This window comes from Xiphophorus maculatus, chromosome 5, assembly GCF_002775205.1.
Source record: "Xiphophorus maculatus strain JP 163 A chromosome 5, X_maculatus-5.0-male, whole genome shotgun sequence".
Classification (NCBI taxonomy): domain Eukaryota; kingdom Metazoa; phylum Chordata; class Actinopteri; order Cyprinodontiformes; family Poeciliidae; genus Xiphophorus; species Xiphophorus maculatus.
The window spans coordinates 21,057,845-21,112,153 of NC_036447.1; the positions used below are offsets into that span (position 1 = coordinate 21,057,845).

General features: G+C 40.3%; 1 protein-coding gene across 2 annotated transcripts; it reads right to left on the bottom strand.

Moving 5' to 3' along the window:
• Positions 1-6,922: 6,922 nt before the first annotated feature.
• On the bottom strand, positions 6,923-20,508 carry LOC102229110 (solute carrier family 2, facilitated glucose transporter member 5-like). 2 transcript variants are annotated; one of them, XM_023333216.1, is made up of 12 exons: positions 20,380-20,508; positions 19,316-19,414; positions 16,502-16,662; positions 16,249-16,373; positions 15,650-15,795; positions 14,756-14,888; positions 14,491-14,654; positions 11,947-12,057; positions 10,398-10,499; positions 10,039-10,114; positions 8,817-8,944; positions 6,923-7,306 (listed from the first exon to the last, which is right to left on the bottom strand). In XM_023333216.1, exons 1-12 carry the CDS (start codon positions 20,422-20,424, stop codon positions 7,079-7,081), a joined length of 1,518 nt encoding a protein of 505 aa, XP_023188984.1. In that variant the 5' UTR covers positions 20,425-20,508; the 3' UTR covers positions 6,923-7,078. The 2 variants fall into 2 exon arrangements, with proteins under 2 accessions (XP_023188984.1, XP_023188983.1); XM_023333215.1 differs by having other exon boundaries at positions 14,491-14,678.
• Between the last annotated feature and the right edge of the window lie 33,801 nt (positions 20,509-54,309).

Below are 54,309 nucleotides of genomic sequence, written 5' to 3' on the forward strand. Positions count from 1 at the left end.
CACAATTTATTTATTTATTTTTGTTCATAGAAATAAAAATAAAAAATGGGGCCCTGTTAATGTATAATTAATTACAAAATTAATTATATTGTGTTTTCTAAAATTGTTTTTAGCAGTAAGAATTAAATGTTACCCCTCCCAGACCAAAAAGCTCACATTTGCCCTGAACCCCTCTGGATCTGCATGAAATGGTTCGTTCCTGCTTGGAGCTTGACGGTGACGATGTTCAGCAGCAGTCAGTGGAAAACAAGAACCACTGTGACATTTACTATGCTGCCTAGAAAAATAATAAAGTAGGTTTTCAAAAAATAGAGAGACAGAGAGAGAAAAAGGTAAAAGTGTCAATTTGTAACCCAGTTTTTCTCCGAGAGGTGAGTAGACTGTGAGATTATCAACCATTCAGCATAGTTAGCTTAGCTACAGTCTACTGCTTGCCTCTATTTCACTAGCATTTAATGAATGAAGAAAAGAAATATATGAACATATTCATATATTGAACTTGTCCCTGTATCTTTTACCACTTAACAACAGATGAGTCAGTCAGCAGCAGCTCTAGCCCCTCCTGACCCGTCCTCTCCTAAGTGAAATTAAAGCTGCAGTATGTAACTTTTATACTTTTTAAAAATGTTAAAATATTTACATATTTGTTAAAACTGTCATTATGTTGTGACAGTATGACATAGAGATAATCTGTGAAAAATCAATTTCCTCTGCCTTCTCCCAGTACTATCTAGAAACAACCAATCAGAGGCAGGAGAGTTTTAGTGCTGTCAATCACAATCTCATGTGGCTGCTCATCCCTATGCTGCAGCTAACGCAGCTTGTTGTGAATGCTCAGTCTAGTTAGCAGAGCTACCAATGACAGCAGATAAACATTATTCCTGTAATGATAAGTTGTTTTTCCACTATTAGCACATTTAGCAGTGAGTGAATGAGGATGATTGACAGCGTTAAGACCCTCCTTTCATTGTCATCATTGTCAAGATTCCTGGCGGTGGCCCTGAATAGGAGGATAATGGTGCAGCACGTTCCCACCTCAATCCTCAGGAAAATGGATAAAGGCTTGTTGATTCCTGCAAAAAGTGTGTGGTTTAGGTACAAACCACACACCAGTATAAGTTTATGCCTACTGAACTGTGAGGGTACAGATTTGATTCTTTATGGATTCGAGGAAATCCATTTCTGATTATAGCTACTTCCATTAACTTTGTTTTTAAACTCATTGAAGTTGTGTAAACTTTCCATCCTAGAAAAGAAACAGTTTCAGGGTCTTTAAAAAACCTTAAATTCATATATCTAAAATAGTGTCTTAAATTTAAAAAATAAAGTAAGTTGGCCTTAAATAGGTTAATCACAGATCTTACCTTTTGTTGTACATTTTGTCTCAAAGGACTTTTCTGTTGGTCAAAAGTTTGAGTTGCACACAGACATCGTCATTCTGTCCTGTAACTTGAGGCGGTTGAGGCTATCGTTAACTAGCTGCTAACATACCATTGCTAGCTAGCTAGACTTTTTTGGGTCTGTCATAAGAAAGAGTAAATTTATTGCCAGCTGGATGGATGACGTTCGCCACTGGCTCACTTCTGTTGCCAACTCTTAAGATGCTATATGCATTCTGTGCACTGCTACACTTTCCTTTGTGATACAAGAATTCTGTATAGTTTCACCAAATTGTAGATGGTGAAACTTACAGAAACCATGAGTTCAGAAAATTAGTAAGAGCCACAAGTTAATATAATTAAAGCTAAATGGTAACAGTGGTAAATGAAACTATATATCCCATCACATCTGAGTTTCTGTTAGGAGCACATCCGTCCTCCTCCAGCTTCCCTCCCCTTTTCTCCTTTCTGATCTATAAATACTCCGTCATCAGTGGAGGTTGGCTGTGAGAGGCACCGACCCCGACCTCTCTCCGTCCAGCAGAGCGGTGATTTATGGGGCCTCAGGCTGCTGCTAACCTTGCACTTGAGCCCTGGCAGTATAAATGATAGCGGGTCAGTGGCACCGTGGATGCTCCGTCTCTCTCTCTCTCTCCCCATCTCTCTGTCCTGTTATCATCACCGTGAAGAAGACATCATCCTCCTCCTCGCCGTCTCCTGCGAGTATAAATAGTGCCAGATCAGGTGACAACGCCGGCCTTGGCCTTTGATGGGAGCTTTAATTTCATGCCTAATTTCTCTCGGCAGAGCGAGGATCGATGCTGCCCCGCTCGTGCTCCCTCTCGCTCTGCTCTCTCTTTGGAGGTGCAAAGGCTGAAAGCAAAGAAAAGCAAATGTCCACCGCTGAATTATATGCACACATTAAGCCGTGCAGTACATCAGTGAATGTGCATTCCTATTGATATCCTTCACAGCAAGCAAATTACAGACAAATGGAGGTAAAGAGGCACAGAAGGAGACTCAGATTTGTCCAGCAGCACAGATGACTTAAGCAATCGATACAGCTGAAACAAATAGCTTTGGAAATAAGAGCAACAAGGAAAATATAACTACACAGCAGCTACCCACCTGAGTGCTGTGTGTGTTACACATCGCCACGGTGATAAATATGAGTCCCTGTCTGCAGCCCAGGGGAGGCATTGAACTCTAGTCCCTTTATAATGACTTTGTCTACCTATCGATCCGGCTATGATCCATGTACTGTAATTCTTATATCATCAGGCCTGGCCTCAACAATAACTCCCAGTCATATTTCGGGGCCTCCTGTCCACTTGACAACTTAATGATGCAAGGGTCCTTGCCGAGTTTGGATTTTTACCCAACTCCGCTCCCTCTTCCTTTCTCCTGCAGGACTTTAATTTCTCCTTGTTCTTTAAGACTAATATCAGTAAAAGCACCCAGAGAACATTCTGTCCAAGGATTTCTTTCTTTTATGCCACACACCCTCTCCTTTACACCCCTCTCTCTCGCTCTCTGCAGTACAGGACAGGGATTTTGTTTTTTTCTTTTTTTGGGTGATTTGAAGTGCAGCTCCCTGCAGGCTGAAAGGGAGACTCAGCTGTCCCTCTTTAGTCCCTGTTCTTCGTCTCCCCTAGTGCCAGAGCCGTATTTCATTGTCACTTCAACCCTTTCTTTTTAGCCTGGGTGTAATAGCGAGAGATATATGGGGCTCGGTTCTGCAGCCTTCTGAGCTTCCTCAGTCTTCGATAAAACACTGTCAGAGTGACAAAACAGCAGCCCCTGGGTATTCAGGCACAGATGCCCCCCTCATCCAGAGGCAATTACTCAACATCCTGCGCTGATCCTTTTAGTAACAACGCAACATCTTTGGTAAGGAAGAGTTTGAACAGTCATCAGCCTTCCTGTTCATCCCCATGACTTTAGAGACGCTCACTGGCCACTTTATTAGGTACAAGGCTGGCACAGAGATCAGTTTTTTTTTATTTTTACGTTTGCTAAAACTGACATTATGCCGTGACAGTATGATATGAGACAGAAGCTCCTCTGCCTTCTCCTGTAAATATATTTGCTGATTGTGACAGCATTTGCTACAAAATAATCGACTTTTTCGATTTACTCATAAGTACTCTTATGTAGTATGTCTGCTCTGTGCACAGTTATAGTGACAAAATATTTCCTGTCCATGGCCTTCCATGCATCGCATGCTGGAGCTATTATACCTGATTTTGGTCATCCTGTCATTTGAGCCAAAAACGTGTGACTCTTTAAACTGCATGTTGTACAAAAATGTCCGTTGCTTTGTTGAAGCACTGCACTGGTTTGAAAACAACTGTTCTTCTGTCTTTGAGTTAATAAACAATGAAAAACTATTCACACGTTTTGACAAGTAAAATCTGATTTCACCGTTTTGTCGTGTTTCACAGCTGCCCATCATGCACTAATGCATATACAGTATCTTATATAAACTAAGAGATGAGCATGAATTTATTATCTGTCTTTGACCAGCAGGGGGGGTTTGTGTGCACATGAAGCCAAAGAAGTTTGCCTTTAGCCACCCGACTCTCCTCTCACTCAAGCAGCATCCAGTATGATACAGACAGGCAGAGCTGCACTACAGTTTTATTTACAAAACCTGCAGTAAAATAATCCATGTCACCACGAGACAGGAAACCATCTTAAGTTTTTATTCTTAAGAGAGCTTTGTTTTCCACAAATGATCCTTATTTAAAACTTAACAATATTTTTCTTTCCTGCTTCCTGCTCCATTCTTAAACACAAACGAAGAAGAAAACACATCTAGGGAACAAAAGGATGAAAATAAAATGCCTTTGGGCAACGACGCCCAAACATTTTGTCATGTGAGAAAGAATGATAACGTAGAAAGCCACTGTGGGTCACAAAAAACTTGAATTTTAAATAAAACCACGAGAACTTATGTAAACGGGTTGGACACCTTATTTCCCTTAGTAACTTAAATGAACAATAAAATAAAATCGGCATCTACTCAGCCTATTTTTGTAAAACTTGTTTAAAAAACTGGAACATTTGAGTGACAAAAGGTCAACCATAGACAGTCGGCTGAGTTGCTGAGGATGTCATGATGCAAACATTCAATCCAGAGATTGAAATCACTCAAAGGATTTAATCAGACAATGGTCTATTTCCTTCCTTCACTCTTCAACCAAAATGAATCCGGGAAAGTTGTTTCGCTCCACCTTCACATCTCTCACTTCCTTCCTTACACGTTCTTTTCAGTTTCCACCTTTTATTTTTCTTATCTCACTTTCCGTCATCGCCCCCGTCGCCTCCCTCCCTCCCCCTCTCTCTCTCTCTCTCCGTCCTCACACCGGCACACAGTCCCCTCCTCCCTCCTCCCCCCCAGCCTTAATTGGGAGTCAGGCAGAGCAGTGGAAATCGCATTAACGCGGGCCCTGCCTGGGTGTGCCATCCATCTTCTTTTTTATTACGCCGCGCCGGGGCTGCCTGGGCCGCTGCCGTTCGATTTGTCACCGGCCTCGTTCGCTGATAACAGGCATTTGTCATCGCCTTGCCTCCCTGTTAATGTTATCATCTCCTCCCTGACAGCCGCCCTCCGCCGGGGAGCGCCTGCGACAAAGCACATCCGTCAAGCGAATATTTCCACGGCTAAGGGGACCGCGCTCTGCAATAAGCCACATTAAAGCACTTATGAAGGGTGCAGGCCGTGCAGTGTGTGCGGCGCATCCCTGTTTTGCGTGTGCTCGCGCGCGCGCGCGCGTGCGGCAAACCTTTAGCGTGCCTCTTGATCGCGCACGAGCTCGGTGCGCATCCGCACTCTGGTGTTTCAGGAGCGCGCGGTGCTCCTGTCAGTGTGGTAAAAGAGGCGAGGTGGGGGCCGACAGGGAGAGGAAGAGGTAATTTGTTGCAATTAATTACGCAGTGAGTGTGGCTTTGTTGTGTGGGAGAGCATTTTATCTGTTGGAATGCTTCCTTCGTCAGGGTGTGATGCTATTTGTTTGATTTATAGCTTCTGCCAGCCTGAGGCACAGCCAACTGTGTGTGTGTGTGTGTGTGCGTGTGTGTGTGTGTGTGTATGCTGTGGCATTATCCGCAGAAATATACTGTAGTCTCTGTGACAAGGAGACCTTTGTTTGAGAGTGATGTTACATATGAACAGGCCACTCAGCCCTTGCTGTTGGTCCTCTGCTGGGACTGGGGACTCCTCGGCCGTCCATTTGTCTTTCAGCAGCAGCTCCAAAGGTTGACCCTCCATCACGAGCGCGCCTCGCCTCTTTATAAGACAGGCGGTCGTGTCTGAAGTGTCGAGACCACTGCAGCATGCAAAACCCTCGCTGCAAACCCGCACACGCCGAAGTTCAACTCTTTTGTTTTTATGAGGACGCCGAGAGATGTGACAGCATTTATCCATTCTGCCCCAGCTGGGGGTTGCGGGGCCCTTCTGCAGGCGCTGACAGATGGATCGGCCAGCCTAGAGGCAGAGGGAAGAGATGAGAGGGAGAGGAGAGGCCTTCCGCATCGCTCATGCGGTATGAGTCGTGAACGCTGTGGCGTGTGTCGCATGTTGTGGCGGGGCCTCAACCTTCACAGAGCACCGGAGCCGTGAGGATGGCGGTGACAGCCGTAACTGAAATTCGCTCCACACTCTCGATCGCACACGCTAGCAGTTCAGACCAGATTGGAGGTGATCAGGAAGACTCTTGGTATGTCACAGAAATCACAGAAGATAGGCAGACCGGTAAGAGGAGCGTCGGCTGGAGGAGAAACCAAGAGGCCCATGGTAACTCTACAGGAGATGCAGAGTTCCTCAGCTCAGGTGGGAATCTGTTGTCATGGTGATGGGTCCACAAAATTGGCCTCAGCTGGTAGAGACATAATCTACACCAAAAGATTATATATATACATACGTCACAAAAGTTTGCTTCGTGGTACTGACTCAGGGGAGCTAAAATTTAAATGTGCAGAACACTTTTCAGTTTTTTTTTTTTTAATTTGTACAAAAATTGAAGAATGATGAATTGTTTCCCTTCAAACTAGCAACCTGTTGAGCGATACCAGAAAATGCCAGTTGAAATTCAATAAGACGTGACAAAGTTCAAAGGGCCAACCCAGGGCCCTCTAGTTTTACTTACTTGTTGTTCAAAACAAATCTGAGGATGCTCACTGGCTTTAGTTCATTTTCAGCTCAATATCCAGTGATTTGTCAGTCTTCAGCACTGCATATTAACCCGAAGTCCTGTTTATAGGTAGCTAAGCATCTGTCTTTGGCCAACAATAGGTCAAACGAGCCTAACTCTCAAAAATAGTGATATCATGTGGTGTTGAAAGAATCAAATTAACACAGTGGCTGAAAACTTCTGAGAGAAAACTGTGAAGTCTCCACAGTGCCAACGAAAGAGCCAAGCGGCCGTGGGAATTTGATCCGAATGTGACGTACAGTTGAGCTGAAGCACATGACTGTGTAGCCTCTGCTCCACGTCATGGACAAGAACTGAGGAATTTAACAACAATCAAACAAAAACATCTCAATGAAGCCAATGTTTTATTATACTTTCTCTTAGACTTGTTCAAGTAAAGCAGTCAATCTCACGGCCGCAGTTCATCGTCGTACTCTTTTTTTTTAAATTTTTTTTATTTATTTATTTATTTTTTACAGGAAGTTATTTTTCTCTTTCCACCTTTCACTTTTCGTCATGGAGCCTGAGTGATCCGTAGCCGTTCATCAGCGCCAGTTTCAGGTGACTGTTTGGAGTCGGATCCTCCTTCTGGACGCTGTTTTTGGTCGCGAACATCTGGCTGATCTCCAGGAAGGTTTTGTTCTTGGTCTCAGGAATGACCCATATGGTGTACGCAGCGACTCCCCAGCAGACCGCGCAGAAGATCAGGTAGCAGTACGGGCCCGTCATGTCCTAAAAAGGGACAACGCAAAATAATCCAAAAGGATACGGAAGCTGACTTTATTAACTTTAGTAACATTTAAAGTTTCTTGCGAATCAAAGCAATCATAAACTGCTGCTCCATGCAAATTGACAAAAAAAGCCTGTTGGGATGATTTTATTTCAAAAGTGTTTTCCGTTATGCTCATCAAATGCCATGGCATCTAGCTAAATAATAATTTTTGTTGTGTTGCTGTAAAATTAATTGCCCATTTGGACATGAAATCTGAAATGCTTCAAGTTCTATAGTAGATAATATTTTCCCCAAAAACATAATGTAGCACTTTCAGCTTAAGCTAATTTTTCAAACATGTTTGATAGTTGGGATTTTTTTGATGTTCAAACCAGATTTGTGTTGCATGACATTGCGTCAATTTTGTCAACCTAAAGGACATTTGGAAATTATAAGTTTATAGTAAAAATGTGAAATATTTTGCATAAACAAAAAGTGCAACCAGTTAGCAGGAAGATTAGGATCTGTGAAGAAAAAAACATCAACATAAAAAGTTAAAGTTAAAAACCTGCTCTTTGGAGACCCACAAAAACATATTCATTTATCCATCCACCCACCCAATTCTTCTGGATCTGAAGGAGTTCCTTGGCCAGAGGAGATTTATAGTCCCCTCTTCAGCTGACTCCTTTCGATGCACGGGAGCAGCTCATTTACTCGTAGCTGTCTTACAGAACAACCTCATTTCTGTCACTTTTAAAGTGACTGATTAACTTTGTGTTCGTCAGGCAAGTATTTATATCTCTCAGCAATAGGTCATGGTCGTAGCAGAGACGGATCGGTGAATGAAAAGGTCTTCATTACTACAAATGAGGCCCTAATCTGCACCTTTCACTCCATCCTGCCAAGACACAGAGATTGTTGAACTCTTCTTCTGGTTGAGAAAACGCATAAGCACCAGTGGACTATGATATTCTCAGTTTAGGTGGCCTGGCATATCGTTTGCAGATGAGCTCTGCTTTCTCCACTTTTTGATGAACAGAGACATTAAAAGCTTTATGTTTTAAACTTTAAAATTTCTGCTTTAAATTTCTCCACATCTTTCTCCCTAACCTGTCTTTGCTCCTACTTGGTCTTCATGATGCTGTTTGTTCACTGATGTTCTCTAACAAACCTCTGAGGCTTTTACGGAAACAGTCAGTTGCCACGACTGTTTCAGATATGATCACATATAAAAAAATTTGATAGATCTGTGTCCAGTTCACAAATAAGTGCTAATTTGTGTTCATCTTTCACGTAAAATCCCAGTACAATGCGCAGAAGTTTCTGGTTCCTGAAAAGCAAGATATTTATGTACATATATAAAATAGACATGACAGGCCATTCTGGCTAATAATAAGTGATCTGAAGCTTGTCCTCCAGAATAGAAAAGTTTCAAACTAGTTTGAAATCAAAAAGTTTCAAACCGTGATTGCATCTGAGGAGAAGTGAAAGAGCTTTGCATTGTTAAAAGTTTCAGATTCAGTTTCTGACCTCGAGGAAGGGAAAGACGAAGCCAATGGTGAAGTTGGACAGCCAGTTGAGGCAGCCGGCCACGGTGTAGGCCGACGGTCGGTGCGACTGCTTAAAGAGCTCAGCTGTGATCAGAAAAGGAACGCCGGCTGGAAGGACAGGACAAAAAAGTGGCCGTGTTAAAGTAGAAACCAAAACTGCTGCGTTCTGTGTCTGTTTGGTGAAATTTATAGGCTCGATCCGACCAAGCATCCAGTCATCACATAAATCCAATTTAATTACCCGGTGCTGTTATGAAATTAACACCAGCAACTTCATTCATCAAGTAGTTTATCAATATTCCCTCTCTGGCCTATTTACTAGCCTTTGCTCAAAATTAATAAATGGTGATCTAACAAAAGCCAAAGTGCTATTAAGTTACACTCGTTTCCTTTCATGTATTTCATTTAGTGTCCGTTATTGCAGGCAGGAAGATGGCCGACAACGTCTAGCAGAGGCAGGCAGTAAGTGTGAAAAGACGGCAGCTTTGCCGGGACCTCTACAAGTGTCGAGGTTACATCAGAGGGTGGCTTTGCTTTAAACATTTCTCATTGTTAGATTGTGCCTTAGCCAAAGCTCTAATGATCATCTTCCAGAATGATGTCCTCATTATCTGTGGCTGCTAACAGCAGACAGAGAGGTTTAGTACTGTCAGATGAATAACTATAGGCCATCATCCGTCAACATGCTGTACGTGAGAGCAAGGTTTCCTCCGAAAGAAACCGTATTCATCACAGGGAAGCTTGTGAACAATGAGCCATTAAAGGTCTAATTGCAGGAACAGAGATCCTCCTTCTTGTTCTGTGGTATAGATTTTTGCCGCGTTGATGAATGATGCTACGTACACCAGATTTGGCCCGATTCATCATCCTCACGGGTCCGCTTGATGTGGTGGTAAACTAACGCCTCGTAATTCTCTTCCCTCGTCTCATCTAAATGGCTACAGGAATGGATGTAGTGTGGCAGCACAGATTTCCTAATTTACAAGAGTAATGAAATACAATATCTCTTCATGCTCTCGTAGGGAGGATGGGGGGAGTGGAGGCTGAGTTCCTGCTGTTCCTCGAGCTTCCAGTAGGGAGCAGTGTCACCTTAAACTCAAGGGCTGCCTCTGCTTGACGGAAAGGGTTCAGATTGAGGTCTGGGAGTATTTTCTCCTCCTGTGAAGTAAAAATTGGTAGGATATGATGGAGTTTGATTTTACCTGGACCTATGCAGAAGCCAGCGATGATCCCCACAACACAGCCCACACTGATGTAGCTCATGAAGGGAAACTGCGCCTGCAAAGCCACGGAAATTTGCGCACTTTCTAATGACTATCCATTTAATTGCACTCAATCATTTTGATTATAAGATACCAGAAACATAATTTGTACCATGTGGTGCTCCTTGACATTTACTTAATATGACACATAATTACTTTCTTGCTTGTATTGCTATTGTTTACAGGCACAAACAAGACAGGGGAAGAGGCAAATTATAGATATCTGAACTTACTGACTCTAGTATTCCTGTTTAGTAAAATGCACACAAGTTTTTCAGATGCAGTCATTGTAGATGTACCTGGAGGAGGACGGACACGGTGATTCCCACACAGCACAGACCCATGAAGAGGAACCCACCGATAATCAGAGGTCGTCTGCCCACACGCTCAATGGTGAAACACTAAATAATGGAAGAGGAAGTGGTGAATGGCTGGCAACTGTAGACAAATAAAAAGGGCAGAAACATTTGACATTTTCAGCATCCATCTTCTGTGTTTTAATGTCCGCTTCATAGCACACTTACCATATTGTGCGAAAGTCTTGAGTTAATTTTTTTAATTTTTCTGTTTACTTTTAAGAAGTCAATTTTTATGGTAGCACTGAATCTTTTCTCAACGTTTTGGAAAAATAAGGTATTTAAAGCCTTTTCTTTGGACTTTGGCTGCTCCCTTGTATTAATTTTGTTCAGTAAAATAATGTCTAAGATTATGTACAAATAAAAAGTATGACACGCATTTGTTTTACTGTTTTATCTCCAAATATAATCCAGGGCAACAAACTACCTAACGACCTTTCAGAGGAATGTCGTTTATTTTCTAAACTGTGGCTGAACCTAGACTTATTCAGCCACAAAAAAAATAAATGTTTAGACATTTTATCAGCAATTACAGCTCAATTTGTTTTAACTTCTTCCACCTCATCTGTTTTAAGTAAAGAATAAAACAAAGATTGATTGTCTGAAAAATAACATTTTAACAACAAAACAGGAGCTATTAGATGAAAACTTTGAAATCAATAGATGATAACTAGACTCTCATTATCCCTCAATTGAGTAACAGTTCTTCAACCTGGTTGTTGAACCGGTATAGTACAACAGTAACAAGCTAAAATCCATCTGCAGTTAATTAACTGGGTTTCATGTTGGCTAACAGTCTAACTGAGACGCTGCTCGTAGCTTCCTCTCATCTTGCGGTATTGAAGGGTGGTGCTTCTTTAATTTCCTCATCATGACTGTCATTGGTTTTTTATTCACCACTTGTCTTTAGCGCAACCAGAACAAAGTGGATTGACCTTCTTTCAGCCAGCTGACTTGCAGTGTGTAGCAACATGTGGACAACACCACATTATTCGACATTCCAAATGGCCGGAGAAAACTCTGTCACTCCTTCACTTTCTATGGCATCTGGTTAGACGTTTTTGAAGCAATGAAATGATATAATTGAAGATGTTAGCAGTTTTAAAACACTAGAATACACTGATTCCAGTAACTTCTTCTTTTTGCTACAGAAAAAAATGAAACAATGAAGAAGACATTACTAACAAAAATACAATGAAAAGGTATTAAAAGCACAATTTTAAAGCAATTTCTGGTAGAGTTTAAATCAAGCTAATGTCTGTACACTAAAATAATTTGATTAATCATGCTGTACAATGTTGTGTAGTAATTCAATTCCTTTCAGACTTTTTAAAATAGTCTTTTTTACAATTTACTAATTAACTCGCCAGTCAACATAATCATGTCACCAGAGGAGTTGACTTCATGTTTCAGTCTTGTCCTGTCAAAATGATCTGCTGTTAAATAAAGCCAATCACAGACTGATAAACGTCTCATCAAAATGTTTGCTCACCCCCAGCATCCCAGCGATGACCTCTACGGCTCCAGTTCCCACCGTCGTGTACTGAATGTGAGGTTCTGGGATTCCCGCATTCCTGAATATTTCATTTGTGTAGAACCAGATCTGAAATTCAGCAAAAAACATGAAGTTTTTCAGGATGATTCTGACAGAGTAGAAACTCAGAATTAGATTATCTCACTTTCTAAGGAGCCAAAAAAACCCGCCTTGTTATTTTGCGCTTTCACTTGATTCATTATGCCGATCATTTTCATTAGTCCGACAATCACTTATGCGTTTGAGGTTCTGCGTTTCATGAGCGTGGATTGCTGACAAGTGCTCCCCTTGAAATTAATTTGTGCGTTCTCATCAATCACATTTTACCGGAGCGGCATCCATCATTGATGAGGTGAGGACAGAAATGTGATCGGCGCAGTTCAACCCTGTCTTGTTGATTTAGTAACTGAACATGTTGCATTTTATCAACATAACTTTGAAACATGCATAGGATTCGTGTGTCTGGTTACAGTGAAACAACATTTCCTTGTGTTCTTTTTAAAGAAAATGTCTTGTGGTTCATTTGCAAAATCTTAATTTTTTCCCCCAGCTATTCTTTTGTATGCTTATTCCTGACGAGTTTGGAACCATTTTGCTGTTGATGATCCAGTTTGGGTCAAGCTCAGAAAAAGTCCAAACCTCATAACCTCACATATTATGAGGTTTGTTGTTGCGTTACGGCACAAAGTGGTGTAGGAATATGAAGTGGAACTAAAATAATGTTTAAGGTTATGTACAAATAAAAGCAACAAACTACCCAATTAGTAAATAAAATTGTGGAGAAATTCCTGGTAAATTCACAAAGAGATCATTAATCAGAAAAGCTGCCAATTTGTCCATGATTTTGGTCTGAGATCAAAAACAAACTCTTCTGCAACTTTCAGGTCACCCACTTCCTACAAAAATGGCCTTTTTACCATAAAGAAAAAACAATTGCCACATCTTTTATGCCAAAAGATGATTTAAGGTAAAAAAAAAAAAAAACAACAACAACAAAAAAAACTTTTGGCACAAAATGACTTCGGCCATTATTTTAGGAAAGTAGCAAAATCATTTTTAGGCAGAAAATGAACACCCTGAGCAAATCCCCACTACCCTAAAAACTCCTGGTGGCAGCATCATGCTGTGACGACGCTTTACAGGGGCAGTGTAAGGGGTCAGAGGTCATTACAGGGTTATCATTGAAGAAGACCTTCTTCAGACAGTAAAAAGCTTCAGACAAGAGCAGATGTTCAATTTGCAGCTGGGGAACCACACCTAAAACCAGCTAGAGCTACAACTTAGTGGCTCAAATTATATTTATGTGTTAAGACCAAAACTGAATGGAGAATGTGTGGTGATACCTGAAAACTGTGCCTCACTCTCCAGCCAGTCTGACTGAGGACTTATTTCAGTGTTAAAATGTGTAAAGCTGGTAGAGACAAACCCAAATAGTCCAGATTATGCATCTGTTGGCTGAAGTGTTGGGTTCATTCAGATTTAACTTTGAGAAATGTTCTGCCGTTTGCTTTTTACTTTCTGTTCATTCAGCGTTTGTAACTGAGGCCTGTAGAGTCTGAAATGAAGCTCTTGAGAAGCAGCAGCATCTCCCACTATTTCCATCCTAGCATTGTGTTAGCATGAACCTGTATGCTCCAGACGAGCTAAATGCTAACATTTGTCTGAGTAATGCTGCATTTTACTGGTCTAATTCAGTATTTCAAATATTTTCATGTTACATTCCCACAATTTAATGCTTGTTATTGTAATTTCAATGTGATAAACTACTGAAGTGGCATAAAAACATGGGGACATGGGTCTTACAATTTTTTGGCACTCAAAGATTTCAAAAGTGTGGCATGCATTTACACTCGCCCTTCTCTACTCTGACACTACTCGGTAAAATCTTTGCATAAATTACCGCCGTACAAACTCAGGGACAATGAGTTCCCAATCCGGTTCCACAAAATGAGTAATACATGCTGATAGTTTCCGTCAAAACTTTAGATGAGAGCAGATAATAAATCATTAACTGAAATAAGATGTTTTAGATTTCAGTTTCAGCCTCATGCTCTTGTCTGCGTACGTGAAGCCTTGCAGAGTTCCTGCGTGGAGCAGCTGGGACCGAGCGACCCAGCAGGAAGCCCCCGCCCTGCTGGGAAACGATGCCACCGTGAGCCAGCATGCCTGGAGCTCCCATCCACACGAAGCAACGAGCACAAAGATGTGCTCCACTTTGCGTTCAGATGGGTGGACCTTGTTAGGTGAGGTTGCAGTGAGAAAGATAATGAGGCATGATCGTGTCGCCCTCAGCTTAGCTATTCAGCGGGTGTAGTACTGTGCGACTCTGTGATGTATGGACAGAAGGAAGGAGCCCAGCTGGGACCTGCAACAGTCTGAGCTCTCGTTTTTGTTGTTTTGTTTTTTTGCATGAAGCGCACAGAGCGATGCACTTTATCCAAAATGAAAAAAAACAACAAAAAAACAAAACGCGACAAAGCCGCTGCTCTGTTCCCCACTCACTGCATCAATCCCAGACAGCTGCATCCCGATGTTGACCACCACGATGGTGAGGACCTGCCAGCGGACAGAGCAGTCCGTGAGCAGACGGCGGACAGAGAGGGTCTTGATGGAGGAGAGCGACCGTTGTTCCTCCTGCATCTCCTCCACCTCAGCCTGGATGTTGCCTTTTTTGCGGAAACATTTGAGGGCTGGAGAACAGAAGCAGCTTCTGAATTTTACAGCACATAAAAGTGAAATGACAAAGGAAGGAAGTGCCGTCTCTGACCTGAAACGGTCGCGTGGACATTTCCCTTCTCAATCAGCAGGTACCGTGGACTCTCTGGAAACCATGGCAACAGCATCAGCTGGACCAAAGTAGGAAACAATACAAGGGAGAGAAGCAGCGGCCAATGTTCTTCCTGTGTGAGGAAATGCCAAAAAATATATATATATTGCTTTTTTTAAACTATGCTGTTTCTGTAAGAAATATGTAAAAATTAAGCACATTGACAAACAAACAAATACTTTTTTTAAAGACATTCATGGTTTTCCATGCAGCTACTCAATAACTGCTCACATTGGTGTTCAGATTGAAAGACCTGAAGGTATAAACCAATATTTTTGCTTGGCCACGTGTCGTGAAATTTCCGGGGTCGAGCTCAAATTGCACGTGAACGTTATCTAATTATAGATTCTTTTGTTTACACGCTTCACCAAGCAACTTAAGCACATTTTTAAGTGATATGTAAACATGCAAGCCCATGGACTTCTTTGTTTCACTGTTGTGAATTCATTATCTTGACAGGGTTGTTTAGCTTTTCCTGTCATTTGCAAAGTTTGGAATTTCTTTAAGCAAGTTTTAAGAAAACTAACGACAAATTAGTCTTTTATTTGCCAGATCTGCAGTGTCCTGCAACTTTTAGATGTGTTTCTACTTCAACACTCTTGAGTCCAATAATGAGCTAACTAGCAGGACTCTGGAGAGCCTGATTGCGAACTGAGGAGGCAATTTAGACATTTGACTCAGGTGTGTTGGACCAGGGGCACATCTAGAAGCTGCAGGACACCAGGTTTGATTGTTTTTAATCCCAGGTTTTAAAATGTTCTGATAAGAATAAGAATATTAGGAAAAAGAATAACAAGACGAGCTGACTCAGACACAGTGCACAACATTTGGTACCTTTCCTAGCAGCTCAGAGAGCCCAAGAACCTGAGCGCCAAAGACTCCCAGACAGATGTGGATACTGGGAACAAGGCCCAGAAACCCGCGTAGGTTCTTGGGGGCGATCTCTCCGAGGTACATTGGCACCACGCTGAGAGAGATCCCTGAAGAAAAAACATAAAACTTCGGATCGATATGTCACACCATGTGCTCATAAAGAGGGCGATCATTTCTCAGGATTTCGAAAGGAAACTTGTTATATTTACACCTCAGACTTTTATTAGTTTGGTGCACTGCTGACCACTGAAGTGAGAATGAGGTGAGAGCCGAGGCCTTAAAAAAAGGTTTGAAATGATTTGTGACATTGTTCAGAAAATATTCTGCAAGCAGAAGAACAGCTGTCTCAACATACACACAGGTCTCAGTGGTCCAAGCAAGTTAACCCTGGAAGCAGAACCCAAGATGCTAAAAGAAGTCTCCAAAACCTGCAGCAGGTTCGTTCTACAGCTGATCTCAAAGTGCTTCTTACGTTGAGCCTTTTACAAACTAACTCCGATGCATGAACCTACATTGAGAAATAAGCAAATGTTTTCTGTTTTTGTTTGGGGTAGGCCTACCTGAATGGACCCCTGTGATGAAGCGTCCTGCGACGACCATGAAGGGATTCCTGAACCATCTGCTGAAGCCCATCAAAGACCCTCCGATAAACACCAGCATGGTGGACCGCACCAGAGTCCCTTTTCTGTTCAAACACATAACCTGTCACAGCTCATCGCTCCTAATTATGCTGAGGTTTTCAAAGACCATCAGCGAAAGAAAGTCATTTTTACAAGCAAAACAGGAAAGTAATCCATCTGCATCCACTCTGACCTTCCATATTTAGTGACAAGTTTGCCCACCAGCAGTGCACCGGTCATCCCACCGATGGCAAAGATGGACACAGTGAGGGAGTATAAGATTGTCAAGAAATGCTCATCAGGGATCCAGTGATGTTGCTCGGTTAGCGTCTCGTTGTAGAAGGCTTTGATGTACTGGGAGAGGAGAAATCATTTTTATAACACTCCAAACAGCACTGAAGCAAAAGAATACACGGTTTCATACCAAATTGAGCTGAAGTCTAATTCATTTCTTAAACAAAGCTGCCAAATTTGGGTGAAATATAATGTGATAGGTAAAAAAAAAAGAAGAAAAAGTCCAAAATAGTCCTTAGTCTTTCACTCTAAATTTTATTATGATGCCCTCCAGCATTCCTCAGATTTTATTCAGTTTTAGCTGAAACTGCACTGAGCAGAAATGAAACTCAGTCTAGTTTTACTCTAAGATTCAATTCATTTATGTGACATCAATATGAACACTAGGAGGAAGACAAATCAGTAGACCATTAGATAGAGGATATGTTATATAACATGTTTTCTGTTCAGTCCATAAAATAAGAAATGTGTCATAAGATATACAGTGACCTCTAATTGATAGTAACATCAGCTTTTTAAAAAAAAGAAAGTCAGGATTTTAAATTAAAAGACGACATCATAATTCTCCAAGTTCAGCATTTCTTCATTGGCCTGCTGTTAAACCCACAGCAATTAAGATTCTAGCAAAAGATTTCCACAAAAACCTCCGATCAATAAATTCATATTTTTCAAACAGACAACTTCACTCAGACTGCAGCTTACAACTTTCCACTTTGAGAGACTTAAAATGTGTCTTTTTGTTATGTGTCTAAGTTTAACCAATAACTTATTCACTGTTTTTACTCAATTTGTGCCTCATTTCCTAATATTACTGTTCTGTCTTCTTGCTTTTTCTCCACAAAAACTACCCCTGGATCTGTGCCTCTGCTTCTCTTTACTGCCTGCATAAAATTTAAATATACTTAAAAATATATATTCAAACTTGACTTTTAAATCAAATATACTGAAATTCTGGGACCTTGTATCATTTAAAACTGAACAATTCATGTTTAAAGTAGGAAACCATCGACTTCCACACAATATGCAAAAACTCTTTTGTGACACAGTGGGGGGTTATAATTTAAGAGAAGGAAATAATAAAAAAAAGAGTTTTTGTTTATCAATGTGTAGATTTATGGAGTAGATTTGTGGAATGATGAGTTAAAAAAAGTACAAATATAAACCAGCTTGAAAAACTGTTCGAAAGGGAGCTTGTTGGAAAATATGTTGCAAAAATGCTAATGACCATAATAAAAAAAGCTTAAATAATTGTATACTTAAGGATGTGAATGTGGCATTTAAGTGACATGGAAATAATTTAAATTTATCTGGTGTTTGGAGATTTAATTGTTTATAAGTTGATGAGCATGAGAGGGAAACATACTGTAAGATCTTGTATCTTTTACCTGCTCCTTTTCGAACGGATAATGTAAAATAGCATGTCAGTTGTTCATAATAATTTGTTTTAATTTTTATTTTTTTCTTGTTTTTACTCTTTGTCTGTAAAAAAAACAGTAAGAAGTTCACATATGTTCAATTTAGTGAGGAACATTTGTTTCCTACGGTGGATTTTATTCTCTTGTGCTTCTTTAATTGGCTCCTTAGCTTGTGGAAGACATTGAGCCCCAACATTGTCTTATGACATTATTATCAAACTTTACAAAAATTGTTGCAATAAAAGCCTCAGCATGGTGACTCCCGATGATCCAAATAAAAACAAAATCCCTTACAAAGTGCTCATTGTATCTCCTTTGTTTTTAAGTGAAGAAAAGCGCCAATCTGAAACAGAGTGTTGTAAACTAGTCCTGCTTCAGAACGGGGTCGTCCACGTCAAAACAGGAATGTTCACAGCTCAGCCGCTGCACCGCAGCAAATCAGACGGAGAAGGAGCAGAACAGAACAAATGATGGATTAGGAGCCGAGGAGCATGAATGACACGCTGACGCAGCAACATGAGGAGCACGTTCCGATCTGCCTTACAGAAAATTATCAAAACATTATACTTTTATTTGATTACAGGGACGAGTTGTAATAGTGATGCCAAAACCTTTGGTCAAAATCTTAAGACTTTATGTATGGTTGAAAAAAAAAAATTTCAAGTCAAAAATGAAAAAAAGAGAGAAAAATTAAAGGAGGAATAAATATTTAACTAAAATTAAAGTGAGTCTGATTTGTGTGAAATTGCAAAAAGGATCTGCACACCTTTGTTTGTCTTGTCAAAAGGAAGGCTTGCAGTTTTACACTGCAGAAGCTCAAAATCTTACCAGGTCTTTTTGTCTAGCTTCTAGTTCATGTTATAAATGAAATCAATATTAAGGAATTATTGATTTAAAACAAACTCAAATCTTGCTGAAAAGTTACTTGTGATTTGTCTTATTTTTAAGTAAGATATTTGCACTTGAAATTATGTTTATTTTTTGCAATGTAACATTTATTGAGGTAACTGTTTTCTCTTTTCTAGGTCTCAAAAAATATTTTAGCCTGTTCCCTGCAAAAAAAAAAATCAAAAATTACAGCATTTAGCCAGTTTAATGACTGGATGCCCCCAAATCTGCCTCTGCTGCCAGTCCAAATCTGTAACACTGTAGAATTGCAGTCGGGGGTCGCATGAAGTCATCCTGAGTGGCTGCACTATTCAGGGCCTTGATAACCACTAAAATAAAATCTACTGACTCAAAGAACCTGTGAACGTTTTGAGTGTTTTGAGGACGATGCAGAAGCTGCAGAGACCAACCTCTGCAGGCGAGTTGACGACGGCCAAATTGAAGCCGTAGAGCATGGAGCTGCCGAACGAGGCCAGGAAAGCCACCGCCAGCAGTGACCATGTGAGATGCTACAGAGAGGAGAGCAAAGAAGCAAATGAGAAACAAACAAACTGTGACCCTTACCGCACATTTTCCACCATAGAAAGAAATTTTACGGCATCATGTGGCTGCCAAACAAACATCTGACCTGTACAATTATTACAGCGTGAAGCAACTAAACTTTGTGTCATTTCCATGAAACAAATCACTGCACTAGATCACACAAACACTTGTGAGCTTAAAAATTTGCTGTTGCTTACATCTCAATCACACGCAGCCTAAAAATATGACATGAAATCTTTTCTGAAGTTAAAACTTTTGCCCTCACAGAGGCAAAGGCCGCATGTGACGCTCTCTTTAGATTTTGAAAAAAGACAAAATAGGTCAAGATCTGTAAGATTTTCACTTTTTTCCAACTTTATATGTCCATTCCTTTAGATCAGGGGTCTGAAACTCCAGTCCTCGAGGGCCGCTGTCCTGCAACTTTTAGATGTGCCTCTGCTGCACCACCTGAATAGAATAATTAGGTCATTAAGGCTCTGGGGAACTGATCTACACAAGGAGGAGGTAATAAAGCCACTTCATTCCAGTGTTTTGTACCTGTGGCACATCTAAAAACTCTAGGACAGGGGCCCTCGAGGACTGGAGTTTGAGACCCCTGCTTAGATGTTGCGGAATGACACTAGTGTGAGTGTGAATGAGGGAAAAGAAGGCTGACCGAACAAAAGCTGCTCAGTTCTTCTAATAAATCTAATTTAGGTCTAAATTGAGGAAGTTTTGAGCTCTGAATAGTTCAGAGGAGACGACGCTGAGCAGTCGGCATCCACCCAAGTATATTTTACTTTATCTAATGTTGAACCTCGCCTCACGACTTCAACCTTCCTCTCTGGTTGTGTTGCATACAAGATGGTAGAACCTCTGTCACACAACAAGCAACTTACTTTTTTTTTTGAGAAAATACGAGCTTTTGAGTGACGAGGAAGAGTGAACTCACCCCACTGATTTTTGCAGCATTTTCCTTTAACAGCTCCTCTGCCATTTATGTCATGAATAATTCCTCCTCTGGTATAATCAGCTTGATGGAGACGAGGGGCAGCTCATCAAAGGGACCCGTGAAAACGCCTCACTCCGTGTCCCATTTGTAGATTCCTCCCATCGCTCACGTGGCGCAGAGGAGGCGCTTCCCGACGAAGGGCGGATTCGGCCAACTTATTATCAAACTCCTGATCCATTCCCAAACCAGCCGTGAATTGGTTCCACTGGATCCGGCCCATTAGAGATCACATGAGCCCTGTGGGTCATCCTAAAGAGCAACACCGCTGGTAACAAACAGCTAATGATGGAAAAGCTTGGCTTTTAATAAACATTTAGGGAGGAGAATCAGCAAGAAAAGATGCTGAAGAAACTGTCAAAAGTTGGCAAACGATGAACTGTGAGAGTCAAATTAAATGAATACTGTGTGAATTACCAGATAAGTCACATTAACTGTGATTCCATATTTACTAAAGTGTCATTATTATGCATTACGATATATATATGTGTGTGTGTGTATTCCTAAATTAATCTATGCTAAAGTGCTACAGTGATATTTTGTTTTTTGTTTGAAAAAGCACATTTTGTGTCTGAAATTATAGTTTATTTCACCTAAATGTTGGGTTTCCTCCGCCCAAGACTAAAACCTATAAATTACTATTTGTCGCTCTTCACTCTGAGGAGACTTTGGCAATAGTCTCTAGTACTGCCTCCTACATGATTCTTGCACTGCACTGAAGTTTATCCTTCTGATTCAAATATGTGACTTCAAATCAAATACAGTGTGGTGAGAACAAACACTGCACACAAAACTGTACTCGACCTGATCTTTGGGTTTTCTTCGCATTTATTTTAATTCACAGCTTCGAGTTATAAGTTTGTTGTAATAATTTTGGTTCTCATGGTTTTATCCTGATCAATCTCTTCAGTCTTTTTTAATTTTTTTCTGGTTGTTCCTTAGTTTTTTTTTTTGTTGCTTTCTGCTCTCCTCTCACACCTGGTCCTCATTGTTTATTGCCACACCTGTTGCTCATTTAGGTAATTACTCCCCCTGGGCACAAAAAGGCCCTTTTTTGTATTGCTGAATAAACATTTGCTTAGCTCCAATCGATCTGCTTGTCAGAATTCAGATTCTTTCTATCTGACTTTTGCATTTGCATGTCGCTTCTTTGTAACAGGTGCTGTTATTTGACAGAGTTGCTTAACTCATCAGACGGTGTGAAAACTTCAGTCGGTACGGAAATCTGGGGCGTCGTTTTGGTTTTAACTTTTAACGATTACGTTAATGGAGCTCAACATGAGAAATCAACTTTGCAGTAATGTTTCTGGTAAAAGTTTTTTTTTCCCCAAAACGTGTGAATCGTTCAGGTTTTCCACAGCTCTTGTTGCCGAGAAGTTTTATACAATGTACCAGCAGTGGCCCCCCCTCCCAGAGGAGCGAATATTTTACTGTCTGTAACTCAACAAGATAAACCGAGGTCTGAACTGTGAAATTCAAAAATGTTGGAGTCGAATGACTTTTCTTTAAGGTGTACGAACGCTCACGTTGGTTTAGTGTAAAACATCAATTGTGCTGTGAATTATCAGCTTTGCTTAGACGCTCTTGCAAAGGGCCGAAGATCCCATCCGATCCAAATCATTTACCAAACCTCTGGCTCGGACCAAGCATTCTGCCTGCTCATTTTGGATCGTTTTCATTTTACAGTGATTGTTGTCAACACCTGCTGCTGTCGTCTGATAAAATTCCTGAAAGAAAATACCAGAACGTGAAATCTAGGGGAACGCTTTGATTACTTTTCAATTCGAAGGAGGATCGAACTGATATTTTCATCTATCAGCAAGACCCATTTAACCTTTGAGCAGTCATTGTGGGCTTGTGGTCATCTTGTCAGGTCTATAAGAAAGACCTAAAGGTCACACAGTTCACCACTCCATGGTATATTAATCCCAAAACTTAAAAAGGAGCAGTGCAAAGCCCTTCATTATTTCTTTGCCTTCCACAACAGCTGCTGTAATGCAATGTGTGTACATCATAAGTTATGAATATCAGTGCACTTTTTCAATATGCTAATTGATTACACTTCACCTTCTTGGTATGTAATTATTCTTATGCATTATTTCCCAACAGTGAGGGTTTTTGATTAGTTTTATACATTTATTTTGTCCTTTTCTGTGAGCAGTCCCTCCTCTTCACTAAGAAATGAACGTATTGTTCTGCATTCATGGTTTTCATGTGACATCAGATCCTCGAGCCTAATTAGGCATTTCCTTGGCATTATACAAAGGGCCCTGCTTTAATAAGTTCTGCATGTTGTAAAGTCCAAGTGACCAGGACATTTGCTTTTTTTTTTCTTCCCATTTTTTTCTCCGAAGAGTTTTTGCGGCGCTAGTGGCTCGTATTTTTTCTACAGTAGGCAGACAGGACAGAGGGCGAGGAGAGGGGGGAAGACATGCGGCAAAGGTTGCCGGGACCAGGAATGGAACCCGCGACGTCCGCGTCGAGGACGAAGGCCTCCAAACGTGGGGCGTGCTATCCACAGCACGCCCCGACATTTGCATTTCTTGCACATTTCCTCAACATAACTTCTCAAATAAACATTAGTCTGTCAGACAGAGGAGCTGATCAGAGATTTTTCAGTAAAGATACCTCTCAGCTGTACCTATAAACCATGTTGATGGGCATAAACACAATAAAAGCCCTTACATTGCCCTCTAAAGATATGGTGAAATAGAGTGATAATTAGAAGATCATCACAATGCAATAGATTGGTTGCATCTTCATCTACAATCTACCTCCAGAGCTCAAGCATGCTACTCTGTGTTTTTAAATTAGAAGCCAAATTGACATGAGCCCACAGTCAGCAACTGACCAATCAGGGGTCGCAATTTGTCCCTTAGTAGACGAAACATTTCCGGGTTTCGTCATCGCTAACACGCTGCCGTCGTAGAGATACTGAGGAAAATAGTAGAAAAATTATGGTCCAACGTTGTCAGTGGCGAAAATACAATCCTGACAACTGATACCCAGCGAGCTTAGAGAGCGGAATACAATTTATTTCATTTCCAAAACCCGAACGGAGTCTGGAATAATGCTAGAAATGAATCAAGGCCTGCAGCCGACCTCATGTCCAGAATGAACCTGCGATAGACAACCACATGTTTGTCTGTGTAAAGGTCACTGGTCGTAAACATCCCATTTTTTTGTCATAATAACACTTATTGATAGTCAAATCAAAGATTAATAAGTGAAGGTAGTCAAGTGTAACCGGGTGGTGCATTAGGTTGAGAACAGAGTTTACATAAAATGGCTGTAAATTCCCACCCGTTTCTTGCTCTTGAATGCATCATGCCCCGTTTCCCCACCTTCACTTCCCTTCGCAGTAGTGTCGGGCTCATTCAAGTACACCTCGCTGCAGCAAACAGAAAGGGGCGGGGACGGACCACTGTCAGACTCATACCTTATTTGGAAACGGGACCATTGCACACCGGAAGTGAAGGAGGCGCTATTTCCTATATAATCTGCAGCCTCCCGTTTTTATTTTCTTTTTAAATCTGCGATATATTTTCACCTTTAGGAAGGATTTTCACTCTCAGCATGTATTTGAACTTCTCTCTTTTATTTACTTCAGCGCAACTCACAGTTTTTAACAAATTTTGTAGCTTTCGGTGTACTTCTAAATCTGCTCCTTAGTCGCATCTTTTCGGGCCTGTTACTGCCTCTAGTGGCGAGGGGGTGGCAACACATCTAATCTAATTACATGACCAAATCCTCCTTCATCGGGGCATGCGTTGGAGCCCAGGTGTGAAATAATTAGAAATAAATGCTGTAGATGTATAACATTGTGTGCAAGGAATCCATATGGAGGCCAACTTTTAATATTATTGAAATAAATTAGCTTTTTGATTTACTCATTCGAAATGTGGACATTTACAGTTATTTAAATCAAGTTCTGAATAACTTTTTATTTTTTTAAAGAGCAAATGTGAATGTGTTTTATTTTGCCAGTAATTTTGATATCCTTCTGGTTTGATGCACCAGTTAGTACTGCACTTTGCTTTTACTTTTTATGTGTATTCTGTCTGTTACAGTAATTTTTACACACAACAGAGGAGATTGTTTTAAGTTAATAATTCCTTAGCATTGATTTTAAAGAAGTATTAGTTCGACTGGCAGATTATTTCACTTATGGGAAAAAGATCTTGTTAAAAGTATAATCTGTCAGTGGAAGTAGTACTTTTTTTAAAATTAATATTAAGGAATCATTTACTTTAAAAAGCTCCTATCTTGCTGAAAAGTTACTTGTAAGTTAGTTTTGTCTTACTTCATGTACTAAAACACTAGACCAAAACTACTTGGTCAGAGTTTGTGTTTTCGCAGTGCATTTATTACATGTTAACAGATCAAGAAAAGAAAAAAAAAGCAATTGGCTGAGTTTTATTTTGGAATATCAGAATGCCACACTTTTCAAACAATTATAATGAAAAACTGTTCAAAAAATTCTTTCTGCTTAAACTATGCAATTATGTTAATTAAAATTCAAACAAAATACGCTGAAGTTTGTGTTTATAAGGCAACAAAAAGTAAAAAAAAAAACATTTAAAATCAGTGTAAAAGCTGTGGCGTCTCTCAGCTGCTCCTCTGTGAGGGGCAGCCAGTAAATGCAGGGAACAGTTTTAGTGTTGCGAAACAAATCGTCCAGCAGCCTTGCAGAAGAATCCTCGGCTATTTTAAGAGGGAAAAAAAAACAAAACAGAAAAAAGGCAGAAGTTCAACAAGAATTTATCATCAATCACACCGTATCCAGGAAAAAGGATCTAACATGAGCCGTGGTTCTGACCACCTGTGCTGCCTCGTCATTTCCTACCGCAGCAGGGATAAATAGCTCAGTCGGTGTAAGATGTTTACAAAACGAAAACTATAGCAGGCAGTAATAATGTTAAATATGATCATTTCTGATCACTCATTTCTTTATGTGACGAAACTGAAGTGGAAGCTTAGAAGTTATGCTTAGCATAGCATTGGAACAATTTACATGACAAAAACACAAAAATATCACTTCATCAGAATATCCTACCCGTTTAAAATGAAAAACTATCGCAGATGTTTGCACTAATCCTTTTATGAGAATTATATATTCAAGAAAGAATTTGATGTAAATTGTACATTTTGTGATTCATATCCTTAAACTGTTGTCCACTTGTTTTGGCGCTGTAACTTTGTTGATGCTTTTTGGCAGAATCTGTGTGACTTTATCCACAACAACATAGAAGCACAATTTATTCTGTTATGGGAAGATTTCTTACTTGGCCTCACTGAAATCATGCTTAACAATTCTGAGTTTCTCATAAATCCTTTATTGTCACTAGCTAAATATCATATTCATTGTTCCAGGTAGAGAAAGCCATGCCTTGCTGCATTTTACAATGAAGTTAAGTTTTATATCCCGACTATGAAAGACTCTGACAAAAAATAGCTACTAAAATAATATAAATCTGTACTGCTTTGAGTTGGGAACCGAAGCCCCTTAGCTTTTTCTTGAATATGTTTATCTGTATTTGTTTTTCTGGAGGCATAACAAATGTTTCACTCTGTCGTTATACAGTGTATCTGAGAATAAAGTTTAAAAAAAAACATCCCCCCCCCCCCCCCTCCGCCCCCCCCTCCGCCCACACAACAGACTTCTTGTGGCTTTGATGTGAAGCAGTGATGTCACTCATCCTGTCTGTGACATCACTGGTCACTGTCTCTGTATTCCCAGATTCCACAGAAAAATTCATTTGCGGTTTTAGGTTCGACACGAAGAGACAAGTATCATGGCAGAGAAGGATTATTTTTTGGCAAAAGTAAAAACCACTTCAATGGGAGGAAACGTTTTCCTGGTGGAAGGAACAGACATTTTGGAGAGGAGCTGCATGAAGTACGAGCGAGAAAACGAGCAGCTTAAAGACATGGTTTTAACGTTGATGAAAAAAATCCAGCGTCTCCAACGTAGCCAGAACACCAGCGACACGAGCAACTATGAAACAGTGAAGGAGATGCTTCTAAGTCGAAATGAACAATGCAAACAAAAAATCAGACGTCTCAGTTCAGATTTGGACGAAGCCAGGAATACAACACAACGACTACAAACCGACTACGAGGCCGTGATGAGAACCAATGTGCTCCTGGAATGGACAGACAAAATTATAAGAGAAAACGCACAGGATTCTCTGAGAAAGATGACAGAAAAAATTGAATTCCTGGAAGCGGAAAATGAGGAATTAAACAAAGAGATTGTTGCTTTAAAAGTGAAGCTGGACAGAGCCAAATCCAGGATGGCAAAAAAATCAGAAGATGAGATGCTGTTGCTGGAGGAAACGCCAAAGAGAACAATGTTCCAGAGAATCGGGCACGCTTTTCTGGACATGTACGAGTCGGGAACAATACAAAACTGGTTGTCATCATGGTTCTTTTAATTTCTAAAGTCTTCTGTGTCCATTCCAGGAGCACATTGGTTCTCACCATGGCCTGATTCAATTAGTACGATTGGTTCATTATTGTCATTCAACCATGTTTCTGTCAGAAACATAACATTGATGTTAAGCACAGTGATGAAATCATTAATTAATACAGCTTTAGCACAGAGAAATCTGGTATTTAAAAGAGCTAGTTTAAGTGCCTTTTGAGGCCAAAAGTTCTTCAGTCTGAGGTTACTTTAGGCAGGGAAACAGTTTGATGTTTGAATTAGGACAGCTGTATTTTATGTTTCTGATTTTTGTAAATTTTCTTGTAGTGATCCGGACAGGTAATGTCCTGTTTTGCTGTGCCGGGGGGCCAGACACATTCTGGAGTAAGAAGGGTGTAAAGATAAAATCTGGACCCTAGCCTCAGACCTCAGAAACGCAGAGTGATGGATCCTCTGGGAAGTTAGAGTCAGGTGGCTTAAATGAAGTGAGGTCTGCTACGTGAGTGCTAAGGAGAGATGTCCCAAGTAAAACCTGTTGATTCATTCCATCTGTAAATTTAAGAAACTCCGGTCCAGAAGACATTTCTTCATAGGTATCTTGTGAATCCTGTGAATGAGTGGGTGAGCAGAGAGGGGAGGGTAGGGGGGAAGAAAAAAGGGAACCAGTCTCTCTGTCTCCAGTCGATGTATCAGCTTGTTTTTTAACGGGTTGCTCCTGATATGCAGAGGGTTCCATATAGTCAGAACTCCTTGATCCTGTTCTTCTGAAGCGATGATCACATTGCTGTCCTTGTTGATAAATTGAAAAAGATTTGCAGTGAGGGCTGCCCTTTGTCACCGTTTCTGTTCATCACTTTCATGGACAGAATTTCTAGGCACAGCCAAGGTGTTGAGGGGATCCGATTTGGTGGCCTTGAGATCTCATCTCTGCTTTTTGAGGACGATGTGGTCCTTTTGGCTTCATCAGGTCGTGATCTGCAGCTCTTGCTGGAGCGATTCGCCGAGTGTGAAGCGGCTGCTTCACACTCGGCACTGATCCTGATGAGGATCAGTGCCTCCAAATCCGAGGCCATGGTCTTGAGCCGGAAAAGGGTAGAGTGCCTTCTCCGGGTCAGGGGGGATGTCCTGCCCCAAGTGGAGGAGTTCAAGTATCTCGGGATCTTGTTCACGAATGAGGGAAGAAGCGAGCGGGAGATCGACAGGCGGATTGGCACAGTGTCTGCCGTTAAGCGGGCGCTGTACCAGTCCGTCGTGGTGAAGAGAGAGCTGAGCCAAAAAGCGAAGCTCTCGATTTACCGGTTGATCTACGTTCCCACCCTCATCTATGGTCATGAGCTTTGGGTCATGACCGAAAGAACGAGATCGTGGATACAAGCGGCCGAAATGGGTTTTCTCCGTAGGGTGGCTGGGCTTTCCCTTAGAGATAGGGTGAGAAGCTCAGTCATCCGCGAGGGACTCAGAGTAGAGCCGCTGCTGCTTCACATCGAGAGGAGCCAGTTGAGGGACATCTGGTCAGGATGCCTCCTGGACGTCTCCCTGGTGAGGTGTTCATGTCCCACCGGGAGGAGACCCCGGGGAAGAACCAGGACACGCTGGAGGGACTATGTCTATATGAGGGGCTATAAACAATGACTATGGCCTGGGAACGCCTCGGGATTCCCCCGGGAGAGCTGGAACAAGTGGCTGGGGAGAGGAAAGTCTGGGCCTCCCTTCTGAAGCTGCTACCCCCGCGACCCGATCCCGGATAAGCAGAAGAAGATGGATGGATGGATTTGCAGTGAGTAGCTTTGTCCCATGTTTATTAAGATTGCGTCCGCCTCTTCCAAAAAAGGTGAAAGCGCTGCCAATAGATCTAGAGGTTATTGATGAAGATCACTGAGCTGGCAGAGCAGGTTTTAATCAGCCATTTGTTTATCATGCCCAGCCTGGAGTGTTTTTTTGTCTGATGGAATTGGACCACTGAGAAATAACTTCATTTTTAACTTTCCCATAGTGTTCAGAAGAATATTAAAGTCCTTTTTCAGAAGTTTCTGCTTTGCCAGATTGTTGGCTCCAACATGCACAACTAAAGTAACATAAATATTTGGCCGATCAGCGGTTAGAGAGAGAACTTTGCGAGTTAAATCAGATACAGTGTCACCAGGAGAAGAAATCACTCTCATTTTCTTGGCATTGCAAACGTGACTGATTCCATTTACTGCCTCATCTCCAACAATAAGCACTTTTGGGATACTTTTCGTTTAGCTGGTGGTTTACCTGCTTTGTCCTGTGGGATTTGGGGGTTGGATGTGTTGGTATTGACTCATTGTTGATGTTTGAAGGCGAGGTTTCACTCAGAGGCTCAGGCTGGAGTGCAGAAAATCTGTTTTTCAGTGGGATTCCCACAGAGTCGGAATGTTTTGAGGCCCGGGCTGGTCGCTCTGTCCTTGGGAGCGGGGTCGGTAGAACCGTTTTGGTTGCAGCTGCTTGTTTGTTTTCTTTTGGTTTAGCAGGTGTTGAAGTTGAAGGTAGGTTTCGGCTCAGAGCCGGCCACGCTGATTGGTCCAGGTGAGGGATTTCTCCCTGTTAGTTGTCTCCACGGATCTGCAGTGTGAGACTTTTGCTTCGGCTTGGCACCCAGAGCGTTCCAGGGTGAGCTGCTTGATGCGAGGCGTACGGCCTCTCCGTTGATTTGAGGAAGAGTTGTCTGATTTCCACAGGTAGCGTTGATCTCAAAGTTCACTTCCAGCAGTTTGATTTTCATTTCTATAGACTGAAGTCGTTGTATAATACTGCTAATGTCCCTTGGGGTTAGCTGGAGGCATTTTACCCTGGTTCAACTTGGAGATGAAGAAAAGTAAGGTAAAAATAAAAGTAAATGTAAGAAAATCTCCCAGTCCTTAGGTTTGAAGTAATCCAGTTATCATGTCGATAATGTAAATATAACTATAAAAACTGTCACTTTAAAAAGTAACTCAGGCAAAGTTATCAGTAAGGACGAGAGAGAGCAGGATAAGCTGTTCCTCCTTCAGCTACCACAGCACAATATGTCAAAATTTAATTGACAGAGTGATTTATGACCTTAATAATTAATTGCTTTTAATTTCTGGTGACTGGATGCCTCCCTCTCTCCCCCTCCTTAAAAAAATAAGAGATTTACTTACATCAATTGAATGACCATTCAGGTTTTGTATAGTTTTTTGTTTCTTTAGGTGTTTGTTGCACAAATTCAAATATATGCTGCATAACAAACACAAATTCAATCAGTGAATCTGTGTTTATTTCTTAAATACCCTTTCTCGCTGAGACTTAGTTACATCTTCTATCACTGGAAATTAAAGGCAATTAATTATTAAGGTCATAAATCACTCCAATGATAAAATTTTGACATAAGGGTGACTCTATAGTCTCTATTGTTCACTTATTTATGTTGTTGAAGCCTGATCCTAATGCTGTGAAGCATTATATTTAGTATCTGGGTTAAGGTGTAGATTAAGTTTAGACTGAGGTTAGGAGTAGTTTTGTGTTCTGGTAACGTCAAGGTTTGGGGTTGTCTAATGGTGCGTTCACACCAAATGCGTTACGTCAAAAACGTGCCCAAAGCTTCAAGTTCGACGCGTGTCCATTTTGCTGCGTTCACACCAAACTCGTTTTGAGCGTCAGGCGCGTCTGGTTTACAGTCAAAGTCTATGTGGAGGCTCGACGAAGGCCGTTGCACGTTTTGAATCATTTGGAGCGTTTGACGCGTCAAGAGCGTCCAACGGAAAACGGCTAGAGCTGACGTGCCCTCGACGCGCCTCCACTGTCTTTTAATGTACACCAGACGCAACAAATGCTAGTTGTCAAGCATTTGGCATCAAGCGTCTGCATTCAAAGTGCACAGGCGTCGACCTTGAAGCATCGGAGGCGTTTTTGATGCAAGTAACGTGTTTGGTGTGAACGCACCATTGGAATTTGGGCACTTGACGTTTTGCTCTACACCTATCGTTTTGTGCATCTGGTTTACATTCACAGTCTATATGAAGGTGCGTAAGACGTGTCAGCTCTAGCCGCTGTTTTCCGATGGACGCTCCGATAATAGCGTGTTTGGTGTGAACGCACCATTATGGTGCGTTTACCACGAGGCAATAAACCACTTTAAATATACAAGATTACATTCCTGTTACCACTAAGTTATTGGTATGATTTTCATATCTGTATTGACACATTTCAAGCTGAAAAACAGGGCTTGCAAATATCGGCAGGCTAATAATTTGCTGTGCCAAAATAAGCATCCCTGCTAACTCAGACACATAGTAAGGCTTTCTGCATAATCACACCTATTATATGAACTACTGGTATGAGTTTCATATAAATAAGATTATATTTGTGGGAAGTAGACAGGCCATGTATATATCGGCAAGCTAATAATTAGCTTTGCCAAAAAATGCATCCCCCTTTTATCTTGAAGAAATAAAGAGTTAAGATTGAAATAACCTTTTCTACATAATCACACTTGTTCTCTAAACTACTGGTATAAGTTTTATATCAATAGGACAATAGACAGGAGATGCAGATATTGTCAGGCTCAGACATTAAAATGAATCTTCTCCAATATTAATAGACTGGACAGTTAAGGGTGATATCAAATGTCCTACATAATGGATCTCTGTTTTCTCATGCTTTAAGTCAGGGGTGTCAAACTCACTTTTTTTAGGGGCCACATACAGCTTAGTCTGATCTCAAGGGGCCACACAGGTGAACTCATTGCAAGATTAAATAGAACTAAAACTAAAGTGGACTTGTTGATTTTTATATTAAACGAATTTCACTTTTACCAAATATATTGTGAATAACCTCAGAGTTTTTAAGAAAAGTCTTTGCAATTTCGACAATACTTTTACTCAGTTAAACATTTATTTAAGTGCATTATGCATAAGAACTGATCACAGTGATCGCACAATGTTGCAAAAACATTTATTCATTATTAACTTAAAACATTGCCCTGCATGACAGAATACATTAAACAGATACAAATTAAGAAATGATTTAAAATCAATTTTCCACATCTGGGAAGCAATTTGAACAAATTATTTGACTTCACACATTTGAAGTCTTTAGTGGCAGCTGTTTCAAACAGACGTTTGATTAAGTAGATTCCTCACCTTTCTTGTTGATGCATAAAATGTATACATTTTCAGCTAGAAATGTCAATGTCTGGAATTTGATAAAGGGCTGATATAAAATCAAAAACTGATAAAAACCTATGCAGGGATACAGATTTGTGGGAGAGAAAAATAAACAGAGTAAGGTTCAAATATTGAATGTTGATGTTTTGTTAATGTCATTATTTGAAATATTTTGTAAAATAATGACTACGTTTAACTACTAGCTGACAAAAATCATTTTAATGTTCTTTGTTTGTTCCGTATTTACAATAAGGGGTTACTGTTACACTAATGATTCAACTTATATCATTTCAGACACATAGTCATTTTTGGCAAAGGTCAGAAAGAAAGGACATTAATTTACGCTATTTGCTCATAATAATAATAATAATGTTTTTTAAAAACAAATAGCTTTCAACATTTCCAGAAATAAGACAGTGCAGCACCCAAAAACTCCGTAAGGGTCCGGTGAGGACCGCGATGCTTGTTTTGAAAACTTGTTTTGAAAATAGAGCACAGCACAGTTGCTGTGCTCTATTGTGTTTTAAACTAGAATAATGAAGTCTATTTTTAATATTGTAAAAGAATGTATGAATAAAATATATGTTGTATGCTATTTCTGTTTTCTCATTTTAAGCCAGACCTACCTGTACTGTTAATTGGGAACCCTAGGCTACTCGATGAGATTTAAGAAGTCGACCATTTGGCCTTAGGGTCACGTCCTCTGTCACAATCCGGGTTCTTCCCCGTGTTACACAAGCTCGGTTTTATGTGTGTAAATTACAGTGCTAGTTCTCTGCTGCAATAACTGTGATATGTACATTTAAGCACCTTTTTTATACTAATGTTTATTTTTAAGCATTTTCCTGAATGTCATTACTAACCCTTTTTTGTATGTGCAAAATGCGTCCAATACAGCGTTGACACTCGCATCCAATGAGACTCTGTGCCCCTCATTTTCCTCTGGCTGCTAAAGACTTGGGCGTTAATATTGATTTCTCTTTTGTGTCCCGCAAATAACCTTACGGACCTGATGTAGGACTCATCGGAGAATTTTCTCGCCTGTCGTCTTTGCCTTAGTGTTGACTGCTAAAGCAAAAATGTCTCGGGTAATGTATTGAGTTTTACTTCCATTGCCATTACTGTTTGTCGGAGGGTTTGTTCTATTTCCGCATGGGGGCGGAGCCGGCGTCAGCCATCTTGAACCTCATTTACATTTATGAGATACAAGTCATGACCGAAATGTGTTTTTTTTACTTCGTTTTTTTTAAATGTTTTCTTGTCTTAACTGTCATTTGACCTTTTATTTCATGTTATTTTATCTATGCAGCACTTTAGTCAACGTGCTTTAGAAGTAAAATTGACATTAACTAAAAGTCTTTTTACCATTTTCTTTGTGAATTGAATCATGACTGAAGGAACAAGACCTTGTATACAAGCAGCTGCAGTGAGATTGTGACATCAGGATGGTTCATTCAGTGTTTGAGGAAGTCAAGCCAAGGCAGATCCAGTCTCTGATCTGTAAATGCTTTTCTCCTCCCTTTGGGTGTTTTCTGTGCATCCCACTCGGAGTAGAATCTGGTCAGACCCAGAACTTGCTGAATGACCTCATATCCCATCTGGAAAACCAATACCTTCGTATTTCAGAAAAGAAAACTGTACTGAACTTTTTGAAATCCATAATGCATTGTTAGCAGAACTAACATTTTGTGTGTTTTGGACTCCTAGCACTGATTTTTATTTTATTTTTTTTTTGTCTAGTTGATCCGTTTTCTCACACAATTTGCAATCTTGGTGACCATCTTCATCGCCTGACTAGGCTGAAAATCCAGAGAAGGAATCAAGGATGTCAGCTGCACGAACATAATTTTTTCCATAACTTACAAGAGGGACATCTTAAGATTATAATCAGGATCTGGAACTACATGATTTAATTTCCTCTCAGCAGTGGATAAGGTGTCATTTGATAAATTACCCATCAATAGTAGACAGGGGGAGGGAGGGAATGAGGGAAGAGCTGTGTGGGTTTTTCATGTGCGTCTCCTTTTCATGGGAATGTGTGCATTTCCATGAACTTGTCTCCCTAGCGTGCTCGAGCTGCTGGGTCAGAATAACCTCACATTAGCAGCCTATAATTTCAATAAACCTCCTCTTGCATCCACTTGACAGATCATCTGCCGAGAAAAGCAGATATTGCGGCCTTTAATCAGTCAGCCCCCTCCGAGCCTGAGGAGTCTCTTGTGCAGTATTTAAATTCCTCATTTACTCTGTTGCAGGCGGGAAGCGCCTGTCCCCTATTGTTCGCTCTGAATAAACTGGGGGGCTGATCGTGTTAAGTGCGGCCGTGATTGATGGCTGCTGATGAAATCTAATATGCTCGCCCCATGTCATCGTTTAGCAGAAATAAGATTAGAGACGGAAAGAGAGAAACGGGCTCTGAGAGAGACGCTGACAAAAGGTGGAAATCTGTTTAATGCAATGAGTGATAAAAGTGAAGATTGTTGAGCGAGACCAGGATGAATCTGGGACGTTTGCTCTTGTCTTAGTCGTACGTGGACACAGGCGCAACGACAATAGCTACATGCATCCACAAAGAAGCAGCAGCCCCAAAAATCTATATTGCAATTTGCACCTTTATATGAGTATATATTGATTTGCTTGTGGGATTTTTGAATATGTTCTTCTTTTTCTTACCATTATTATTAGTGTTGTCTGTCATCATTGTTGAGTTTAGGGCAAAAACACTAAATAAATATCACCAAGTATTTTTGTCTGATTTGTAGAGCAAAAATCTTAGTACATTTGAAATTAGATAAAACTTACAATTCACTTCTGAGTGACACTGATGAAACAGAACCACTGTGGGGTCAGTGACTTAGACTTAGACTTAGACTTAGACTTAGACTGACTTTATTGTCATTTTGCATGCACAGGGTGTATACAGAACGAAATTTCGTTGCATACGGCTCAGGACAATGTTTTGAGCTTTCAATGTTGTGAGGTTACTCCAGAATAAAATAAAATACAGTATAAAATATGAATATAAATATAAATATAGAATATAAAGTGCAGTAATGACAGTAAAATATAAGTTATTTAGCTCTGTACATGTGCAAGGTATAAAGGTATAAAAATGGCAGATTATTTCACTTTTGACATGGGGAAAAATGTCTTGTTATAAGTGAAATAATCTGCTGGTGGAACTAGTACTTTTTTAAAAACCAATGTTAAGAAATTATTGACTTATGACAAGCTCTAATCTTTAAGAAAAGTTACTTGTAACTTATGTGCACTACATACAAAAATACTAGGTACGATTTAGTGTTTTTTACAGTGTTGGTTCCCCTGTTGTCGCTGAAAAAAAATGAGCTGTGTGTTGGGTCACAGGGCTCAGTTTGAACATTTGAAACCCATGAAGTGAACTGACCGTCATCAGCCGCGCTCATTATTTACACAATTGTCATGGCAGCCATTATCAGCTGCTTGTGCTCTCGGTAAGGTCAGCAGCTGATGGCAGAAAATTCAGTGACTAAAGGCTCATGATTGTGTGATCTGGACGCTTCACTGGGCCGGTGAGCGTTTTGCCAGACAGAGCGCTCTCCTCCGTGGGAGGCTGAGGAAGTGGGGTTTTAGTGACCCCTTGTGGACTGAGAGCGCCACCTCAATATGGAGTGATTAAAGCCTGACAAAAGGGGGGGGGGGACTACTTCAAAGGTTAGAGTCTGGATGTATTTAAATGGAGAAATGTGACACACACTCCAGAGTCCACTTAAATAAGTCATACGTCTCATAGATGTCATCCCCTCTTCCCTCGGTCCTCCTCTGCTCTCTGCTTTACCCTTCTCACAGCTACATTAGTGCTTGATTTGGGTGTTATGGATCCCCCTCCTCCCTTCCCGCTCCCTCTCATTGGCTGCGGCTGGACTCCAGCCCGGCCCACCTGCTCCGCCGCCTTCTCCTTAATGCGACTGGCCGAGGATGATGGATCACCTCCTGTCACTTTCGCCTCCTCCTCCAATCAACAACCGGCCATGGAAATTGATTGTTCTAATTTGCTCTCATTATTATTATGATATTAAGCACAATATACAGACACAGCTCACTGTCAGATCTGGGCAGTGCCGTCATTAGTTACAGGAGCTGGAGAATACGCCTCAGTGGGGTTTTTTCTCCCACAGATGCCAGAATGTAAAGGAATCAGCGAGCGTTGGAATAACGCAGTGCTTTTTCTTAATAAGATTTGCCATGCAGCCCCTCGCTGAGGTGATGTAGCATCTAATTAAGTTCAATTCGGTGCATCTGGGGGAGAGAAAGAGAGAGAGAGAGGGGTGTATCGGGTGGTGGGGGTGTAGAAAAAGGAGATATGATTAAGTCTCCCCCACGTCAGTTGCGGCGTGTTCACGTGCGAGGAAATGGGGAAGTGAGAAAACACTCATCTCAACATCTGCAATGACTGCAGACGATAGGAGTCTACAGTTATTAAATGCTGCTAGAACATGCCATTTAGATGCGTCGTACATTTACACACACAGAGAGAGACAGGTGCTGAATATCAATCGGTGCAGACAGTGAAGGAACCTGCACACAGAGATGTGTAGATGATATATTAGGAGCGGGCTGAAAGACAACTTTATACCATGACTTATTAGTTAGTTATTTATATTTGTACAGTATCATCACAAGACTTATCAGAATTTACCACTGTGGAAAAAAGAGATGCTATTAAAGTTAAAATGTGAGAGAGGATTTAGGTCAAAGACCTTGGAAAGGCCAAGCTAGCACGTGCGGTTTCTCCAAATTGTGTCAATTAACGTAATTACTATTTCAAAACTGGTTCGCCAAATTCGTTGTGTCGTGATGTTGGTGTACATGACGGTCACCAACAGTGTTGGTTTTGATATGGATGGTCTGGCTTTGTGCCCTGGGCTGCACAATACAAGGGGGTGCCACAAAGAAATAAAAACAAAACTAACAGGACAAAACGGCTGTATGGGACCTTCAGGTGTTGTAAGAAAACATCAATGCAGGCTGCAGTTGCCTGAGAACAGAGAAGTTTGTATGTGATTCACAGCTTAAATTGAAAGCACATTTACAGGATATTTTTGTTGACTGGACTACTTTTGACCATTTCTAATTCATAATGTGAAATATTTATATTTCTTATATTTCTATATTTCTTGTAGAATGGACATTCTACAAGACACTGTTTGAGAAATGTGAAACATTTATCTGTAAAATTACACACAAAAAAACTGTATTTTCAGTGCTTTTATTGGATTAAGGCCATCTAAGATTGAGATGAGTGGAAAAAGCACAATATAGAGACAAGTCAAAGTGGGACTGAATTATCGTACAATGATTACCGTTGCTACCAAACAGTTTGTGAAACGATGCAAATTAAAATAGGCGGCTCTTTTTCTTTTAAGTATTTGTATTATTTGTATTATTAGTTGGACAACTAAGTTACTCAGTAAAGTATCCTTTTTTTACCAAATACTTTTTTACGCTTACTGGAGTAATTTTCTGGATGATTCCTTTCTACTTCTACTTGGGTAAAAATATCCTAAAGTACTGCCAGTACTTCATTACTTACTAGTACTTCCTTGACAATTTTTGGGTACTCTACCCATCTCTGCATCCACCTAAAGATGGATTTACAGAATATTAGCTGCTAAGCAATGTGCGTTATTTCCCATTTACCTGTAGTGAAAACAGACGTTGTTTAAAGTCGTACTTAATCTAATATGCAGTTCACCGTTTAGGACTTGGTGCTCTTTGTAGAAATATCCTCATTTTCATTATCTTTTGCTTACATCTGCTTTGATAGTTTGGTAACTGGATATAATTTTCAAGGTAATTTAATTTTAAAATGTAACACTAACGAAATAGTATTTATAAATTGAAAGATGTTATAAAAATGCCACACATTTTTAGAAGAATTTGAGCCCAGAAAATAATGGAAATGCTGATGCTCTTGATAAGACCAACAATAAATAAATGTTGATGTTATGTTAATGTGGCAGCCTGCACAGTCATGGGAACGACTGCTGACTTGGCATTTATTCAGCAGGCCGTCACTGACGAGGAGGGTGAGCTAAATAAGGTCATTGCTAAAGAAAAACAGCTGTTCGTGAAGTGCTGTGTGCAAACCGGAAATGGAAGAGAAAAGTGTAGAGCTGCAACTAATGATTATTTTACTAATCGATTAATCCAGTGGTTCCCCAAGATCTTCCGGGCCCCCCTATGGATTAAAATAAAATCCCCCCACACACATTGTTCAACCAGACATGAACCTTTACACATATTTTGTTTTCAAACTCCACTGAAGTTTATTTCACACGTCAGGTTGCAACAAAACAAACTACAAACCATCTTTACAGTGAAACAAACAGTGAAACTGGTTTTTTTGTATAATTGTTGTTTTGTGTAACTATTTTTTTTTCTTTTTTCATTCATCCATACTGTTTCCTGAGCCGCTTCCCTGCAATGGCACTAGGGGAACCACTGGATTAATCTATCAATTATTCTGACAATTAATCAGATTAAAAAAATTGCACATTCTTCAGATTTTATATGTAATCGCTTAAGCCTTTTTTTTTTTTTTAATTTTACAATATTAGAGTACATCGAAAGATGCTCTTTAAAGACCAAAATATTTTTTTAGTCTAAAATACAACAACAGCATCGCTTTAGTGAACGCCTAATCATTAGCAGCTAAAACACTCATAATATAAATCAAACATAAACATGCGAAAAGATCAGCGCTTACTGCTTGACTTGTCATTAATACAGTGTAGAACTGAGCTGTTTACTTTTTTTTTTTTTTTGATTAACCAAAAAATACTTGGACAGCAAAAAGCAATTTTGCAATATCAGTAATCAATTCATCATGATAAATCTAATTGATCGTTTCAGCCCCAGAAAAGTGTGCAACAAAAATGAAGACGTGTAAGTTTTATTGTTGAAAATCCAACTAATTTCAAGACAGATTTATGTAGCTTTATTGACTTTTATCACCACTTTATTTTCACTGACTTCTGCTTGCACCTGCAGCAATAAAAACTTTTTTCTGCAGAAAAAAACTGAAATCTTAGTAAGATGAAATATCTTAAATTAAGGCGATTCATGCTTGTTTTCTTTCTAACAATATATTTTTTCATTTGTGTTAATAGAATACAGTTTTATCATTAGTTTTCTTTTAAAACAACAATTATATAAATGTCCTACAGCCACTGAATCCATACAACGACGAGGTGGTTGGTGCCTTTCTCAAGCAATCGCTGGGTGAATGAGTATGGTGATATTAACCAGATATTGGTACTTAACCTTCCCATGGTTTTCAGTTTTGAAAATGAATGTTTCCTCCCAAACAGAATCAGAACCAGTGTACAAAGCTGAAGGAAGAAAAGAGAGATCACAGAACTGCAGAGTTTTGCCTTTAGACAATCTGTCAGCCTGTTCTAATCCTTCACAGTCCTTTTACTGACCATTCCTAGTATGAAAGTAAACTTCTACTGTCAAAACATCCAAGGTGCAATCCTGCTTGCGTGCCTGTTTAATGGGTTTGTTGGCACGATTCCCTGCCTTTTATCTCTCCATCCATCTCTGCATGCATCACCATGCCTGATGAGGAGAAAAAGCCGAGGTAAGCAGATTATCGCTCTGCGTGGTTATCACCCTGCCTTCACAAGCCCAATTTGAGATGGTACAAATGAGACTCCAAAAGGCCAAAGCAAATACCATAAAAATGTGCTGATCCTGATATTAGCACAGCAGCCCCTCCAGCTGTATACCACTCCTATGTTCCCTGGACCAGAGTGTCTCCCCAGCCACGCCGTTATCAGCCCAGAGTATATTGGATAGTGCTTACATTAACACACAGTGTCTAACAAACCGCTTACGCTCCTTTAATTGGATTACAAGGAGAGCTGCATTCCCATTGGTGAGATTAGGGGGGGGGGGTCCGGGCACGGCGCCCGCTTTCCCCTTCCGTGGTGTGAGTGAAGAATCTGATTCGCCGTCGTCCCTAACGACCTGCAGATGGCAGATGTTTGATTGGTGGAGTGGAGCTGGCGAGGTTGTTTATTGGTCTGTGACGGTGTAATAAGAGGGGGATGCCAAGTCAACTGTCAGGATGTTCAAGTGTCTTCTCTGATCTGGAGGTGATTAATGAGGCTATTTATTTATTTACTGGCCTTAAATACAGCTTGTGGAAACACAGTTCTCTAAGCAGACTTAAAGGTCAGTTCGGAAAAGCATTTCAGGGGTTTTCTTTGACGTAAAAAAAGGTTATTTTTTTATGTTATTTTAATCTTTCACCAGTAATTCAGCATATTACTGAAATGTCTAATTATCTAGTTCCATCTTTGTTACTGTGTCAGATTTTCTAGAGTCATATTAGATCTGTGGGAGACTAGGAAGGGTTACACTTTCTGTTTTAGGAAGTTTCTACATTGCTTCACATTTAAACCATCAGGAGAAACAAAACGAGGTCAAGTAAAACACAAGTATGCAAAACATAAGTAGAAAATTAGGAGACATTAAGTTGAAAATGTGACTTTTTACATTATATTTACAAGTTGTATTTTCTACATGGATTCCATGACTTTTTTCACATGCTACCAGTTAAGCAAAAATATTGAAAGCATTTTTTTCTGAAAATAATCTTTGAATTATGTTCCCAACGTCATAATTCTGTGTCTCTGTAAGCTGGAGAATAAAGAGGCTCTGAGTTTTTTATGCAAACATTACCAAGCCCAGCATGCTAATTGAGAAATGTTGAAAACTATGATAAAATAGAGAATGCCTGTTGTATTATAGGATAGTATCGGGTATAAAGATTCACATACACAAAAGTTATTAGGGTTCTTAAAAACAATATACAATATAAAACATAAGATTGATAATAATAATAATATACTGTACAAGACTATATCAGCACAGAACATGCAGCCTTTATATTATCTGCTGAAAGTCTTGCGTTCTCTTATTTTGTTGCAGCCAGAACAAAGCAGACATACAATCACAAACTTGTAGCACATTTCTTTCAAAAAACAAACAGCTTTCATGCTTCTTATCAACTTATTTTTAAATACTTCACACCTCATGCGTGTACACAGGTGAAAATATCAAATGTTAAAATACACACATACTGCAGCTGTACTTTTGGTTTATACCTACAAAAGAGGAAGATTTGAACAAGTAATCTCTTAAACCCAGAGCTGCTTTAAAGACAAACATGTCAGTGGCTCAGAATTACGCTTGCAAGATAAAAAAAAAGATTTAAGCTAAAACAGAAAATATACGTTGTGAAATTAAAGCAAGTGATCTTGCTTTAATTGCTAAGTGATCTTTGTTGAAAGTTTTTGGTTCTTTCATCAAAGTTTTTAAACATGTGGAACTTTAACAGTAGACAATGTCACCGCATAAATAATAAAATCAAGCTTAAAGTTATTCGTACAGGCAGATTCAAACTACTTTATTACACCAAGAATTGCCTCTCGGTTATCTCTGCACAGATAAAACATTGCAAAAGAGTGAACGATCTTGCATCATGTACTTATTTGTTTTTGATTTTTTTAAATTATTATTAAAAATACCATTTAGAAGATTTTGAAAATTGTCTCTTTGGACAATTTATTTTTGGTGAGTGTTCGATACTGGGAGCTGGGAGTCAGGACTCTGGTCTGACCACGTTATCTCATATAACTTTAAACCTAAATATGCTGCAAGTAGGAACTGTATGTCTTTGTTTCCACTTGCTCAGTTAGTTTATTGTTATAAAACTAGAAAAAAAATATGAGTAAAGAAGCTCTAAATAATTAAATCAAACCAACAAGCTGATCTAAACACAGAATGCATTTTCTGCACAAGCAAATCTTGTGTAGAGTTTTAAATTTTATCCACAAGTAGAACTATATTGCAGTATAATTTTAGATGATAAAATCTAAGTTACTTAAGCAACAACCCGAATGTGTTTTAAAAATGCGGGTAAATTAACCTGGCAAGGTTACAAATAAAATTCATTTGGAGTGGATACTTTCACTTAAGTGCCCAATAATGAGAGCGTGACCCTCCATCCTGTCCCCTTTTGACGTCTGACCCCTAAATTTGGACACTTTCAGCCTTTTCCCCACACATTAACCCAAACCTCTGACCACTAACTTATGGGGGAGTCGTCGGCACAAGCTGCTGAAAACCTGGCAGCTGCTGGCCTCCTGTGAAGGCGGACCCTCTCCATCATGACGGTGACACCTTAACTGTCCGACTCCGGCTCAGCGAGGAAGGCCCCCTGCCGTCGGACTCACACAGACGCTGGGCGGCACACACTTTCACTTGTCTCCTTGGTGGCCCCAAAAGATTAAAAAAAAAAAAAAAAAAAAGAAAAAAAAGGACAAACACAATGAAACAAACTGCGCAACTTTCCGCTCGAAAAACAGGTGCAAATGTAAATCCGCTGCTATACAAACGCGCGCTGTCTCTAGAACCGTCATTAAATCACCTCCTCGGTAGAAACAATCCTCCCTTTCTCTGTCTGCTTCGTTTTACCCACACAAACACTCTGTCGAAGTTTGAACATTAGAGCCTGAATGTACTCTGGCCCTTTCCCCGCAGGTGACCTGACCCTTTACAGTCCTGACTGTCACGACAGAGGAGGGACCCATTCAGGCAGATGGCAGAAGAGCCGAGTGTCCGTGAAAAACGGGCCGAGTTAATGTGTAGCTTTAACCATTGTGTCCTCCGCCTGACAATGGAGAGAGGTGGGGAGGGAGGAGCGCTCGCCGGAGCCGCTGGTGAAGATGGACTCGGTGTGTATTCTTGGTGGAGTTAATAAAAAGTGAGCTAAAGCCCACTTGATTCATCACTGTCTCATTTGGGCAGGAAAGCAAAAGGGCAGAAGGAGGAACGCACTGTGCTGGTGAAAAAGTGCAAAGCGCATCGGTATATAGTTTGTGCTCGCCTGCAAGCAGCGAAACCCATTTGCCAAAAAGCCCGTAACATATATTGAAATCAATGTTCTAATTATGCTTCGAATTAAACACAGAAACCAAGATCAATGGATTCTGTTTGGTTTGGAAAATGCCGCAGCGGTGCTTGCAAACATCCCCGTTGTCCGCCTCTGCTTCTTGGCGCTATCACTTTCCTAAAGATGAGGGCAATTCTCTATGCAAATGCGTCGCCATCATTGTCCCCGCCTCGTTAATCTGGGCCCGGGCTCCTTTGACAAACCCCTCTCTGATTGATGAGGCCCTGACAGCTCCAATGTGTGCGTGCATTTTCACAGATTGACATCATCATTAAGGAGCCTGAATCGCTGCGGATTTGCTCACCAGCGCGCACCCGCAAAACGCACGGCCGTCCACGCAAGCGTGCGCGTGAGAAAACACGCAGGAGGAAGAGGAGGAGGAGGAGGAGGCGCCGCCATCCGTCTAACAGCTGAGGTTCCCCCTTCTGCAGCCGACGGAGTTGGGGATGCAAAGCGCTCGCTCATTGGCCGCCTGAATCTGTCATTTTGAAGTTAATTGGTGTAGGCTTTAAGCAAATTTCCAGCAGCACCCCTACCCAGTCACCGAGTCACTTGATGGGTGAGCTGCTGTCATATGGCACCTATCGATTCACCCAGGGGATGAGATGATTCCCATAAAACCCGCTATGTCAGTGTCAGCCTCTCGGAGAGCGGCCGATAGCCTCCGTCCTGCTTGTCTGTTGATGTAGATCTGCGACGGGAGAGTTTTAAATCATGCTTTATTCATATTCACTTCGTCTGACGAGTATCCGCAGGCTGGGTTTTTAGTATTTCAATCGGCTGAAGTCCATTTTAGAGTTCATTTGAAAATGGGAAAATCGTTACCTAATCCTATTGCTTTGGCCCCGAGCTACAGCATAAGAAACATGGCGTGCGCTACAGCAGAGCGGGGCTGGGTTGGGGTGGCGGCGGGGGTGGATAAGAAAATAAAAAAAGACAAGAGACACAAACCCTGACATAGCGGAGGCAGCTGCAGATGAGCAAATAAAGCATTCAATATTTATGACTGAAATTAAAACCAGATAAAGATGTCCCGTATTACCGCATCGCCACCCTCCTCCCTCCCAGGCCCCTGGCCCTGACTCCGGTGCTCACAACTCTCCGCTCTCTCTCAGCGCAGAGTGAAAGAGAAGCATTATTCCTTCTCAGCTAAATGTCTTCAAAGACAGTAATGAATGCAATGCAGTGACCCAGAAAATGGACTTTAGAGAAGGAGAGGGAGGGGGAAAAAAAGCAATCTTGCGTTTGTGGCGGAGTATTATCACTTTACTCCCCTCTCCTTGTCTGCCCCCCACCCAGGCTCCTTCACTTTGTGTGCACCTGCCATGATGTGTGTCTCTGAGGGCATGTGCACCTTGCGAGTTTGTCCACACTTGCTCCCGTGTGGGTGTGTGTGTGTGTGTGTGTATGCATATGTGCACTGAGAGTGAAGTCTCAATCAAGAGGGAATGGGTGCGGGCTGACAGGCGGACCCATTGTGGGGTTAATTAAACACTTCAGGTTTAACACCCCGTCTCTGTCGTTAACCCAAACACTGCCTCATCATTCATCCCCGCCACACTTCAGTTGGAGAATAGAGAGAGGGGAGAGGGACGGGGCAGGATGGGGGGGCAGAGGGCCTGCCACAATGGGTGGGGATCTGGTGGTTGCAAGATCTGAGGGTGCAAGAGACGACGGAGGTGGTTAAAATTTATTTATTTAGCTTGGGATAATGTGATGATTCATTATGAATAAGAGAAGGTCCAGAGAGGTAGCTTCTATCTCAACCTTAATACTGTTGTTTCTTTAAGTATCTCCTTAGGTGCTTTTAAAACATATTTAATCTGGGATCATTGCTCTATACTGCAGTGTTTTGTTGATTGCACACAGCAAAGTCAAATATGGTGGAAAGATCAAAACATGTCCATTGATGTCTGAATGACTAACCAGCCCTTTGTTCTACCCTTCACTTGGTGCAGGGGTTCTGCAATAGTACTCTATTCAGAAATGACTGTTCGCAGGAGGCGTGGACTCTGCTGAAGTTTTAAATTTTACCCAATTGCTAATGTGTCTCCGTGATGTATGTAATGCACCAGCTAGACGCCAAGAAGCTTATCAGAAACAACCATCTTTCAATTCAGTTCAGTTCATTTATATAGCTCCAACTCACAACAAATGTCTTTTCAAGACACTTTATAAAAGAGAGAAAAAAGGGAGAAGTGCCAAACATGGCTATTAACTTTAATTCAATAGTTGGAAGTGTGGCCAACACGGACAGAACGGCTTCATTCACTTCCTCTGCTGCTGTTGCTAAAACTACAGGCAGAAATAATTAAAACTGACTCATGTTCTTCTGGCCCTGTTGAAATTCTACCGCAGAAATCTACTTCAATGGAAGAAATCACCAGACGGAGTATTAAAGGGAGATCAGAATCGAGTGATATGTGCAAGGGCCAGGATAACAGATCACATTTTCAACAGATCTGTTCTGAAGAAAACAGAAGAAAACTTTCTAAGCTATGCGTAAGATTAGCTGTGTAGCCTATTTTCTTGTCTTATTATGCAGATCAACACGTCTACCTTACTTTAATTGTATGTTCTCTTATCTTTCCCATTTTGAAGAATAAGATCAGAAATGGTGTCGCATCATATTTATACCTCAGTAAAACTTCTCCAACTTTCTGATTAACGTAAAATGTAAAATATATCTTCAAAAGCATTTGATACATTTATTTTGTAGGGCATTTCCATTTTCCTGTCTAATAAATTTGTTTCAATTACAGGTTTAATTTTTGCTGTCATTTTTGTGTAATGTCGCTCTGCAGCAATAAAAGATGATTTTTTACTTTTTAGCTTTTCCCCCCATATTTAGTGGCAATGATGCAGTTTGAAAAACACTTTTGTTCCTTGCACCAGCTGCGTCAGTCAGGACCCGGGGGGCGGGCTCAGGGAGACTAACAACCAATCACAACACCATCATGTTTCCTTTTCTGAATAGTTTTAAAGAATGAAATGAGTCTATTATCTTCCTACTGTATGTTTTTATACAACCCGCCACTGAGTTTAAGTTGGTCAATCCTTCTCATGGAGCTGTACTTATTTGTGTGCTACTTTCCACACAAATTCTGAGTCGTTTCTTAAAAACAAATCAAACTGTATTTAAATACCACCAGAAATTTTTGATTAATCTGCCGTGTTTAACAGCTTCTTTATCTACTTCTGTCAGATCAGCTGGTTGGGCTTTGTAGAACGTTAACAAACGCGCTTGTTATTTAGGATAATTAAAGCTGCTGATATTAGGACATCTGTTTGTGGTGACACTCGGATAACTAATGTGGTCTGTGCAGATGTTAAAGGCACTGCAATCTTTCACAAAAACAATAAAACTGGCATTTCCTGGATGAGGTGGTAACAACAAAATGGCTCTCTGGCTGTGGAAAACCAAACTGGTTGAGCCTTTTTAAGAAGTGACTCGTAGCAGCGGGCTCGGTTAAGCACTGCATCCAAATTTGTGGAAAAACTCTAGTAGCATTTTTTTTTCTATCATTTGCGATTATTCTCATGTGTATCTGCTTTGCTTTACAACCATAAAAACACATGTTTACCCATAACTTTAGAGGAAATCAAAGCAAGAATTTGGATTTGAGACATTAACTGAACCAGAAAAAATGTTAGTGAACCAACTGCGACGTGATTCGTTTGTTTCTTCTCAAACGAACATGGCCTTTGAGTCTGGTCAGAGAAACTACCTTGGCCTGCAGTGCAATGGATTCTCACGCCACTAGATAGCAGTAGTTTACACCTCTGACAACTTAACCAGTCCACCCAGTTCCTGCAGACCAGTGAGAGGAGCCTCTGAGTAAACAAAGAGATGAATGAGTTAAAAAGCAAAGACTTCGTCTTCCTCGACTACAGTTACCCTCATATAGAGGATAAATTAATGAGGTGGAATCAGATTTAGGTAATTTCATCTATGAATTAATAGCTGCATACAGATTAAAGTAATTGTTGTTAATGATATGAGAGGCTTAATCAAGCTCATAGTTTTGATGAAAGCTTTTATTCCAAACTTTAAACTGAACACATTATTTTTGAGTCCGATGTTTGACTTTTGCACAAATATCAGTGTTTCTCCCCCAGCATGTGATGTTAAAAGTGTTACAGACAAAAGGATTAGCAGCTTTGCCACTTGAAATTTAATTGCATTTTTGACAAGCAGTGCATAGTTACAGTTTGTAAATTGACCCACATACTCCTTTATGAAATGACATTTAAAACTATACTGGACAATCAAAACTTTCTCAGATAATGGCAACGTATGTATGCCTAACTGCTTTTAAACTTAAGCACGTGAAAACCATTTCTCACCATAGTTTTAACTTCTCTAGCATAAGTGAAACGTTAAAACGACAAACCCTTTTCAGCCTCAGCAGGTGTAAATATTTTGTTTATCCACTTTATTAATGGTGTTGCCGATTGATTAAATAAGCAGCTTCCAGTCCGATAGCCGCAGTACAGTTGGTTATTTTCGTTCAGAATATTTATTTTTTGTTTAAGTAGCTTGAATGCAGCTTGGCTAAATTTAATTAACAATGGGCAATTCTTGTCATCAATAGATGATTGTCCAACTGTTACGACATAAAAAGGAACAAAGAAGAATGTGGCTGAAGAATCTAAATGTCAGCTGACCACTGAAAGCTCCTCAGGTGTGCTCTTCTGACTCGTAAACAGACGCCCAGGGGCAAGGAAAATCCTTACCTACATTATGCTTGGTTTACTACAAACCACCAGAAAAATAAAACATGTTTTACCTCTGATTTTCTCCATAGGATTGGAGTTAGCAAGGCAAATACGTATATATGCTTGTACATGAAGTCAGAGTCAATTTCTTCAGGTTATCCTCCAGTTCTAGATGAAAACAAACAATGACTGAATTCATTTATCGACTGCAACAGTCTTTTTAGTTGAGAACATTAGGCATGTTTATTTTTTAAAGTTTTTAAAGATCTAACGCCTACCTCTATGTGTAAATCTTAGGTTTACACATAGCAAGAAACTAACATAAATGTGGAGTTATGACAAGTGAATAATGTAAAAAAGTTAAGATCAAACTGACCTATTATTATTGATGTTTTGATTAATTTGTCTTACGTAAGTGAAATCTTTACACGGAGACTCATGATGTCCAAGAATTTTGTTTCTACGGTTCAAAAGTAAGTATGACATTGTAGCAAACCAAAAAGCCAAAGGATAAGTTAAGAAAGGAGCCATTTATCAGCGTTATTTTGCTGGACTCTTTTTGATGCTCACAACACAGTTTCACGTAGCAAATGGCGAGCTTTTCTGAGCCTCGCCGTGTGTAAAGGTTTTGGTCAAACGCGTTATTTGACACCAGGAATTAAGTTAAAACAAATAAAAATGTAAAGTAGTCAACAAATTCAAGTGAAGTAATAATTGATGTTGTTTTGATGGACTTTTGTAGCATAGCTGAAATGGCCAGGCAGATGCTCACAGCGCAGTTTTATGCGGCTAACTGTGGTCTTTTCTGAGGTTCATTAACGATGGTGCAGTTTTTGCAGCCATGTTGTTGTTATGTGCCTGTTGTCGTGGAGGTTTGGTGAGACGGAGCCGGTGCCCATGATGCAGTCTCTCCATTAGCCATTAGCCCATTAGCCCGTTAGCGCTCAGGCTGTTGGAACAGCTTGAATGTGTGATGCTAATGCTTCAGGGATCCAACCCAAACTGGAGCCTTGGCAAAAGGCCAAACAGGAGGAATGGCGGAACAACTTTCCCTACCTATCCTTCCACCACGCTCTCTCCTGTTATCACCTCACATTTGTTTTTTATGGTTTTGTCTTGCTTGTCTGCTCTGAATTTGAGTGCTTTAACATCTTTAAACCACAGTTTTTCACCGGAGGAGCGTCTCTGCTTCATTCCCGTGGCATATGTTAGTAAACAAGACTAATGAACATGTCTATCCAAATGTGGTGGAGACATTTTTCTCCTTCAATTCACCCGCTGTTGCCCACTGCAGTTTATCCCCGGTTTGTTTTCCAAGCATTTCTCATAAAAGTGATTTATCAAACGCACTTAATGCCGAATTGCTGATGTTTCGTCGTGAATGATTCCAAAGCCTGCCGAAGCTGGTGGTTTTATGGCTCGGGCTGAAAAGGCTACTTCTTGAGGGCATGTTGTGTTTGCTTCTTGTAAAGCTGTTAGGCACACACACAAACGTACACGCTAACCCTACCGTAGTCGACTGGGGATGGGCGGTGAGAAAATGTCAGGAGGGATAGAGGTCATTGCCTTCCAAAAGGATAAAACACACATTTCACACCGCTCCCCCGCTGTGTTATCATTTACTGCCCTATCGGACACATTTTGCCGCCTCTGAATGTATTTATATTTACAAACATATTCTTTATTTATTTTCTCTGAGGCCACTGCGCCGAGGAAATGATTCTGAAATCTAACATTTGGAGAGCCATCGCGACTGCCAGGAAGCAATTTGTGCTCTATCTCCGTGGAAAAAAGGGGGCCGTGATGCCCCGGGGCGGCCATTTCGTTCCCTGCAGTGACATTTTTAACAGGGTGCCTGCAGGACACTGGGACGCAGTCTGAGCCACACGCTGCCTCGTCATGGCAGAAAGCCCGCACGCCGCGCTGTGGACACACTGTCTTTGTAGGCCTTTTTTGCCTCACTCTAAACGCTGGAGCAAAGTTGCAGAGGAAGCCTAAAGATCGCTTTGAATAGTCTTTATGGCAAAGACATGAAACCACACAGTCAGGTGTACATCTGCAGATTTGTTACCAGATCCCCATCAGCAGCTACTTTTAACACTGATATTGCTCCTGTCTATATGTATCAAAGCAACATTAGGAGTGTTTCAGCATCAATTTGCCGTTGTGAAGCATGGAAGCTGCATTCCACTCGTGTGTGACCATTATACTAATGAGGTTAATGGTTCAGCTGTGCTTACTAAAAGATGGATGCCTCCCCCCCCTATTCAATGGAACATGACCCCTCTTGGTGAGCTCATTTATATGTGTCTTTGCTTTTTGCGTTAAATCAAACAACAACCTTCATTTTTTTTTCTCCCAATAATTACGGGGCCACCTCCAGAAAGTTTTGTAAGGGAGAGCCAGACTGGGGGCCACTCAGGATTTAGGCTAACAGAACTTCAGATGCTGTATTTAGGTAGAATATGAGACGATGAGTTTATCTTTTCAAACACCTACATGCCTCAAAATCAGCTGAATCGAGAATTTAGCACATTTTTTAAAATTTATTTACATGGTTTTTTTAAAACTAGATTTATAATTTTACTAACTTCAGAGGCGTTGCTGGAATTATAGGTACATAAATGAAAACACTCTGCATGTAGGCTTCATACAAACTATTGTGTATTTAACACTGCCTGGCCTGGTGAAGGTTGCTGCTTATCATGTTGGAGGCACAACACAACCAAGCTCTAAAGCACACTATCAGGAATTTTATTTTGTTGTGTTGTGTTGTTAAACTTGAACTCAGGTTTGACCAAAAAATAATTTTTAAAGCAACCTAATAGTTTCTGAGTTTCCATTTTCTCGTGCTTCTCTGCTAAAAGTCAACCGATTTGATTTGTTAGCACATGCTTCTTTAATGAGCTCATGTTCAACCATTTTAAAATACTTTAATTCCCCGACTCTTTTCTTTTCTTTTTTTCTTTTTTTTTACCTAAATTTGGGATCCTGACATCGAGAAGGGCTGGGAGTTAGCCAGATATTTAAAAAGCCGACTTAAAGATTCATATAAATAAATTAATTAAATGTTCAACCCATAAAAGGTTGTCAAATCTTCCCTCAAATTCATGCATGGAAAATAATATTCATGTGAGTGTTTGTTGTTGTTTGTCTTTTTATGCTGTGCTGCCAATCAGTTTTCACTTAGAAAAGATCAGTTTAGGTCCAGTGGAACAAAATAAGAAAAATAAAATGCACAAAAGTATATTTATGCATATATGTAGCTCATCTTTTCCTCGATAAGTCCAGTGAAAACTTAGTGAGTAAATTGGAGACGTGTGTCACCGTGTCCCTCGTCTTGAACTTTTCAGACTAATGCGACCAACTGATCACGTCTCGTGGGTTTATAGGAGAGGGCAAATTACCGGTGTCTATTTTTGCTAATTACAAATGGTAAAACCAGCGAAGCCTTTTATAAGCTAAGATACTGTTTATTCCCTGCCACATGCGATTCGGTCTAAAAGAGAAACAACCCTCAGGATTAAGATTGCACCATTTCTTTAACAGATGGGATGCCCCAGCCATCTGTATTGTTTTTCTTTTTTTTTGTTTGTTTGTTTGTTTGTTTTCCAGGGATTCAAACGTGTTTAGGTTGAACAACGGTTTTTATTTCAGCCCCACCAAGTACCTGAAAACATCTTTAAAATAAGAGAGATCAGCAATATGGGTCCCAAAATTCAAACAAAGGGAGCAGAAACAGCGATTCAACTCATAAACTTCTTTGTTATTGATTTTAATGCCTTGACCTGAGTAATTATCAGGGCTGAGGGTTGGTTGCTTCTAATGCGAGTTTCCACATTCGTCTTGGTGTCGAGGGCCAATACTTGTTTGCACACAACCTCAAAACCACAGTATTGCTTCTTAATTAGATTTACAGGATATTAAAAACACAGTAGGTGCTTCTAAACGACGATCACTGGAGACGGTGTGGAAATAGCATGCTGTCACGCATGGTTTTTTATATTGCCTGTCGAACCGTAACAATATCTGCTTTTGGATTTTATAAATGTGTTCAATTACCATCACGACTCCTCCCTAAAAAAACAGCAAAAAAAACAGCAAAAAAAACATGGGAAACATCAAATTACGAGGACAAATTTAGAAGCACAGACAACTGAATATTGTCAAGGGTTTTTTTTTTTGTTTTTTTTTTTCATTTTCAGAATGGCACTTTAATGAAGAAAATGAAGTTGGCCTCATTTACCGTTAATGCAGTCAAATGCCTTTTCTCAGTGGGTGCAACCCAATAAGCTGAGGAGAGGAAGGGCATTGGGTCTCTGGAGGGGTACAACTTTAATTGGATGATCTCAAAGTCCTTTTCCCCCCAATTCCAATTGTAAACAAGGCATGTCATGGCACATCTAACACCAAATGAAGAAACCTTCGGAAAATGCCTCTCAGACCTGTATCACTCTCTTTCTTCGTTTGTGTGTGTTTCTGTGTGTGTGTGTGTGTTTCTGTGTGTGTGTGTGTGTGTGTGTGTGTGCGTCTCTGCTTTGGATGTTTCTTTATGGTAGCACATATCCAAGTGTCTTACAAGAAAGAGGACAATAATAAATATGAGGTTTTTTTAAGTCCTATCATAGAAGTAGCAGTGAGGTATGACCTGAAAGAAAACAGATAAATAGTGGTTGCATTTGCACCACTTTCCCTAGTTTTTCTAGTGTTGCTGTTTTAAATCAGCTGATATTCATATAGATTTACATAAGAAATTATTATTCAAGAGGTTTGTTTCTCAGACAAAAGACAAAGAAACGGAAAAGCAGAATTTTTCTTAATGTATTTTTTATTAATATGTTAGGGTGTCTGGCATGTGTAAACATTTTTGATACCCTTTCAATAATCAATGTACAGACATTCCAATAATCAGACCCGTTTAATAATCACTTAGGAGCTTTCGGCACATTTCCTCTGGTACTTTGATGATTTATCTGTGGTGATGAGCTCCCAGTCACTGAGGTAGGAACGCCTCTGGCCCATCACCCTCATCTTCAGCTCTCACACCACAGATTCTCTGCCAGACATAAGTTGGATCAATGGCCTGGTCACTCCATGGTATTAACATTATTTCCAGTCAGAAGAAGCATGTTGGTAAAATAAAAAGATCACATTATACATTTAACCCTTAAATGCGTGACTACTATAGGCAGGTGATGAAAAAAGTAAACATTCAAGTTTATTTTTTGAAGTGATCAAAAATTTCAACATAAAAAAAACTGAGGGTGAGATGTCTATTAATGGACTATTTTATGTATCTATGATTGCTTTACAAATTACTTAAAGTTAGAACTGAATAAATATCAGTGTAGTTTGCGTCATCCTGAAGACTTTAGTTGGAGTATAATAGTAACGTTTATTTTATATCAACAGGAATTTCGTTGTTACCGCATTTGGATATTATTGCCTTCTATGTTTTTGTATGGCCTAATTTAAAAATGATTAACTGATACATTCAAAGTTAGTAACTTTAAATTTGTGTTTTTGTGTATCATGAAGATAAACCAACGTTTTTTTTTTTTTTTGTAAAATACTGGCCTGCAATTTCCTTTGCTGAAAATGTTTTTAACGAGATGAAGCATAACGTGCTCTTTCCAGTTTAACTCCATCTACATATTTATTTACTCCCATACCATTAAACCTCCCAATATAACACCACAAGAAGTATGTTCCAAAATATATTTTACATTTTAGGTGCGCAATTACATTTTTGAAATAATTTTTTTGTTACATGACCAAAAACGTAAAATATCCCAAATATGACACCAAAATAGTGAAGACATAGAAGTGTAATTTTAGTTGAATTTCTTCTTTATTTGTTTTATTAAAAGTATCCATAAACGTGCATGCGTATAAAAAAATTAGGTTTATCTCAAGCAGCATAAAATAGCATGCCATTTCTTTTAAAGTAAACATGCAATTCAAGGTTTTTCTCTTTAACTCAAAGACTCACAATAATTCCCCTGTTCAAATCTGCATTTGCCTTCTTCTGGCTGATGATGCAGCGTCATTTCTCACTTTTTGATGTTCAAAATAGAAACTCTGCCTCTTCTTCATTGCGATAATCAAATGTGTGTTGGCACACTCGAAGACACGTTTCCATCCAAGGCAATTTCTCAAGTTCAAAACGAGCCCAGCAGAAGAGCAATATGTGAGCGAAACAGTTTGGTGTTGGCTGTTATTAGCTGTAATGACCCACATGTATTATGACGGTGCGGCAGAAGATGTGTTGGTCGGCAGAAAGCCCACATTACACTGAGGATAGCAGCAAATGTCTCCCGTGCTGTTGTGTTGCTCTCCTCCTCTACATATGGGTGATAATATTAGGCCTTTAAGTTTGTTTCCCAGTGCCTCAGCGAATGTTTGAAGAAGCTGAACTAAGGACTGCTGAGGCAGGGAGTTAGCTTAGCCGACCCTTGGGCCTGTAAACCTGCTGAGCACAGCACTGCACTTTGCGCACACACACACACACACACACACACACAAACACAAACACGCACTTTCACTGCCTTGATAGCACATAAAAAGTTTTCAAC

What these genes read in the sequence shown, in the direction of transcription:
- LOC102229110 (XM_023333215.1), bottom strand. Translation starts at nt 20,424, where the DNA reads ATGGCAGAGGAGCTGTTAAAGGAAAATGCTGCAAAAATCAGTGGG. An exon ending in TCGTCAACTCGCCTGCAGAG is followed by an intron (nt 16,663 to 19,315) that starts GTTGGTCTCTGC and finishes CTCCTCTCCCAG; the next exon opens with TACATCAAAGCCTTCTACAA. An exon ending in TGTCCACGCGACCGTTTCAG is followed by an intron (nt 14,679 to 14,755) that starts GTCAGAGACGGC and finishes TCTGTTCTCCAG; the next exon opens with CCCTCAAATGTTTCCGCAAA.